This window comes from Apodemus sylvaticus, chromosome 13 (assembly GCF_947179515.1).
Source record: "Apodemus sylvaticus chromosome 13, mApoSyl1.1, whole genome shotgun sequence".
Lineage (NCBI taxonomy): Eukaryota > Metazoa > Chordata > Mammalia > Rodentia > Muridae > Apodemus > Apodemus sylvaticus.
Genome location: NC_067484.1, coordinates 74,213,381 through 74,285,469, shown reverse-complemented (window position 1 = coordinate 74,285,469; position 72,089 = coordinate 74,213,381). Strand labels below are relative to the sequence as shown.

Below are 72,089 nucleotides of genomic sequence, written 5' to 3'. Positions count from 1 at the left end.
CTTATCACTAGGTAAATTTTAGAGTATTTCCCTAGTCCTCATGATTACATTTTCTAATTCTTTGTATTTACAGAAGTTGACATTTGGTATCAAAGCTTGACCCTGTTCTACCCTTAAAAGAAATCCAAGCTTTTATTCTAAAGAATTTCCTAAAACATCTTCTATCTAGTAGTTATTTTCATATTCTTGTGTTATACATAAGCAATCTTCAGGACATTAAACAAAAGAAAATCATATTTTTGATGCATTTTGTGTGAATAATTAATACAAGATGCACTATTTGTCTAAAATAGATACTTCCTCTCAGCAGAGTAGAAGGTAAATAATATTAAAATAAATGGTAGATGAAATGTACAGTTTGATATATGAGCAGAAGATTGAGAACATTAAATAGGATCACCTGGGAAAATTATAATGAATTCATTCTCCTTTTGCAATTTGTTTGTTTCTTATAAATCAGTTAATTACTGATTGGTATACATCCCTGGGACTTTAGCAACATTGTGATTGTGATCTGTGATGAAAAGATGTACACAGTCTAATTCCTGGCCTCGAATGTAAGAGTCTAATCAATGTTTAATGGGTGTTCACAATGTCACTGTGTTAAGAGTTTCAAACGTATTATTTTCTTTAACAATTCAGCATAGGTTTATTCCCCTCTCTCCCAGAAGAATTTATAAGACGAAGGCTCAATCATTCTCATAGGATCATCAAGTAGCAGAATAATTTCATTCTGGGGGTTTGGAACTGAAACCATAAAATTATGATGCTTAGGCTATAAATCAACTCTGTAAAGAAATTTGAAACAACAAATTAGGGAAATAAGGCAACAGACAACACAGCCCCCAAAGGCTAATAATCAGACATTCAATACTATGTAGCCAAGAAAAAATAAGTCTACTCAGAGTATTAGCTATTCTTGTTGTGCTAAAGCACCATGACCAAAGCAACTTACAGAAAAAAGAGTTTATTTGGGCTATGGCTCCAGATCAATAAGATTCCATTGAAGTGGGGTGAAGACAAGTACAGGCATGGGAGCAGAACAGTAGAGTCCACATCTTCAAACGCAAACAAGAGGGGAGATCAGACTGGAAGCAGAAGGAAGTTACATACTCTCAAAGCCAAGGCCACATCTCCTAAGCCTCCCCCAAAATACCACCAACCAGGGATGAAGTATTCAAACACCAGATTCTAGGAGACAGTTTTCATTCAAACCCCCACACATAGATTTTTGTTCCTCAAAAAAAAATGTTTTTAATTAAAACAACAAAAAATGGAGCCAAAAATTACCTAACAAACCCCACTAACAAACATGAGAAGCTTTCTTTGAAGTTATGTTCAGGGATACCCAGGAGACTCCGAAACATACAAGCTATTGTTGCTGCCTTTGGTTGACCCCAGCGGTGGAAAGGTAAGTCTCCATTGCTAAAGACACCAGGTACTTCAGAAACACAGAGAACCCTTATCTGGAACTGATCTGAACACCCCCTCCCTGAAGACTGAGGATTAGCTTTCATGGTACCAGAAGGCACCATGCAGGCTTCCAAAGGAGGGAGGTAATCAATAGTCCTGTCCATCTTTGATCTCTTTAAACCATATCAACAACAATTATGGAAAGATAACCCTAAGAGGGCAGCAGTGGTGTGCATACCTTGCTGGTAGCCACTCTCTAGTAGGACTTAATGCCCTCTCAGCACTCTCAATACTAGTGAAGTCATGGTTATTGGAGGAGAATCTACAACCACTAATTTACTAAACCAGCATAATCCCTATCAACAAAGTGTAAAAACTTGGCCTTATCACCACAGGTAAGTGTAGTCTTCACCCCTCAAGGAATATTCTCTTTGTAACATACAGAGATCACCACCAAAAAAACTCAACAAATCAAAATGCAAAGTTGTGGAGACCAATGGATATATCTACAAAGCACTCTCAAGGCTCAGGGAACACTGTGGAAGCAAGAGTGGGAAGATCGTAAGAACCAGAGAATCAGGGAGTTTGCTGTGAGATTGCATCTTCTAGAAACATCAGAAGCTAAACACATAAATTTTCACAATGCCCAAAACTGAGCTGAACCAATGAACATACCAAACTCATGAACCAGTGAACTAATACCAGTGAACATACTAAAGGGAATGGGGCAAAGGCCATGAGTCCTCAACTCTACACAAAGAACTATAGGCAACTGAGGAAAGCTGGGAGTGGGAGAGTTGGTCCTCCCCAGTTAGAGCACTGATTATGTGTCCAGTGTTGAATGGTCAGCCCTGAAAACACACATAACTGTAACATTATACAGACTGAGCAGGTTGTATTTAGGAAAATATGTAATTGCTATTGCACAACGTGTGTGTGTGTGTGTGTGTGTGTGTGTGTGTGTGTGTGACAGAGAGAGAGAGAGAGAGAGAGAGAGAGAGAGAGAGAGAGAGAGAGAGATGGAAGCATTAAGAGGGAGAAAATGAAAGGGAGAAATATTGTAGTTATATTACAATCTTTAAAAAGACATAAGGAATATTTATCTGTATTGTTTACTATTCTATTCAATCTCTACTCCCTAACCTGATATATAGTACTCAATTACTAGTTGTGAATGAATTATTAAAATTCAAAGTTATGGAATGTGAATGTCTAAAGAGTTAGAAGGATCATTACCAACATGTGAAAGGCACACCCCTTGCACTCTTCCATTTATTCCACCTAAAATACTGTCTAACTTTCACCCTGACGGACTATAAGAATGAAGTTAGCTTGAAAAGAACTACATTTGGACTAATACATTCACATCTCACAGATCTGATATCCTTATATGCCTGTGTTAATTTTCTAATTTAACTATTTCTAAGATATTTATGTATGACAATGTATTATGATAAAAACATAGCCTTTATATTCTAGGAAACTAGGACTTATGCTGGACCTCAGAGTCAAAGTTAATAATGCAACTCCAGGACACTTAAGAATTAAGACTGCTACCGGGCAGTGGGAGCACACACCTATAATCCCAGCACCTGGGAGGCAAAAGCAGGTGAATTTCTGAGTTCGAGGCCAGCCTGGTCTACAGAGTGAGTTCCAGGACAGCCAGAGCTACACAGAGAAACCCTGTCTCTAAAAACCAAAAAAAAAAAAAAAAAAAAGAATTAAGACTGCTATCCTACTGTGTGCTCAGCCTGGTTATTTAACCTGCTTTTAAGGAATAATGTAACTATCAATCTTACTTTCCTTGGATTTCTCACGTAACCAACTTTTACAACCCAAGCTAATGCATTGTTGTAATTTTAATTTATGTATTCTTCCATTCTCAAGACCCAGAATAATGTATGTGTATCATTTGCAGAAAGTCACAAGTGTAGGGATTTCAAGACATCCTCTAAAATAAATATTCATTTGTGGATATTGATTGATAAACAGCAATATTTGTAATACAGTTATTGTCTGAGTCAGTTGGTGTCAGCTGGAGCCAGTGGCTTAATCCTTTGTAAAATCCTGTTAAAGATTTCTGTAACATATCCCAATCATGCTCCACATGATACTTTCTGTGCTAGTCAATAAATACAGTGTGAATCCTAAGTATCAGTGTTTTAAACAGTTCTTTGTTGCACACACATGTGCACACATGCGCACACACTTGATATTGAATACAAACAAATCTAGGATGCCATAAGTGCAATTTACGGAAATCTAAGATGTCACTTAAAGGGATATGCTACTGAGTGGCAGCAAGACTGAGTTGACCACCCTTGAGTCAGAGCAAGAACTCAAGCTGTTTAGGGCAGAAGCGACTTTGCTCAACTTTAAATGTATGTGATTTATTTTAAGCTTATCAAAATGAGCGTGTTCCTATGCCAGTCACTAATGTTGTATGTATAACGGTTGGGTATGATCGATGATCTTCTGTCTTTCAGCCTTAACATGGCATGAAGGTGACACATATGGAGTAAAAACTAAGTTTGAATGTTGAACTTAGAGCTTATCCTGCACTAGTGGTATGCTGGCATGAGTCTCCCTTGCCATGCTGAGCAGCCATTGTGGGTCACAGTCAATGCGCTCCATCACGGGTTACAAACAGCCATACTGTAACATGTGTGTCACAACAAAGAATAAGAATAGTAACCCTAAGATACGGGGAACTACATAAAAATCTCATTTTGTTTCTGAGTAGGATATAGGTCTCGGCTCCTATGTAGGAACACATCTGGCAGCGTAACCATTATCTAGTGTTGATCATGAGGTCAGAGAAAAGTGAGAGCAGAGCTTGGTGGGAAAAAGAAGTCTAGATCTTACCTGCTCTAGTACAAGGTAGAAGCAAGAAAGCATTTCCAAAGGAGGGAAAATGAAATTATTTACAAGCATTCCTGATTCCACATATTTGTCATCTAATACACTTAAAATGCTTCCCCTGTTCAGATATCCCCCTGCTTCTGATTTCTTCACCAGCATGTTGTCGACACTATTCTCACTTGTGCTTAGATTTTTACCAAGGTTTGTCCCTGAATATCAAGAGTCTACTCATTAAATCTCATAACAGAATTCAACAACAGAAGTTTAGCACAATGAGTGAAGGTCATATTCATTATTTCTATTGGAACATATCCTCTTACAAAAACATCAATACTGGTTTAAGGGCATGTAAAAGCTCCAAACAGGATTACCTGTAATAATTTTAATATAATCAATATCATTATGTTAGTTTTGAGATGAAATGATGTACGAATTAAAAACATTAGTGACTAACTCTGAGTCACCAAATATACATCAGTGTCACATTAAGAAATAAAAGCACGTCCCCTTGGCGACATTTAGGCAAGGGCAAGTTCTCTACTTTATACTTCTTGAGTCTTCCCTCCTGTCTGTTGTATGACTCTTAATCCACACCTGCCTAAAGGCTGTCTAGTGAATCTGTCCTTGTCTCTATGTGTGCTTGTGCCTTCTGTCTATGTGTGTCTGTATCGAACAAAGGGTTTCACTCTGTCTTTACTGAATAGCACAGAAAGTGAAACATAGGAAAGAATGAGGGATACTTTACAGAAATATTTAAGAATATTCAACTTTCGAGTATCTTTTTGTGTACTCCTTTTATATAAAATTACAAGAAATTTAGTGACAAAAACATTCAAATACTATAATCAATTATCAGTCTCTATTTACATATTGCAATCAATTCCTTATTGGATGAGTATATGTTGATTGGACATTCAAAAAGGAAATAACTTCTATTTCCCTGTGAAGAGGAAGCAAGAAAAAATAAGAGGTAGACAAATATTCTAAAATTTGGGCCTTTCTAGTGTCCAGAACTTGAACAAATCACAAAATGGTCACAATAAACAACATGTTTCAGACAATAGGAGAATGAGACAAGATAAAAGTATGAAAGTATTAAATAAAATTATATAAACACATGAGGGAGGACCTCTGAGTGCAGTGGCTGAGTCTGTGAAATCATCTGAAAGTAAGCAGATTGACAAGGGAAGGTACTTACTCCAAGTGTGGAGTCACGCCATGAAGAGAACCTGAGTACCTCAAACTTCAGACATCTATAAACTTTGGGCCCTTTTCATAAGGAAGAAGGAAGATGACATGTGCGGAGTTTAGGGGGAGGCATTAAATGACTTTTAAAGAAACTAAGTGGCCCTCGGAAGAAAAATGGACAGCCTGTGACAATATCTATCCTGATATGATGCGAACTCCAAGTCTTTCTCCTATAAAAAGAAATGAATCTTTCTTGGTTGTTGAGATTCTTAGGGACAGATTTATGATAGTTCATTCATTAGTCTTTGTACAGGTAGATAAAAAATGTTCAGAGGAAATACCTTCCTATATTTTCTACTCAGCAATGCTCCAGTTTGAAGTAATTAGCATTCTAAAGTGGCAAATGAGAAAGTATTGCCTGGACTCCTTCCTGGCCGTGCATGGACTCTCCCACCTCCACCTTTTGCCAACTATGGGGCGGTCATATGCTCAAAGTAAGTGGATACATAGAATTATATACTTTCAGTTCCTGAGAGGTTTCATGTTACAAAGAAGACAAAAATGTTTCTATGAGGAAATGAGTCCATAGCGTATCAGTAAGAACATGTAACATATGAGATTCAGGATTTCAGAATTCTGCGGTGACTTCTTGAATTGCTGACAGCAAATGCAGACAATGGAGTATCTGCACTGTAAGATGACACCCAATTCTAGAGCTATAGAATAAGAAAATTTTATATAGCACAATTGTATGAATGCTTTACCAATATTTTGCTGATATGAATGGGTGAGCAACAATTCAGTTCTGTTCTGACAATAGGTGCATTGCTGCCTTCAAATACATGTTACATGTCTAATGACCTGTCCTTCTGACCAAGAATTCTTCTGACCAAGAATCTGAGAGACCCGTGATCTTCTTAGGCTTGACAACTTTGTGGAACAACTTTTAGAACTCTTAAATATAGGGCAAAGTCTGGAAAGTTTAAAAGGACACAGATTTTATTACCTTGTTCTGGAGAGCCAGCATACATCAAATTCTCTGCACATTGGTGTATTTACCAAATAACCATGAGGCACCAACAAAAATGTCAATAATCTTATTGGACATTTCAATCTTCACTTGCCACACCTTCACTCTCAGAGAATCTGACTGCCCTGTCAAGAAAATAAAAGAATAATTTAAAATGATTTAGTAGTGTATAAGGACACTTAAGATGAAATTAGGAAGCTATTGGGAGTCCGATCTTAGATGCATAGCTAAACCTCTGCCTCAACTGATAATGTAAAGTGGCCTTAGATATCATTAACTTCTGCCAGCCTTCAGATGTAGAGCCCTGTTGCCCACACACAACCTAGACACTGAAGCATACCTAACACTTTGCTACAGACCCACTTAACTTTACAGCCTCAATCACAATTCATAGAAAATGATAAAACTGTGAACTCCTGTGCTCGCTTCGGCAGCACAGATACTAAAACTGGAACGATACAGAGAAGATTAGCATGGCCCCTGTGCAAGGATGACATGCAAATTTGTGAAGTGTTCCATATTTTTTGGGCTAATATCCAATATATACAAAGAACTCAAGAAGTTAGACTCCAGAGAGCCAAATAACCCTATTAAAAATGGGGTACAAAGCTAAACAAAGAATTTTCAACTGAAGAATTTTGAATGGCTGAGAAGCACCTTAAGAAATATTCAACATCATTAGTCGTTAGGGAAATGCAAATCAAAACAACCCTGAGATTTCACCTCATACCAGTCAGAATGGCTAAGCTTAAAAACTCAAGAGACAGCAGGTGCTGGTGAGGATATGGAGAAAGAGGAACACCCCTCCTCTGCTGGTGAGATTGCAATCTGGTACAACCACTCTGGAAATCAGTCTGGAAGTTCCTCAGAAAACTTAGCATGACACTTCTGGAGGACCCTGTTATACCACCCCTGGGCATATACCCAGAGGATTCCCTGGCATGCAATAAGGACACATGCTCCACTATGTTCATAGCAGCCTTATTTATAATAGCCAGAAGCTGGAAAGAACCCAGATGCCCCTCAATGGAGGAATGGATACAGAAAATGTGGTATATTTATACAATGGAATACTACTCAGCAATTAAAAGCAATGAATTCATGAAATTTTTAGGCAAATGGTTGGAACTGGAAAATATCCTAAATGAGGTAACCCAATCACAAAAGAATACACATGGAATGCAGTCACTGATAAGTGGATATTAATTAGCCCAGAAGCTCTGAATCTTCAAGACACAATTAACAAATCAAATGATTCCCAAGAAGAAGGAAGGAGAGGGCCCTGGTCCTGTGGTCCTGGAAAGAATTCATCCAGCAATGTAAGGAAGTACCAGGACACAGAAATGCAGGGGGGGGGGAAGGGGAGTGATTGGGGAATGGGCAGAGGGAAGAGGGCTTATGGGACTTTTGGGGAGGGGGGAACCGGGAAAGGGGAAATCATTTGGAATGTAAACAAAGAATATAGAAAAAGAATTTCCACCTGAAGTTATTTGAATTATGTAACTTTGTGCTGGGTTGGAGTTCAGCATTAGGCATGCTCTGCATGTTCAAGAACCACATGCATAAGAATAGGAATGCATAGTTTTAACCTCATCTCAAGGCTTTCTGTGAAGATAACACAGCACAGCTAGAAAATGATGGTCACCAAGCCATTCATTTGTATAATTTTAGTAAAGTATCTGAATATTTCAGGAGCGCTGTTTTTTTTTTAAATTGACCTGTGAGTAGAATTACTTTAATACATTGTGTTTAGACTGAAACATAAAAATCCAAAACTAAAAGTTGAAACAAAACTTGATGTGAAGATAACAAAATAGAAACTTAAATATTAGACAAAATCATTCATCTAGAAGATACATAGGCATATATGCACACATACACAGACACAGACACACACACACACACCTACACGCAAACACAGGAAACACACCCACATACATACATGCTCACACATACCAAAAAAAAAAAAACCTATGAACTCCTTTTCCATAAACTTCCATCTCATAGAAATCTTACAACATGTTTTCAAGATTGCTTGAATCTGAGTTTTTTAGACTACACTGCTCAGATCCATGGGGTTTCATTGTTTTCAACTAGATTGATTTTCTTCTCTCTCAATGGTAATCTGAATTTCCAAACTTTTAATTGCATAATGTGTCTTTCCGGTGACCAGCTGTCAGCCTAAAGCTATTAGGGGTCTCATTTGTCATGTTATTAGCACAAAGTGTACTCTTACCACTCAGAGAACTTCGGGTGTTTAGACGTTCTGCACCAGGAAATCCGGGGAGACGATGAAGGAGTACATATTTTATTGTGCAACACCGTCCATCATAGGTTAGTTCTGCCATTAAATTCTGAACAGTTTTAATAAATAACTGATTTCTTCACTTACATAATGTAGAAGAAGAAGAGTAAGTAAAGGACCATTCATATCCTTTATCCAATTTTCCCCATTGTTAATGTTCAGCCTGATTTGCTTACTTCATTTCTTCATCTTCCCCTGTTCTCACCCCCAAACACATTGTTTCCTCTGAATTTTGTGTGAGAATAAACATATGCGCTATGCTTAGGTTACCATTAAATACTTGCTTATCACATTTTACTCCTGTCTGTACAATGCGTTTATATTTATTGCATCACGTATTTTATTTCTACTTAGCACTATCACCAGTTGTGTTAGTTACTTTGCTGCTAGTCTGATAAAATACCATGACCAAATACAACCTGAAGAAGGAAAAGTGTATTTGTATCTTAAAGTTCCAGGGAAAGAGTCCACGATGTTTGGGGAAACAGTCAGCCAAAGCAAGAAATGAAGACATCTTTCTTCAACCACAAACAAAAAGCAAAGAGAGCAAACAAGAAGTTGCAGAAGGCTGAACACTCTTAAAGCCCACGCCCAGTGATTTATTTCTCCCAGCAAGGCAGCACCTCCCCAGAACCTCATGAAACAGCATCACCAGTTGGGGCCCAGGTGTTCAAAACTGTGTGTTTATGAGGGCATTTCTATTCAAGCCGCCATAGTAGTTATGTTCATTCTGATCTGCAAAAACATCAGTGTTTTTACATACAAAGTCTCAGCCCCACTATTAATTGCACCCAAACTCTTCATACAGAATAATAATCTCTAAAATATTCCCATACTTTTCCAGAACCCTGGCGATTACACAGAATCTTTCTTTTAAAGACAAGCTTTCCTCCTTCCTGTGGATCCTCTTGACCCCCACTTCCCCTTCCTTTGTGCAAGCCACAGAATCCTAGACACTCCAGTGGACATGCTGAATAGGGACTCAGTATTAAAAACAATGAATTCATGAAATTATTAGGCAAATGGGTGGCACTGGAAAACATCATCCTAAGTGAGGTGACCCAATCACAAAAGAACACACATGGTATGCATTCACTGATAAGTTGATATTAGCCCAGAAGCTCAGAATACCCAAGACATAATTCACATATCAAATGACGCCCAAGAAGAAGGAAGGAGAGGCTGCTGGTCCTGGAAAGGCTCGATGCAGCAGTATAGGGGAATACCAGGACAGGGAAGCAGCAGGGGGTTGATTGGGAATCAGGGGGAGGGAAGAAGGATTATGGGTCTTTCTGGAAGGGGGATTCCAGCAAAGGGGAAACCATTTGAAATGTAAATAAAGAATTTATCTAATAAAAAAATAAATAAAAAAAAAAAAACGAATAGGGACTCAGGCAGGTGATTCATACTATCCTTCCTGTTCTCCATTACAACCTCTCGACTGTCACCATCAGCCTAGTAGCAGTCTGCTTTCAGGTGCCCTCCTCCACCTCAACTCCATCCACTCAGACTTTTAGTTCAGGATTGGGGTTCCCATAGATAGCCCTTTCATCCCTGTCTCTCCAGATCCTGCTTTGTCTTTCAATATATTGACAGGAGCCTTTCCTCTTACAACACATCCAACCTTCCAGGGGACTGTGCCACTTGGTATGGACAATATCTTCTTAGCTCTTTCTTTTAACTCTTTCTCCTAACCCAACTCTATTCCTTGCTGCCACCCCTGACATACAGAAGCACTGTCTACCCAGAAACCCACCACTCTTTCCTCAGAGCCAGAGAAAACAACAAGTTAAAGTCCAGGGCCAGAGGGTTGCAGACCTGAATTCTACAAGACCTTCAAAGAAGAATTAATACTAATAATCCTAAAATTACTCCTCAGAATATAAACTGAAGGAACATTACCTAATTCTTTCTATGAGGCTCCAATAACTATGATAGCTAAACGACACAAAGACACAACAAAGAAAGCAGATTGCAGACCTAATGATCATATATAAAACTTTTTCTCAATAGAATACTTGCAAAACATATCACAAAGATTATCCACCACACTTACCTTGGCTTCATCCCAAAGAAGCAGGAACATCTAGATCAGCACATAATCTGACTCATAAACAGATTGAAAAACAAAGATACATGATCGTATCACTAGATGCTGAAAAGGCCTTTGACAAATTTCCAACACAATAAAAGTCCTGGAGAGACTAGAAATACAAGAGACATAGATTAATATAAGAAAGGCAATATAGAGCAAATCCATACCCAACATCAATATAAATGGAAAGAAACTCAAAGCATTTCCACTAAAACCAGAACCAAAAACAGGATGTACACTCTCTCCACATATATTCAATATAGTACTTGAAGTCTTAGTTAGAATAATAAGATAACTAAATAAGTTTAAGGGGATACAGGTGGAAAGGAAGATGCCAAAGTATCTCAATTGAAGATGATATGAGCCAGGCAGTGGTGGCACACGTCTTTAATCCCAGTACTTGGGAGGCAGAGGCAGGAGGATTTCTGAGTTTGAGGCCAGCCTGGTCTCCAGAGTGAGTTCCAGGACAGCCAGGGCTATACAGAGAAACTGTCTCGAAAAAACCAAATCCAAAAAAAAAAAAAAAAAGATATGATTTTATATAGAAAAGACTCTAAATACTCTACCAGGAAACATGTACAGCTGATAAACAGTTTCAGCAAAGGAGCAGGACATAGAGTTAACTCATAAAAATCAGTAACCTTTCTATACACAAATAGCAGACTAAGAAAGAAATCAAGGAAGATAACACCTTTCACAATAGTCTCCAAAAAAACTATCTTGGGATACCTCTAATTAAAAAGTAAAAGACTTGTACAGTAAAAATAAAAGGAAGACATTATAGATAGGAGGATCGCCCATATTCATGGATCAATGTGGATCCGTGGTATCCTACTGACCATCCTACTAGTATCCTACTGACCACCCTACTAAAAGCAATCTACATATTCAATGCAATCCCCTTCAAAAACACAAGAAAACTCTTAACAGAACTTGAAAGGACAAATTTAAAGCTCTTGGAGAAAACTTTGTCAGGCCAGATGAAAAAAGTTCACTTAAACACATATGTATATTTATACACAAAATTATATGTATTGTAACTATTTTAAGGAAATAGCCGATAGTATGAGTTCCTGACTTTTTCAGACATCCTTATTATTAACTTGCCCTCCTCCCTCCTTCTTCTGTATCTACTTCACTCTCTGTCTTAGTTAGGGTTTTACTGCTGTGAACAGACACCATGACCAAGGCAACTCTTATAAGGACAACATTTAATTGGGGCTGGATTATATAGATTCAGAGGTTCAGTTCAGTGTCATCAAGGCAGGAACATGGCAGCATCCCAGCAGGCATGGTGCAGGAGGAACTGAGAGATCTACATCTTCATCTGAATGCCACTAGGAGAAGATTGGCTCCCACATGATTAAGAAAAGGTTCTCATTGTCCACCCCACATGACATACTTCCTCCACCAAGGCCACACCTCTTAATAGTGCCACCCCTGGGCACTATTAGGAATGAAAACACATTCCACACATTCCACAACATTCCACTTTCTGGCCTGTATAGGCTTGTTCCAACACATGAGTCTATGGGAGCCATACCTAGCCATTGTGTAATAAAAAATACATTTAGTCCAACTTCTATAGGCCTCATAGTCTATAGCATTCACAACAAGGTTAAAAGTCCAAAGTTCAAAGTCTCTTCTGAGATACATCTAATCACTTAATTGTAGTCCCCAAAGCAAGATAGAAAACCACCTAGGCAAACCGCAAACTCTGCATCTCCATGTCTGATATCAAAGTGGTCTTCAGATCTCCAACTCCTTTCTGCTTTGTTGACTACAACAAATTTCTCTCTCTAGGGCTGGTTCTACTCCCTGTTAGCAGCTTTCTTCAGCCCATTTACCACTGCTCTGGCATCTCAAACATCTTGAGGTATCCAAGGCAACTTCAACAATACAGTTTCTTTTTCCAACATTTGGGATCCACACATGAACTTCTGGGCTCCTCGAAAGAGCTTTGGTCACAGCTCCAGCTCTGCCCTCTGTCGCACTCTAGGCTTTGGTTTACTCCAGTCCACTGCTCCTGCTGTGGTGATCATCCTAAGGTACAGGCATCTCCAGTACACTGGAGTCTTCTACTGCAACTAGCCTTCACCAAAAGACTCTCATAGGCTCTCTTCATGATACCAAGCCTCAACTTCTTTGCATGACCCCTTCCTCAACTGCAATTGAGGCTTCACCTTCACCAATGGCCTTTCCTGGCCTTTCACAGTGCCAAGCCTCAGCTGCTCTCCATGCCATCATGACTATAAAACCAGTATCACCTGGGTGATTCTTACACATTACCAAGTCCAGCTGGAACACAACTTCTTGGTGCTTTCAGAAAACACTTGCCAGATTTCACCTCAATGATACTGGTCTCTTCTTAGTCTTCTTAGCTAACTTCTTAGCTACAGCTAACCAGCATAAATTGTCCTATTAGTTCCTTCTGTCCTAGACTCTAAAACCAGAGCCACATGGCTGAAGTTGCCAAGTTCTGCTCCTTGCTGGAGCTGGAACATAGCCCCCTTGTTCTATTACATCATCACCAGCTTTCTGTTTTCCAAACTCCTTCACTGCTAAGTTTAGTTGTCCTAATTTGCTCTATAGATTGACCTTGAACTCAGCGATCTGCATGGCTCTGTCTCCCAAAAGCTGGGATCAAAAACATGTACCACCATGTCTGGACTTAAGCTTTTCAATACCTTGTCGCCTGCTTTTCTCCCACGGGATGTCACAAAATCCTGAGTTCAAAAGTTCACTTACAATTTTTAATGAATTTTTGGAATACAAAATTATTTACCTGAAGCTAATCCAAAAGTCTGCAATCAAATAAAATCTATGAAGATTGTGAGATTCTTGGTTTTCTAGGTTTTGAATAAATGGTTTTGACCATGACTAGCTTGTTGACAAAGAGATGCTAAGCCAAGATAAAGAGGTTGCCAAGGGATTCCATAAACAGGCATCTTCCACAACACATAAAACTTGTTCTAGAAAGCCTTATCAATAGAGTGGGATGTATCGGGTTGTCCTAATGCTGTTTGTATTCTAATGCTAATTTGGGGCCCCTAAGACTAGTTGACCAAGAGACAAGAGACTCCACATGTAAGAAACTAAAGGACCATGCCCCCAACTTATTTCTAATTGGTAAAAAAAAAAAAATGCCAGCAGCCATTAGCTGGGCACAAGAGACAAAGGTGGGGGTTAGGTTTCAAGGGCTGGGGGGCAGGGAGGAGGACAAGGAAGAGAAGGGCATGCAGGACAGGAAGAAAGAGAAGCCACCATGGGTTAAGGGCCAAGAAAGTGGGGCCCTGAGGGCTGCCCAATTGGAGTGAAGAGAAGCCCAGGAGGAACAGAGTAAATAGTAGGTAATAACTCGGGGTTATCAACGGGCGAGTAGATCCTAGCAGCATGAAGGGTAGGCAGTGCCCAGCCCTTGTGTTGTTTAAAGTTTATTGTAAATATAAGGCTGTGAGTATATATTTTTATGCAGGAACTCAATAACCCAAGCCAGAGATAGAAACCCCAGGCCAGGAATTAATTTCTACTGCGTATACAGAATTTAAAGTATAAAGTAATTTCTTGCACTTATACAGAAGGACAGCTCTGCACTCAGAAGAGCAAGAAATGGCTTGGAGGGAAGAGGGAGCTTCCGCACTTTAGGTCCTCTGGATTCTTGTGCTGGCTTTTGGAATTAGCTTTCTTTGTTTTCCCTTCTCTTTTCCTTTATTCTGTAGCTAGACTCATCAAAATGGCTGCAGCTTGGTATAATTATTTTAATTGTATGACTGCTATAAAGCCATTAAAGCAATTTTAATTTTTACCAGTAAATAGGTTTTATTACAAAGGTATACTGTTGCTTATAGCTGTCTGCTGTAATGGGTACTTAGAAAGGTATTTCAGGCTAGATTATTATGACTCCTTTTTATACTGTAAGCCCAGCCAAGTGTTAAAAATTTTGCCCACAGGATAGCAAAAACATGCTAATAGGAGCAATTAAAGATATGAATAATATCGACATCTTTTTATTATCTTCCAGGTGCCATTGAAACTGCCCAGAAAATTAAATGGTAATGATGCAGTTACAGTTATTTGCTAATTGAAGTGTTTCCTGAGGAAGAACGGAGATATTTATTTCCAAATCTTATAGGCTTTTGTACTTCAGTACTAGGTGTGAAAAACAAAGCAGGCATCTACAAAATTTTCCAAATGGTGATAATGCCAAGGTCCTTCAAGCATTCAGCACACACACAACGTGTTTTTATCCAAATAAGGCGTGGCTTCCGAGGCAGTTTCCGAGGCCAGCAAGGTCAGCCTGTTATGGTCATTTTCATTTTTTGTCTTTCTGCTTTTTTGTCCCCTCCTGTTAGTCCTCCTGATGTCTTTGTTTTGATCTTGTGATTCTGTGTCCTCTCTGCACATCTTCACATATTTCCCACAAGTAAGGAGCTGCCAAAGAGAATTTGACCCACCCACTGCTCATAAATCTGCAAGTTGAAAAGTATGGCTCAAGCCGGACAGTGGTGGCACACGCCTTTAATCCCAGCACTTGGGAGGCAGAGGCAGGCGGATTTCTGAGTTTCGAGGCCAGCCTGGTCTACAGAATGAGTTCCAGGACGGCTGGGGCTATACAGAGAAACCCTGTCTCGAAACAAAAAAAAAAGAAAAAGACGAGAAAAGGAAAAAGTACAGCTCTCCTAGTGGGGTTCTTTATCATATTTCCTGTTTATTCATATGTGTGACAAAAGCATTAAAATGATTTTTTTTTTTTTGCTTCTTGATAGTTCCACCTCCTGTCCTCCTGTCTTCACGATAGCCTCTCCCCTGTAGTGATCGTTTTTCCCATGTGCAAGTCCCTTGAGGTCTGAAAGGCCTAGAGTGAAATATTGTGGTTGCATCTGCTTGACCTTCCGGTCCAACCATCTATTTCGTCCAGCTGAGGTTTTTAGAAAAACAGATCTGTCAGGGTTATTTTTTTATTATTATTATTTTGTGTTTCAATTCCGCCTAAAAAGCAAGTGTAAGAAATACGTCAGTGAAGGAAAATGAAAGTTTATACTCAGTTTGACTTCAAAACAGTGAGAGCCGACTTTTCTTTTTTTTGGGGGGGGGTAATTTTTTTTTTATTATTAGATATAATTTTTTATTTACATTTCAAATGATTTCCCCTTTTCTAGCCCCCCACTCCCCGAAAGTCCCTTAAGTCCCCTTCTCTTCCCCTGTCCTCCCACCCACCCCTTCCCACTTCCCCGTTCTGGTTTTGCCAAATACTGCTTCACTGAGTCTTTCCAGAACAAGGGGCCACTCCTCCTTTCTTCTTGTATCTCATTTGATGTATGGATTATGTTTTGGGTGTTCCAGTTTTCTAGGTTAATATCCACTTATTAGTGAGTGCATACCATGATTCACCTTTTGAGTCTGGGTTACCTCACTTAGTATGATGTTCTCTAGCTCCATCCATTTGCCTAAGAATTTCATGAATTCATTGTTTCTAATGGCTGAATAGTACTCCATTGTGTAGATATACCACATTTTTTGCATCCACTCTTCTGTTGAGGGATACCTGGGTTCTTTCCAGCATCTGGCAATTATAAATAGGGCTGCTATGAACATAGTAGAGCATGTATCCTTATTACATGGTGGGGAATCCTCTGGGTATATGACAGGAGTGGTATAGCAGGATCTTCTGGAAGTGAGGTGCCCAGTTTTCGGAGGAACCGCCAGACTGATTTCCAGAGTGGTTGTACCAATTTGCAACCCCACCAGCAGTGGAGGAGTGTTCCTCTTTCTCCACACCCTCTCCAACACCTGCTGTCTCCTGAATTTTTAATCTTAGCCATTCTGACTGGTGTAAGATGAAATCTCAGGGTTGTTTTGATTTGCATTTCCCTAATGACTAATGAAGTTGAGCATTTTTTAAGATGCTTCTCCGCCATCCGAAGTTCTTCAGGTGAGAACCGGGAATGCAGGGTTGGTTCAATATACGGAAATCCATCAATGCAATCCACTACATAAACAAACTCAAAGAAAAAAACCACATGGTCATTTCATTGGATGCTGAAAAAGCATTTGACAAAATTCAGCATCCTTTCAGGCTTAAAGTCTTGGAGAGAACAGGAATTCAAGGCCCATACCTAAACATAGTAAAAGCAATATACAGCAAACCGGCAGCCAGCATCAAACTAAATGGAGAGAAACTTGAAGCAATCCCACTGAAATCAGGGACCAGACAAGGCTGCCCCCTTTCTCCTTATCTTTTCAATATTGTACTTGAGGTACTAGCTCGGGCAATTTGACAACATAAGGAGGTCAAAGGGATACAAATTGGAAAGGAAGAAGTCAAACTATCATTATTTGCAGACGACATGATAGTCTACCTAAGTGACCCAAAAAACTCCACTAGAGAGCTCCTACAGCTGATAAACAACTTCAGCAAAGTGGCAGGTTATAAAATCAATACAAGCAAATCAGTGGCCTTCCTATACTCAAAGGATAAGCAGGCTGAGAAAGAAATTAGGGAAATGACCCCCTTCACAATACCCACAAACAGTATAAAGTATCTTGGGGTGACTCTCACCAAACATGTGAAAGATCTGTATGACAAGAACTTCAAGACTCTGAAGAAGGAAATGGAAGAAGACCTCAAAAAATGGGAAAACCTCCCATGCTCATGGATCGGCAGGATCAATACAGTTAAAATGGCCATTTTGACAAAAGCAATATACAGATTCAATGCAATACCCATCAAAATCCCAACTCAATTCTTCACAGAGTTAGAAAAAGCAATTATCAAATTCATGTGGAATAACAAAAAACCCAGGATAGCTAAAACTATTCTCAGCAACAAAAGAAATTCTGGGGGAATCAGTATCCCTGACCTCAAGCAATACTACAGAGCAATAGTGTTAAAAACTGCATAGTATTGGTACAGTGACAGGCAGGAGGATCAATGGAACAGGATTGAAGATCCAGAAATGAACCCACACACCTATGGCCACTTGATCCTCGACAAAGAGGCTGAAAACATCCAATGGAAAAAAGATAGCCTTTTCAACAAATGGTGCTGGTTCAACTGGAGGTCAGCATGCAGAAAAATGCAAATTGATCCATCCTTGTCTCCTTGTACTAAGCTCAAATCCAAATGGATCAAGGACCTCCACATAAAGCCAGACACTCTGAAGCTAATAGAAAAGAAACTGGGGAAGACCCTTGAGGACATCAGTACAGGGAGAAAGTTTCTGAACAGAACACCAATAGCATGTGCTCTAAGATCAAGAATTGACAAATGGGACCTCATAAAGTTACAAAGTTTCTGTAAGGCAAAGGACACCATCAAGAGGACAGATCGGCAACCAACAAATTGGGAAAAGATCTTCACCAATCGTACATCAGATAGAGGGCTAATATCCAATATATATAAAGAACTCAAGAAGTTAGACTCCAGAAAACCAAACAACCCTATTAAAAAATGGGGTACAGAGTTAAACAAAGAGCCGACTTTTCTTGATCTGAGATTGGCAACCGCAAACCCAATGACTCAGCATCTGAGCCTACAGGAGACCGTGACACACAGAGTCTATAATCAGCTTCCATTCTTCAGAGTAGGGAGGGTAGATGGCCTAGACTCACCAGGCCAGAAGAAACTGCAGGGTGGGAGATGCTAGACTGTTTTATTCTGTAACCTCCAGGCTCCAGGGGATATGGTAGAAGTTGGCTGCTTCCTGCTGACAGACAGTTTTGTTTGGAAATTTGTGGTGTGAGTGACTGTAAGGAAAGTGTTGCTTTGCTTCATCTTATGTCGCAATGACCAAGAGTTGTTGAGGATTCATTCTAGAAATAACTTCTGTACATGTTTTAAAGACACAATAAAAATAAGGATAAGAAGGTGGAAAGGGATGAGTAGCAAAAGGAGCCAGGATGGGTGGGAATCAAAAGCCCATCAAAGGAGGAGGCTGAATTATCCAGGTCTGCTCTCTGAATCTTTGGGCTCCACCTCCAAACAGTTTGCATTTGTGATCATCATTCCTGGAGGAACACAAATCCTTTGGCAGTTGTCAGGAAGACTGATTTTAGAGTATCTAGGCGGCCAAAGAATCCAGTTGCTCCTAAAGGGTGTCAAGCTTACCTGAAAGTTCCTTAAGGTTTTCTGAGAAGTGGAAAGACAGAGAGGTAAATTAATTTAAAAAACAAACAGACAGACAGACAGGCAAACAAACAAAACTGCTGAAGCCCCGCTGTTTCTGTTTGGAGTCCTAAAAGATTGCTCAGAGTAGTAAGAGGGCTGAGTCAGCCCATCCGATGGACAAAAGACATTGGCATCAAGGGAAAATTGGTGAGATGTGGATGGGAAGTTAGACCTAACAGCCGGCATGAGAGTTGCGTATGAATTAGGAGGAGTGGCTGGATATTTGCTTATATCGAGGAACTTAGGTCCCCAGAAATACTGAGAATCAGAAGACAAGCCTGAAAAGTTGAAAGTAAGAAGGCTGGTGACATGGGAAATGCCAGCAGGACACTGTCTAGCCTTGTGGAGTAAGGTAGTGATGATGAGGTTGTGTTAGTAAGGTTGAGTGGAACCAGTGAAATAGGGAAGTGGGAGTCTGTGAAGATACACAGGGCCCTTGTGGAGTGGGCTGATTCGTGACTGATAAGATTCCTTGAGCAGGGATGATGGGAGGCGCAAGCTTTACACAATCACCCTCTAAAAATTACCTTCCCGATTTACCCTCTAAAAACCCCTTATTCCATCCCCTCCTGCCTCCTGCCTCCTGCTTCTATGAGGGTGCTCCCCCACCCACCCACTCCTGCCTCACTCCCCTAGCATTCCCTATGCTGGGACACAGAGCCTTCACAGGACCAAGGGCCTCCTCTCCCATTGATGCCAGATAAGGCCATTCACTGCTACACATGCTGAAGCCATGGGTTCCTCCATGTGTACCCTTTGTTTGGTGGTGTAGTCTCTGGTGGGGCTGCAAACCCCTTTAACTCCTCCAGTCCTTCCCTTAACTCCTCCATTGGGGTCCCCCATGCTCAGTCTGATGGTTGGCTGTGAACATCCACATCTGTATTGGTCAGGCTCTGACAGAGGCTCTCAGGAGTCAGTTATACCAGGCTCTAGTCAGCAAGCACTTCTTGGCATCCCCAATTGTGTCTGGGTTTGGTATCTGTATATGGGATAGATCCCCAGGTAGTTTTACTGTTATGAACAGACACCATGACCAAGGCAAGTCTTATAAAGGACAATGTAATTGGGGCTGGCTTACAGGTTTAGGGGTGCAGTCTAGTATCATCAAGGTAGGAACATGGCAGCATCCAGACAGGCATGGTACAGGAAGATCTGATAATTCTATATCTTCATCTGAAAGCTGTTATCAGAATACTGACTTCCAGGCAGCTAGGATGAGGGTCTTAAAGCCACACCCACAGTGACCTATTCCAACAAGACCATACTTTCTAATAGTGCCACTCCCTGGGTCAAGCATATACAAACCATAACACTCTATAAGCAGAATGTTAGCAGTTTAATACCTCTGTCTCAGTTCCCTCTTCTAACATCACTGTCATTGTGGTCTTATTTGTCCTGAAGGACATAGCCCAGTCATTATCTCCTGCCTGCCATTTTCCTCAGTCACATAGCCCCATCTGCATCAGGACTTGTACTTGAGGAAGGAACTGAAGACCATTAGACCACCTCTCCTCTTCTGATTGTGTCATGGTGACATAAACCAATCTTTTCTGGGAGAGTCGGCCTCTTCTGGATTCTTGAGATGCAGAGGCAACCTGCTAGAACTATTAAATGACTAATAACAACTAATGTTAGCTTTATCAGAATTTTAGTAGCTTAACATAGTAAAATGCTAAAAGGGTCGTGATGCTGTGAGGTACTTTGAAATTCATCTATAAACTGTTAGCCAAAAACTATTGACAAATGAGAACGTTCTAATGATGTATTTCTTGATGTAACTGGCTAAGGTCAATAATACTGTTGTATTGAGTCTATACTTCCATCTGAATAGGTTTTTAACCAATTCACATGGGTATTTATATTTATTATGTGTTCAATCAGAAATACTAACATAAGCATGATCATATGGCAGTTTTATCAATACCTAATAGCTTGTGCTTGTTACCTAATCCAATAAATGTTGTCAATGAGAGCACCCAAGCTTTTCCAAATGTTTATGCCTCCTTTTCCCTTGTGTTCTTTTTATCTTTGAAATAGTCTTACCCAGTTCATTGGTAAACTGGGCTGTTTATAGTTTGTGAATAAGAGCCAACACTCCCACCATAGTAACAGTTATGATTCTAAGACATGTTAAGATGCCAGCAACTAACTATCCTAAAAAATAACCTTTTACTCCTAGTTTTTTATATTACCAATAATCTCCCCAATGGAACATTTATATTTTCTGAAGACCATTCTTCTTATAGTTTTTATATAAACCAATTCAAAAGAGGGTTGTTTGATATCTTAAATGTAGAGTTGAAGACATTATTAGTATATAGAATAATATGACAAGAAGTATTGCAAAATATGGCACAGTGTCAATGTAACAAAAAAGTTTGGTGATGGGGTAAAGAATTGGAAATTACATGCAGTTTACATGTGGTTGAAATTCAGGAAAGTTGTTCCAGGACAGTTAATATTTCTTCTCTCTTTTGTTCTGTTTATGTATTTGATATTTGTGCAAAAAATGAACTCATCTAATTATGAATTGTCCTTGAGGGTTATAACGTATCACAAGGGACATAGACTTCCAAAACTTTGCAAAAAGAATATAAATGTTTTTATATACATAAGCAGAATGATTGTTTGGATTTTTGTTGAAATCCTCACAATGAAGAGAATCCTTTAAAAGTGCCTGTAAACACCTTGAACAGACCCATGTGTCTGATCAGTAGCAAAAATAAAGCCTGAAAGTTATCAACACAAATACAGAAAAAATTAAATGACTAAAGAAGATTTTATTTTTATCCTGTATCTATGACAACTTTAATTCTTTTTATAAAGCTTTAGGAACCAGAATTTATTATTGTTACCAAGAAAAACTTCTGAGAACATGAGGTTTTTTTTTTTCCATCCTTATCACAGTTTGAAGTTTCCCCTCTCTCCACTCCTCCCTGCCCAGTCTGAATCTCCGCCCCCTAGCCACACCCATCTCCCCTCTACACCCACTCCCCAGCCACTCCTGTTCTATTTCCCTTCAGTAAAGGGTCTCCTAGGGATGTCAATCAAACATAGCATATCAAGTTGCAGGTAAGAGTAGGCACCTTGTATTAAGGCTAGACAAGGCAGCCCAGTATGAGGAAAACAGTCTCTAAAGCTGGCAAGAATCAGAGACAGCCCATGCTCTCATGCTGTCCCATGAGAATCCCACAGGAAGACCAAGCTACACAACTGTAACAAATATGCACAGAGCCCAGGTCAGTCCCACACTGATTATCAGTTCTGTCTCTGTGAGTCCCTATGAGCCCAGGTTAGTTGATTTTGTGGGTTAGGTACTCCTTGACCCCTCTGACTTCTATAATCCTTCCTCCCTGACTTAAGCAAGATTTCCCAAGCTCTGCTTAGTGTTTGGCTGTGGGTCTGTACATCTGTTTCCCTCAGGTGCTGGCTAAAACCTCTCTGATGACATTTGGGCTAGGCACCAATCTATGGGTAGAGCAAATTATCATCAGGAATCACTTCACTGACTTTCTTGTGGTTGGTCTTGTTTGGTTCTATCCTAGGTCTCCGGGCCATCCAACCTCCAGGTCCTGGCCCCCCCAGGCAGTGTCAGGCAGGATTCTCAAGCTGGACCAGCTATTGGTTGGCCATTCCCACAATGTTTGAACCAACTTTACCCGGGCACATCTTACAGGCAGATTTTTAGTTTGTAGTTGGCTGGGTTGGTGTCCCAATCCTTCCTTGGGAAATCTTGCCTGGATACAGGATACAGAAATATTCTCCATTGCTAGGAGTCTTAGCTAAGGACACCATCAGATTCCTGGGAGTTTCCATTGCATGAGGTTTCTAGCTTGGCCCCAAGAAACTGCAGGCTTAACCTCCATGTATCAAACTTTGAAGTTTTAGTATCATCTTTAAGTCCCATCTTTTATGTACCTTAAATAACTTACTGAGACCTCACAACTGCCGTACATTTGTTTTTCCTTTCCTTCTGGACATACTCATCCATTTCAGCCTTCAGACATGAACCCTTCTTTAATTACAAATCTTTCCATATTTTCACTCACTTACCTTTCTTTGCTGTTTTCCCTTCTTAATACCGTAGCGCATATGTGCTAGATTATTAAGGGTGGTCACTGAGAGGCTCAGTCTGTGGGATTTTTATTTTAACCATTAGAGTATAAGAGTTAGTTAAAAGCCAGATTTTTTTATTTAAGGTTTGTTTATTTATTTATTTATTTATTTATTTATTGTATGTGAGTACACTGTCACTGTCTTCAGACACACCAGAAGAGGTCATCCAATCAATCCCATTGCAGACGGCTATGAGCATCCATGTGATTACTGGGAATTGAACTCTGGACCTCTGGACGAGCAGTCAGTGTTCTTAACCACTGAGCCATCTCTCCAGCCCTGTAAAAAGGTAGTTTTAAAGTCAGTAACAATAGTATGGAAACTTTGAGACTGCTTTCCTTTGAAACCTATGAGTGAGTCAGTGAGTCTGCCTATCTCAGAGGAAGCCTGACATCTCACTAGGGAAAGGCAAGGCCTGATTTTCATACTTGAAGCACTTAGAGGCCTAGCTAGAATGTGTGTTTTCAGAAGACAAGGAAATAAACAAGATGGCCACAATCTATTTATTATCCCTATTGTTGGCATTTCTTCTAGGCTCTGCCCAACAGTTAACTGGCAACAGCCAAATAGGCCCGGCATGCTATCTTGCTATCTGCTCTCTCTCTCTCTCTCTCTCTCTCTCTCTCTCTCTCTCTCTCTCTCACTCTCTTCTCCCTTCTCAACTCCTCTTCCCATACCCTAAATAAACGCTATTCTACGCTGTACCCATTGTATGGCTGGTGCCTCAGTGAGGAGGGATATCTTTGGATGGGCCCAAAGAGGCACCCCTGCCACCTCACCATACCACGCTCTATAAAACATACACTTGACTTTTTAAGAACACATCTATTTTTATAGCTTGTTATAGAAGATTTTAAAAGTCTATAAAGGTCTATAAGTTTTTGTCTGTTAGTGGAAGAAGCCCCTGAGTGTGCTGTAAAATCAGGAACTTATTTATTTTTATTTACTTGCTTTAAGCCCTTGTGACAGAATCTGTGAACCTGTTGGGAGGCTCCATTATTTATTGTTTGATTCTCTGTTTGTTTATTTGTTTTATTAACCAACTGAGGGCTGGCAGGTAAGTGAACCTCTATTGGGAAAGGTGCTTTTTGTGGTTTTTGTCTTAATTTAAGAAATTGAGATAATAAAATTATATGCTTTTAAATTTGTACATCAGTAAGCAACATCGTACCTTTTATATCTAAGGTATTGTAAAGCTATAATATTTTTTAAGAAGAAAACCTAATTTTTTTTTATTTATGGATGGTATGGCCAGGAAACCTCAGGGAAGTTGGTAGTGGAGACCTGCTCACTGCTGTAGGAGGGGTGGCAGAACTGATAAGCTGTCTGAAGACAGAGCGTGGGACAAGGAGGAGTCACAGGGCTTCACTGTGCCCAATGAGGAGAATTTACAAGGCTGTTGGAGGAGCTGGTTTGAGTCTCTAAGCACTCGTGGGAAGTCTGTTTACAGAGGGCTAATATCCAATATATATAAAGAACTCAAGAAGTTAGACTCCAGAAAACCAAACAACCCTATTAAAAAATGGGGTACAGAGCTAAACAAAGAATTCTCACCTGAAGAACTCCGGATGGCGGAGAAGCATCTTAAAAAATGCTCAACTTCATTAGTCATTAGGGAAATGCAAATCAAAACAACCCTGAGATTTCATCTTACACCAGTCAGAATGGCTAAGATTAAAAAGTCAGGAGACAGCAGGTGTTGGAGAGGGTGTGGAGAAAGAAGAACACTCCTCCACTGCTGGTGGGGTTGCAAATTGGTACAACCACTCTGGAAAGCAATCTGGCGGTTCCTCCGAAAACTGGGCACCTCACTTCCAGAAGATCCTGCTATACCACTCCTGGGCATATACCCAGAGGATTCCCCACCATGTAATAAGGATACATGCTCTACTATGTTCATAGCAGCCCTATTTATAATTGCCAGATGCTGGAAAGAACCCAGGTATCCCTCAACAGAAGAGTGGATGCAAAAAATGTGGTATATCTACACAATGGAGTACTATTCAGCCATTAGAAACAATGAATTCATGAAATTCTTAGGCAAATGGATGGAGCTAGAGAACATCATACTAAGTGAGGTAACCCAGACTCAAAAGGTGAATCGTGGTATGCACTCACTAATAAGTGGATATTAACCTAGAAAACTGGAATACCCAAAACATAATCCACACATCAAATGAGGTACAAGAAGAAAGGAGGAGTGGCCCCTTGTTCTGGAAAGACTCAGTGAAGCAGTATTCGGCAAAACCAGAACGGGGAAGTGGGAAGGGGTGGGTGGGAGGACAGGGGGAGAAAAGGGGGCTTTCGGGACTTTCGGGGAGTGGGGGGGCTAGAAAAGGGGAAATCATTTGAAATGTAAATAAAAAATTATATCAAATAAAAAAAAAGGAAGCTGGTTTGGAGTCTCTAGGCACTGTTGGGAAGTCTGTTTGAACACTTTCTTTTAAAGGACATCGTTTTTAGTCATTTTCTGGGCTTTAAAAACAATATTCTTTTTTATCTTAGTTATTTTCATTTTAACTAAAGGCTTCATACGTGGGTGCTGAGTGCGGATGAAGAATTTTCATTTCCCTAGCAGTTCACTGGCCTTCAAACTCAACTTTGCTTTGTCTAGCAGTCTCCAAAGCAACAGCAACAGTCCTCTAAAAACAACAGAATTTCACAGGAACTGGTCCCACTTGATCCTGTTTTTGTTTTACAATACTTCTAATTCTCTTCTAGTACTCAAGATCTAACATTACTGAAGTGCAGAGTTTACATATCAAAGCAGACCTGGCCTCCAGGTTCTCCCAGCATCCCTCAGTACTTACCTGGCATACTCTACCCACAACCCTGAATTCTCCAGGCCAAGGTCTGTGCTGCCCTTCCCCCAGAGGCTCTTCCCTATATAATCCAGACAGCTTGCTCACTCTTGCTCTTCTCTTCCTCTTCTTCCTCCTCCCCTCCCTCCTCCTCCTTGTTCTCCCTGTGAGCATGCCCTTTCTCTCTTTCTCTTCCCCCTCCCCACCTCTTTCCCCATGGTGTCTTCCCTGGCTTCAGTCCTTGGGGCCAGTGACCTGGCCAGAGACCAGCTCCCCAATAAACCTGCATTTAATATAATCTGATCTGGCTCATTTCACTGGCAGAGAAAAAAATTTAGCAATAAACTTTTTTGAAAACCATGAATTATGTTCAGTATTATGTCGACCATTGTTCTAAAATCATTCCTACCAATTTTAACTTCACTTAATGTTAAAGTATGATGACATAAAGAGACATAGCATTTCCACATTCAGAATTCCCACGTACTTTCAGAATTCACAGGTACTTTAATCATCTCAAGTTTCTGTTTCCTCCTAGTTTACACACACCCCTTTGTTAAAACTGAAATGCTCTGCATTAATGAGTCCATGAGTGTCCTTCAAGCTTCATGCTGAGTGCCTCTTGCCATGGCCAATGCTTCTGTGGGTAACACAGGGACCTGAAAAGGGGGGTAATCATAGAGACACAGGAATCTGGATTCACTTCAGGAATGAACAAACTTTTGGTTTTTCCACTGCTGTTTTGCTAACTACTAAAGACAGCTCTGCAAGCCAACCATGAACAAATAAGGTAACAAGGTCTTTGTCCCCTTTATCTGAGAGTGTTGTTCTGTATTTCCCTATCCTGAGGACTTGTTTTACCCCAAAGACAGTCTTCCTACATATTACCTCCTATCTACAATTTTCCTCAGTCAAGTCGCCACATATCCAGGGTTTGTAACTGAGAAAGTAAATGTAGTCCATCTTGACCCTGACTATTCTGTGAAAGCAGAGTCACTCTAATGCCAAAACCAGATAAACACACAACAAAAAAGAAAACTACAGGCCACTATTCCTGGTGAAGATAGAGAAGTGGGGTAACCTAAATTTGTGTTTCCTGTCCATGGTCACTCAAAATGGCTCCAGGATAAACTAATTTTTATTCTCTTTAATATCAAAACCATGGTTTTGGCCTTGACAAGCATGGCAGTACAGTGTACAACTCTAAAATGGTCCAGGTCTACATTTCACTGAAGAAATCACCTGACTGGTCAGGCACCTGCATGGACCCATTGATAAGTCCAAACCATCTAATGTTACTTCCTTGGATGGATTGTCAGTGAGTTCTTTTCTCAGAAATATCATGGTTTATCCAATCGACCATTTTGTTTATTCTGAGCTGAATAAAAAGGATCCTACTTTGAAAGATACCTTTTTGGTCTTTTTCCCAAGTATTTGGTATAAGGTGTCTAGTCTATCTGTTTGTTTTGAAAGCACTTTAGTCTAGACATTTGGTTCCATGTGCTCAAAGATATAAACACAAAATCTGAAACAAACTGTAGAAGAAAATACAGGCAGTGCCCAACATGATGGAGCTGCAGGGAAGGAATTTCTGAAGAGGACTCCCTTTGCCCACGAGTCAATGGCAACAATGACAAGTAGGGCTTCATAAAACTCAAAAGCTTCTGCAAAGAAAAAATTAAAATAAATAAGGCATTTAATTTGGTTAAGAGAAAGAGCATAGAATGAGAAAGAATCTTTGCCAATTATTCATCTAACAGAGGATTAGCATCCATGGATTAGCATCCATGATATATAACTAAAACCACAAATATTCAAAAAACGAACAACCAACCAACCTATTCTAAGGATGGGCATAAGTCCTAGACAGGGAATTCTCAAACGACATGGGGGGGAGGACAGCTGAGAAACATTCCAAAATTTTTCATTGTCCCTAGAGATTAGGGAAATGCACATCAAAGCAACTCTGAAATTTCATCTAATCCTAGTCAGAATAGCAAGGATCAATAAAACAAGAGAAAAAAATTATGGCGGTGACATGGGGAAAAGGGACCACTCATTTACTGTTGGTAGGATTGCAAACTGGTCAAGCCATTGTAAAGGACACTTAAAAGCTAAAAAATAAATGTACCATATTATTCAGGTCTATCACTCATTGATACATGGCCAATGGGCCTGATATCCTACACTCACAAAACAGAATATACTCAGCCATGTCATTGTTGGTCACAATAGCTAGGGAATAGAAACAACGTAAATGTCCTCCGACTGAGGAATGGGTAATGAAATATTGTACACATACACTGTACTATTTGTCTATAAAGGAAAATTAAAGCATGGATTTTACAGATTAAATGGATGAAACTAGAAAAGATTATATTGATGGTGGTAGCCCAGACCTAGAAAGACAAAAGTCTCATGTTCTAATGGAGGATCCTAGCTCTGACCTTCAGATATAAGTGTAGTCCTCACCCCACATTCAGTACATTTCTCCTTGCAACAGTTGTTGCATTACAGAAAACCACAACTAAGCAAATTGCAGAACTGGAGGTCCTAGGCCCACATCTACACCTAAGAGTCTGAGATCATTGTGGAAGAGGAAAAGGAAAGATTGTAAAAGTCAGAGTACCAGGAAGTTTGCTGTGCAATTGTGTCTTCTAGTAATTTCAGACGTCATGCTAATGAGATCTGACTATATAATGACTGCCTTAACATTCTAACATGGATGGAGAAATCCCTATGAGGCCGCAACTCTACACAAAGAACTCCAGGCAACCAAGAAATGCTGAGAAAGGATGAATCTTCCCCAGGAAAGCACACCAATTAGCTATCCAATACCATATGATCAGCTCTAAAATCATACTACAAGTAACACTATACAGACTGAACAGGTTGTATTATATGTAATACATACAGTCATACCATACAGAAAATTTAATTGAAATAGTAAATTCTTTTGTCATATGAATAGAATTTTTAAAACTATTCACATACCAATTAGCATTCTAATTGGTTTTCATAGTGATAAATATGTGATAGAAACCTTATTTCTCTTGAGATAGTCTGAGAATATTATTATATAGTTTTGAGAATATTATTATAAAGTTAGTTTAGAAGTCAGAGTCACATAAAGACATTTACTTATTTAGGAAAGTAAATATAAAAAGAACTTTTGTCTGGATAGCCTTTCAGAAAAAAATTAAAGCTGTGCAAAACTAGAAATGGGAATATTGTGTATTTTCATATTGTCTGATCTAGCACACAAGAAATCAAATGGAAGGCATATCTCTTCTGCTATTTTCATTTTACATATCTATCTGATCTCTTCTATTTTCCAGCAATTTTTTTCATACTCATCACATCCACAGTATCTCCTCTGATCTACAGCAATCACATTCATGTTCTAGAACCCTCATGGTCAGAGTCCTTTTCCCCCTGGGCACATGAGTCTATGGTTACTTTTCCTTCCAGACACCACATATAAAGGCTATCCTGATTTCATTTTGAATTTTATTTCTATAGTATTAAAATAACACACCCTAATAAGTGGATATTAACCTAGAAAACTGGAATACCCAAAACATAATCCACACATCAAATGAGGTACAAGAAGAAAGGAGGAGTGGCTCCTTGTTCTGGAAAGACTCAGTGAAGCAGTATAGGGCAAAACCAGAACGGGGAAGTGGGAAGGGGTGGGTGGGAGGACAGGGGGAGAGAAGGGGGCTTACGGGACTTTCGGGGAGTGGGGGGGCTAGAAAAGGGGAAATCATTTGAAATGTAAATAAAAAATTATATCGAATAAAAAAAAACCAAAAAAAAAAAAAATAACACACCCATGATATAGACTGGTGAGTCACCCTGAACTCTGCATCCACACCTTTCCCCAAACCCAGGTCCTATATCCAGTGCCCTAGCCTAGTCTAACTATCCCAGTCTGAGAATAGGTGCACCTCTAGGTTTCCGCCATACATGCCCTACCAATGCATGCAATTAAACACAGGTTCCTTCTGTTACTCTTCTAACCGCTCCACCAAAGAAGACTTCCCATTATTTCTCCAAGATCTTAACAAAGTACAAGCACAGCAGCATGCGCTTACACAGGAACTACTGCCGCTTACACACTGAGGCACATAAACAGATGTAGCAGGACAGCAGGGCACATAGGCATACTAGTAAACGAAGTAAATGAAATATGGAGGTGATAGTAAAACACTATCTGTGGAGGTAATAGTACAGAAGTGAACATGGATGTCCAACCACAGAAGTGAACCTCAGTTTATTAGAAAAGCAGGGCAGAGAGCTGCACACTAATATACTGTATATTTATACAGTATACTAATTACTGTATTAATATACAGTATAGGAGTATTTAGGGGTGTAGCCACTAGAGAAGCGTTCCTGGGTTTACTGGAATAGCAGCATGCATGGAAGTAGCAGTTCTGCAGCATAAAGGGACATACAAATACAGTAGGGCATACTAGCACAGCAGTGCCTGTGGATGTGCTGGTATAGACAGCAGGCACATGGATGTATTAGTACACCACTGTACATGAATCAAAAGGATAGCTGGGAGCATCGGTGTAGGAATTACTAGGAGAACAGTGCCCACAGAAGTACATCCTCAAACACAGATATACTAAAACAGCAGCACATATAAATATATAGAGCACCACGTACTGAGAACGTACCGCACTGAATGTGGACATACAGATGCAGCCTCGCACAAGGATATACTAATACGGCATCACACACATATATATATTAGAAGTGAGAGGATGGAAGTACTACCATAGCAATGCAACTGGATTTACTAGCGTATATGGATATATAAAAGCACAGCACAAAGGACTGTACTAGTATAGCAGCACATGTGGATATACCAAGAAAACAGTATACTGCCACACACAGGAATGTTACATGTTTTGAATGATTTTATTATACTCTAATTTTTAAATTATTTTGGGGATTATAATTTAATTATATTTCTCCTTTCCCTTCCAAATCCTTTCAAAGACCTGTCTCCTCTTTCATTCAAAATCATGGCCTGTAGGTTTTCAGGTGCCAAACAACCATCTCTGAAAACATACATGCAAGTATTATTATGACTGAACAGGTATATTTCAGAATATTTGTGTCTATACCTGTCTTAGGATTAGTAGTGCTCTGGTAAAACGTTATGACCAAAAGCAAGTTGGGAAGAAAACGAGGTTTTTTATTTTTTGTTTTGTTTTGTTTTTATATATTCACTTTACATTCTGATCACTGTAATCATCAGTCATCCCCTCCCACAATCCTTTCCCCCATCCCCTCTTCACTTCTCCCCTGAGCTGGTGGGAACCTCCTTTGGTAGACCCCCAATCATGGCACTTCAAATCTTTGCTAGGCTAGGCGCTTCCTCCACTACTGAGGACAGACAAGGCAGCCCAGCTAGAAGAACATTTACCATGTACAGGCAACAGCTTTTAGGATAGCCCCTCATTCTAGTTGTTCGAGGACCGACATGAAAGTCAAACTGCACATCTGTTACATATGTGTGAGGAGTCCTAGGTCCAGCTGTATATGTTCTTTGGTTGGTGGTTCAGAATCTGAAAGTCCCAAGGGTCCAAGTTATTTGACTCTGTTGGTCTTCCTGTGGAGTTCCTATCCCCTTCAGGGCTCGTAATCCTTCCTATATTCTTCCATAAGAGTCCCAAAGTCCCAGCCACTGTTTGGCTGTGGGTGTCTGTATCTGTCTGAGTCAGCTGCTGGGTGGAGACTCTGAGAGGACAACATGCTCTTGTCTGCAAGCATAACAGAGTATCATTAATAGTGTTAGGGACTGGTGCTTGTCCATGGGATGAGTCTCAAGTTGGGCCAGTTATTGGTTGGCCATTCCCTGAGTCTATGCTCCCTCCCCCATGCCTACATTACTTGTAGACAGGATACTTTGGGGTTGAAAGTTTTGTGGGTGGGTTGGTGTCTCTATCATTCTGCTGGGGTTCCTGTCTGGCAGTAGGAGGTAGCCTCTTGAGGTTCCATATCCCCAGTGTCGTGAGTCATAACTAAGGTCACCCCCATTGATTCTTAGGTGCATCCTTTATTCCAGGTCTCTGTCTTTTCATGGAGATGCCCCCCCCCACCTCCTAAGCCCCATCAGTTATAGATTTCCATTCATTTTCATAGTCATTTAGCCATCTATCCTGTCCTTCCCCACACCTAATCCTGAATCCCCCATTCCCCTTCCCCTCCCCCTCTCTCCCAGTTCCCTCCCTTCATCTGCCTCATGACTATAATATTTCCCCTTTTAAGTGAGATTCAAGCATCCTCATTTGAGCCTTTGTTCTTGTTTAGCTTCTTTGTATCTGTGGAGTGTGATACAGTACCAGTATTTTATGGCTAATATCCACTTATAAGTCATGCCAGGTACATCCTTTTGTGACTGGGTTACTTCACTCAGGACAATATTCTCAAGTTCCATCCATTTGCCTGAAAAATTCATGATGTCTCTATTTTTAATAGCAGAATAGTTTTCCATTGTAGACCACAGTTTTCTTATCCATCCTTCAATTGAGGCACCTCTAAGTTGTTTCCAGTTTCTAGTTATTACAAATAAAGTTCCTATGAAGACAGTTGAGCAAGTGTCTTTGTGAAACATTGGAGCATCTTTTGGGTATATGTCCAGGAGTGGTATAACTGGGTCTTGAGGTAGAAACTATTTCCAGTTTTCTGAGAAAAGGGCAAATTGATTTCCAAAGTGATTGTACGAGTTTGCATTCCCACCAGGAATAGAGTTCCTCTTTCTCCACATCCTCTCCAGCATCTGCTGTCATTTGAGTTTTTGATCTTAGCCATTCTGATTGGGGTGAGGTAAAATCTCAGGATCATGATTTGAACTAAGGTCTTTGAACATTTGAGATTCTTCTGTTGACAATTCTTTGTTTAGCTCTGTGCCCCATTTTTTAATTAGATTATTTGGGTTGTTGGTGTCTAACTTCTTGAGTTCTTTGTAAATTTTAGATATTATCCCTCTGTCAGATGTGGGGTTGATGAAAATCCTTCCCAATCTGTGGACTGCCAATTTGTCCTGTTGACAGTGTCCTTTGTCTTACACAACTTTGCAGTTTCATGAGGTCCCATTTATCAACTGTTGATCTTAAAGCCTGAGCCATTGGTATGCTGTTCAGGAAACTATCTCCTATACCAATGTATTCAAGGGTATTTCACATGTTCTCTTCTTTTAGATTCAGTGTATCCAGTTTTACGTTGAGGTCCCTGATCTACTTGGAATTGAGTTTCATTCAGGATGATAAGTTTGGCTCTATTTCCATTCTTTCTACATGTAGACTGCCAATTGAACCAGCACCATTTGTTGAAGATGCTTTCATTTTTCCATTGTATGGTTTTGGGTTCTTTATCAAAAATCAGGTGTCTAAAGGTCTATGGGTTTATTTCTAGGTCTTCTTTTTGATTCCATTGATTAATGTGTCTGTTTATGTACCAATGCCATACAGTTTTTATCACAATTGCTCTGTAGTACAGCTTGAGGTCAGGGATGGCGATTCCTCCCAAAATTCTATTATTGTTCAGAATTTGTTTTGTCTATCCTGTGGGTTTTTTTTTTATTTTCCACATGAAGTTGAGAATTTCTCTTTCAAGGTCTATAAAAAGTTGTGTTGGAATTTTGATGGTGATTGCATTGAATCTGTAGATTGCTTTTAGTAAGATGGCCATTTTCACCATTTCATACATATCCACGAGCATGGAAGATGTTTGCATCTTCTAGTATCTTCTTCAATTTCTTTCTTCAGCAGCTTGAAGTTTTTGTCATACAGATCTTTCACTTGCTTCGTTGTCCCAACCTGCAGGACAGGCAACAGGATTCCCCAGACCACCTAGGAGAGAATGGAGGACAAGAGACACAAGAGATGGACAGCAAGACAAGATTCTGATTAAGCTGTCAAATTTTATTTTCTCACACCACAATATAAAGGAAAGTAAGCAGGATGTAGGGAGGGAGTATGAGGGGGCAAACATTGTCTCCAGGGAACAGTCTCTCAGGGGGTAAGCATTGTCTCTAAACATTGCCTCTAGGGAGTAGTCTCTCAGAATTGTCTCTCAGAATCTCATGGGAAATCTGGCTTGGGCTTCAAGGAAGCTGGCTAGCTAAAATGATCACAAGGAGGTGAAGTGGAAAGAGATTGCTATAGTAACCTAACTGCAGGTGAGCTCTGTTTGTTCTAACCAACTCAGGTGAGCTCTGTATGTGCTGACCAACTTGCTATTTAGCAAACATGAAAGCTAGTATTTTTCCTTCAAAAAGCAGGCTTGCACATGTAAGATGGCTGAAAGGAGGAGGTTTTGAGATCTATGTAAGAATGGCTCCTGGCACATCCTTAGATTTACACCAAAATATTTTATATTATTTATGTCTGTTGTAAGGGGTGTTGTTTCCCAAATTTCTTTCTCTGCCCATTTATCATTTATATAAAGAAGAGTTACTGATTTAATTTTTTATCCAGATACTTTGCTGAAGGTGTTTATCAGTTGTGAGAATTCCCTGGTAAAAATTTTGGAGTAACTTTTCTGGTAGAATTTTTGGGGTTGCTTATATATACTACCATATCATCCATAAATAGCAATACTTTGACTTCTTTTCCAATTTCGCTCCCTCTCCTCCATCTCCATCAGACTCCTGAACCACACAAGTAAGCTTATTTTCCCCCCACCCATCTTCCCTGCTGGCGGAGACCTCTAGGTCAAGCCAAGCTGCTCTGAGCTGCCTGCTATCCCAGGGGACCTCCACTCTCAGGCCACCTCCATCAGACTCCTGAATCATACAGTTAAGCTTCCCTTTACCCATATTTCCTGCTGGCTGAGCCCTCTGGTCCAAGCCAAAGAATTCCAGCACCAGATGGATTTAGGGCAGAATTCTAACAAACCTTCAAAGAAGAGCTAATACCAATCCTCCTCAAACTATTCCACAAAAGAAAAACAGAAGGTACACTATCTAATTCATTCTATGAGGCCATAATAACTCTAATAACTAAACCTCACAAAGACTCAACAAATAAATGGGAGACTGATTTCTCTTATGAACATTGATGTAAAAATACTCAATAAATACTTGCAAATTGAATCTAGGAACACATCAAAGACATCAGGGTAGGTTTCAACCCAGAGATGAAGGGACAATTTAATATAGGAACACCCATCAACATAATCCACCATACAAACAAACTGAAAGAAAAAAAGCACATGATTATCTCATTAGATGCTGAAAAACCTTTGATGAAATCCAACACCCTTTCATGTTAAAGGTATTATAACAATCATGGCTATAGGACACATTCCTAAACATAACCAAAGCAGTATACAGCAAGCTGAGAGCCAATATCAAACTAAATGGAGAGGAAAAAGTATTTCCCACTGTTTACCACGGACAAAAGTCAGGACAGGAACTCAAACAGGGCAGAAATCTGGAAGCAGGAGCTGATGCAGAAACCATGGAGGGGTGTTACTTACTGGTTTGCTCCTCGTGGCTTGCTCAGCCTGAATTCTTGTAGGACTGAGAGCCACTAGCCCAGGAATGGCACTACTCATAATGAGCTGGGACCTCCCACATCTATCACTAAGAAAATGCCTTATAGGCTTGCCTACAGCTGGATCTAATGGAAGTGTTTCTCAAATTGGGCTCCCTCCTTTCTAATGACTCTAGTTCATATTAAGTTGACATAAAACTAGCCAGTACAACTGTCAGGTTGCCATACAAATGCACCATTTTTTAGTACTTTTTTTCTCATTTATCCCCAAGATAGCACATTAATATTAATATCACAATACAAAATATAATAATTTTAAAAGTCCCACAGTCCTTACAAATTTAAATATATTAAAACCTCAGTCTTTCCAAGTGGTGGTGGTGCATGTCTTTAGTTCCAACACTTGGGAGGCAGAGGCAAGTAGATCTCTGAGTTCAAGACCACCCTGGTCTACAAATTAAGCCCAGAAGAGCCATAGCTGCACACAGAGAAACTCTGTCTCAGAAACAACAAAAACAACAATAAAAGAAACATCAGTTTCTTTAAAAATCCAAAATCTCTTTTAAAAGTTCAAAGTCTTTCAGCCGTGGGCTCCAATAAAACTATAAATTAAATTAAATACCTCTCACTACAAGAGGAAAGAATCAGGGCACAGTCACAGTCTGAACAAGGAAAAACCAAACCCCAATAGTATAAATTATTCAGTGTCCATTGTCTGAGATCCACTGATCTTCTGGGCTTCTCCAAAGGGCTTGGGTCACTTCTCCAGACCCGCCTTCTTCAGCCTACATAGCTTGTCTTCTAAGTCTCCACTCCAAGGCTATTGATGTTCTTGGTAGTCATGGTGGGGGTCTTCTGCTGCAACAGAGCTGCACTTTCACCAACAGCCTGTCCTGGGCTCTCTTCAGGGAGCCAAGCCTCATCTTCTCTGCATGGTCCTTTCAATCCTGGGCCTTCAACTGCTACTGAGGCTGCGCCTTCACCAATGGCCTCTCCTGGCTTCTCACAGTGCCAAGCCTCAGCTGTTGATGACTTCATTCCTTCAAAATCAGTACCACCTGGGTGACTCTCACACTACCAACTTCAGCTACTGGCACAAGGTACAAGCTTGACCTCTTCTGGAACATAGCATCTTTGTGCTGACCCTGAGGAAACACTTGGTAGAGGATTTCGCCTCAATGATGCTGATCTCTTCTGGATGACTGCTAACTTCTTAGCTCCAGCTAACCAGAATCAGTTGTCCCATGCAAAGGTTTCACTTCACTGGGGCTGGTCTCTTCTTATTTCCAGCTGGATTTATTTAGCCTCAGTTGACCAGAATGACAGAATCACTATTTACAATAGTATATGGTCCTGATAGAATCTTTAGACTTCCCTCTAAAGCTTCACAAGCCGGGCCTCCATTGTCTGTACTGCTCTCAACATTCTTATCTTATTCAAAGATCCTACAGAAGATCCCATTGAGATCCTAACACCTGAAGGTTCTTCTAGCCCAAAGTTCCAAAGTCCTTCCACAATCCTCCCAACTGGCACCTCACTCTGTTGGCACCAACTTCTGTCTTCATTAGGGTACCTATTGCTGTGATGGAACACCATGAGCAAAAGCAAATCAGAGAAGAAGGGGTTTATTTGGCTTACACTTTCAAAGTCAGGACAGGAACTTGAGCAGGACAGGGGACCTGGAGGCATGAGCTCATGAGGAGGCCATAAAGGGGTGCTGCTTACTGGCTTGCTCCTCATGACTTGCTCAGCCTGCTTTCTTTCTTTCTTTCTTTCTTTCTTTCTTTCTTTCTTTCTTTCTTTCTTTCTTTCTTTCTTTCTTTCTTTTTTTGTTTTTTTTTTGTTTGTTTTTTTTTTGTTTGTTTGTTTTTTTGAGACAGGGGTTCTCTGTGTAGCCCTGGCAGTCCTGGAATTCACTCTGTAGAACAGGCTGCCTTGAATTCAGAAATCTGCCTGCCTCTGCCTCCCAAATGCTGGGATTAAAGGAATGTACCACCATTGCCCAGCTAAGAGAGGCCTTCCTTTTTTTTTTTTTTTTTTTTGGTTTTGGTTTTTTTCCACACAGGGTTTCTCTGTGTAGCCCTGGCTGTCCTGCTGTCCTGGAACTCACTCTGTAGACCAGGCTGGCCTCAAACTCAGAGCTCAGCCTGCTTTCTTATAGAACCTAGGACCAGAACCCAGGGGTGGCACCACCCACAATGAGCTGGGCCCTCCCACATCAATCACTAAGAAATTGTCCTACACTGTAGAGCTTACATTTTCTCAGTTGAGGTTCATCCCTCTCTGATGACTCTAGCTTCTATCAAGTTGTCATAAAACTATCCAGTACATACATATATCTTTACAATAATAATTAGTAATAAAAAGGACTGGGGATAGATAAAATAAAAAGGTGAGGGATGGATCTCTCAAGAAAAGGGAAATAAACTATATATTTAGGGAGAGTGGAGCTGGAGAACAAAATGGAGAGGGGGAGAGAATAGAGGTAAAGGAGGGAACAGAACACCAAGGCCCATTTAAGGGCTCATATGGAAACCAACTACTGTTGAAGCCTATTAAGGATAGATAGATAGATAGATAGATAGATAGATAGATAGATACATAGATAGATACATAGATACATAGATACATAGATACATAGATACATAGATACATAGATACATAGATACATAGTCAGGTAGTGGTGGTAGATGCCTTTAAACCTAGCATTCAGGAGGCAAAGACAAGAAGCAAATCTCTGAGTTTGAGACCAGCCTGGTCTACAGAGTGAGTTCCAGACTAGCCAGAGAGCTACACAGAGAAACCTTGTCTCAAAAAAAAAATCCCCACAATAGATAAAATATACACATATATAAAAATATATAAATGTGTATATTTGTTATCTCCCCAAATAGCTTGGGGATAAAATCCCAACTAGACATTTTTTGCCACAAAATGAAACCTCTAGTGACACAGGTCACTAGAGCTAATTGAGCTGTGTACGTATGAGTTACATCTAATTGCACTGTTAGCCAAAAGTTTCCTCTGGGAACCCCAAAATAACTCAGGTTATTGACAACCCTATTGCATGCTCCTCACAAAATGATGAAAAGATTCTATTGCTGAAGACAACAATTACATATCTCACTGAACATATATTATATATAATTGTATGCATTTATATCTATATATTACACAAATTTATGCCAGTTCAGTTGACAGCACTATCCCACAAGAATCATAACTTAGCAAGTGCCCCAGTACCTCCTTTCAAGTGATTGGTCAGGGTAATCCAAATGATGCTCAAAATAATATAGGCTAATGTTACACTTGGAAGCCTCTCAGAAATTGAAGGTACGCCCCAATTGCTGTATATAACATATACTCAGAACACAGGACTCAGATGATTAAAGCTGAATGTAACTTAAAAGCTTTTTCCAGCCATCTCATTTCCACAGTTCAAGAAAATACTATGCAAGCTGCCAGAGGAGAGAAACAATATTTCTACCCAGCTGTGACACCTATAAATCACAACGACCAACATGGTAACATACTGGTAAAGATGCAGTAGTGGTTCACTGCTGGTAGTAACCAACAGTTGTCTAAATGGACTTAAAGACCACTCAACAGGAGGGAAGTCATGCCTGGTACTAAAACCCTAGCCAACTCCCTGGGGTGGTGAGGTCATGGATCTCAGAAAAGAGCCGACTGCCATCACTTCCCTAGACCACCATAATTCCTTAGCTACATTCTAAATTTTATACTTGTACCCACTGATAAATGTAGCTTGCCTTTCTTCAGATACTGAACTTAATGCAAATATCAATCAATAGGTTTGGGGCAGCCAAACTTTAAGGAATTGTTACTGCTGTAAGCTGCCATGTGGGTGCTGGAACTGAATATGGATCCTCTGGAAGTGTTCTAACCTGCAGCCCCTAGTTTGCTAGGTTTCAGGGAGAGGGTAATTTTTGCATATATATACTCATGAGAGATGTTACTCTGTACCTCTTGTCTAGGACTTTATCTGTATTGGTTTAATTCCTGCTTCATAGGTTGCTGGAAAGTGTCTCCGCCTTTTCAAGTTTGGGGTGGATGGAGCATTGGTACAAATTCTTTGTTTGGCAAACTTCACCAACAAAGCTTTCCTAGATTTTGAGTTTTTAACTGGCTCACATTTGGCCTTGCCTGCTCAGGTTTTCTAGTTCTTCTTGTGCCTGCTGTTGCAGTTTGAACGCGGGGATTTGTCCATTTCGTGTAGGTTGTCCAATCTGGCACGTGGGTTTTCATAGTCCCCTTTGTCCATTTCTGACTCCGTAATTCGAGATTTCTTTACTAAATTTAGCTGTGGTCTTGATTTTATTATTGTTTGACCTAACTTTAGTTTTCTTATTCACTGAGTGCTCTAATCTCTTCTCCTGCCTTCTGCTAACACATAACACTCATTTTCACCCTGGAGTTCTACGCAGCTGTTTTAATGCTGTCAGACCCACAGCTGCTCGAGATGAGGCAAGTCACAGGCTTTCTATAATTACTTCCTCCAACATCACCAAAGCAGACTATTACTGCTTCCTCCTACAGCAGCCACAGCACTGCTGTAACAGTAAGACATATTAAGACTTTTTAAACAAGACACAATACAGAAATTTACTTTAGAAAATAGACTACTTTATACACACCAATTAGCCTAGTTTTATGATGCAAGGTGGTGGCAAATGTTTGATTTTATAGCTTTCTCTTGATCATTTCTATCTAGAAAAAATATTACCTTTCACCCCCATCATGAGCAGTCCTCCACTATCAATAGTAGAAATATATTGATTGCTTGATTTCAATGTTTTATCAAACCTTTTATATTACAACTTACTACCTAAAATATTTAAAATGGTTGTGACAAAATCTAAAACAGAAAATAAACCTCCTCGCTGACATAACAAGATGTAAGATTAAATCACAGGCTTTTGTCACTCTGCTATACAAACTAGTACTATATTAAAGAAAACAGCTCAAAAGTAAGACAGTACCTATTCAAGGGCAGGGGGGGGGGGACGGTGAGATGTATCACGCCAAATACTTGAACAGAACACAGAAATGCCAGCAACTAGTCCACTAACTCTAGTGTGATGTGAACCCTTAGCAAAGAGTTTTATTTGCTTAAGCTTTCTACGTCACTTAGCCTAGACAGTTTTTGCAAGCACTGGGAAGATGTCCCTTCTGTTGTAGAGCAGCCACAACACATAGCACAAGTCCTCCATGGCCTCAGTCACCGACAGTCCAACTATTCAGGCAGCAGCTTCCACTTTCCAAACAGATTTTGGGGTTCTTGGATAAAAACACTGAAGCTTTTTGCACAATCACTGAGTGATTGCTTTGTTACATTCTACTTAATAGAATCACACCCATGGGGCTACTTGTCATACTGAGTACAAAAGGTATTAACTCACTGAGAAACATTAGCCAGCTAAAATGTGTTTGACTTTCAAAGGTTACATTTTAACAAATTAACACTCCATCTTTAGTTTCTAAGGTAATTTGTGAGGACTTCTGCAAGGAAACAGGAAATAAGTGCAATCATGAGTTTAGTTCAGCTACATTTTGACCTCAGATACAATACATTTTTATTACTAAATTCATGGTAACTGTCAATAAATAATCCTTAAATATCTAATCTTTAGATACATGGAAAATTCCACAAAAATTATCTAGTAAATACTTGATTCCATTTAGACTGTTCTAACCATTTTCTGAAACCAAAATTTTCTGGTTTCTTCTCAGAAACCCCTTGACTTATAAAATGAGACTCTGAGGAAGGTGACTCTAAACATCTAAAAATTTAACGGCTAAAAATCAATAAAAAATGTTAACTCCATTTACACAAAGAAAAACACACGTTAAGAGATTAACCATAAAATGCAAAATGTGATCAACAGCATTTATTTTCCCTTTTGAGGAGTTGAAGAGTTGACAGCATTTCTTCAGAGACACAGACTGGTAGGCACAGCTGCTACGGACACACTACTTCATGCTTTTCCGTGACCATGTTAAGCTCCCACTTTTATCAGTCATGGTATAAACACTCTCTGCAACGTTTAACATGTAACATCAGTGTTAGTTTGCATGCATTCTAGGTTGGGCGACACCTGCAGGCACTGCACGTCAGTGTTTGTTAACTTGAGCATACCCATGAAGACATGACATGCTAAATGCTGCATGAGTGACCAGTGAACTACACAACACTTTATTACAAAGTCTAATCCACCATGGAACACATCAACTTTATTATTAAACTGATTAACAAGTTTCATTTGTTGAAATATAGTGTCTCCTCCTCCTCCTCCTCCTTCATAAAATATAAGGGCAAATTTCCTATGAGGTTTATATTTTTATTCAGTACTTATCCAAGCAAGTTTAAATAAAAAGTAACAAGAATGTCTCATTTTTATCTTCAGGGTAGCCTATTTGGAGAATAAAACTTTATACACACACACACACACACACACACACACACACACACACACACACACACACACACGCACGCACACATACCAAAAAAGGAAAGGAAAAAAAAGAAAGATTGCAGTGATTATTTATGGTGAGCAGGAGGCACGAATTCCCAGGAGAACTTTACTTTTGTTCCCTCTAAGATAAGTTCTTTTAGAAATGAAAGACAAGTGAGGTTCCTTAAGGTAAGTGTGGAAATGGTAACGGCTGCCATGATTGTTAGGCATCTTTAAAAGTAGCTCTACAAAATCATCTGATGATCCACACATCACAAGCATACGACAAATTTCAAGTTTCTGACACTGCTGGACGGGATGCAGACGAGAGAGCTACTTTCTGGCATTTTGGCGTCCTACTCTTGATGTCCCAGCAGAACGTGTCTGCCTTCTCTTGATGCAGTAAGCTGGTCTATGAAAACTCACAGGGATGGAAGAAATCCCAAGTTACACGTACACACATACAAATGGCTCCACAGAATAAATATGTACAGCAATTAAAATGGTTAAATACAATTTAAAACCCTTCAACCACTGCTTACACCGTGCCAAATCTAATCATCAGGTTTTTTTCAATAATGACATAATCTATTTGATTAAAGGTAAAATCCCAATACTATCCACTGCTTTAAGAATTAACACACTGACCTGAATCCAAGTTAAACAAACATATAACAAATATTAAGGTCAATAAAATAGATTCAAGTCATTGCAATTTCATTTTATACTTGATACATTTTTGTTTCTGCCCAGGTTCAATTTTACTTCGGCATGAGTGTTATACTAAAATGTAACTTTACATTTTAAATTTAAAGTATTACCTTTATTGAGTTTTCAATTTTGGAAAGGTTTGATCCAGTATTATATCTATCTATGTATCTATGCCTTAAGAAAAATAGAAAGTCAGAATAATTAGCATGAGCTTTTCCACCAGTCTTAATTCCCAGCCTATTTCTTTCCACACAGTATTTTACTTTTATTACTTGAAATGTCATAGCAAATTATCCAGACAACATCTTTTGGATCAACCAGTCAGAGAACCTAAATCTCAAATGCTATTCTGAAGAAGTGTGGAGTAAATAATTTTGGTAATCTGTAAGATGGTTGCATGCAGTGTATACTGTATTATAACAGCACCAAACCCTTTATAAAAACCAAACACTCCTTCCTCCTGCTTGATGGTATTTATACAGTCTCTCATTCCCTCATACTGCGTATTAATTGGAAGTACTTCATAGCCAAGGTCTGTGTTGTCAATTATTGTGCGTGTTCCTTGAATATGAAGACGATGCAGAACAGTTTCCAATGGGTAAAGTATAACATCAGAGCAAAGGCTGGCAGCAAAGTTAGCAATAAGTTCTGGAAAATAAGCATCCAGCATATTCTGCATGGGGCTAGTACTCTCAGCGAGGTGGCCATTATAGGTCTTTCTCTTCAGAATTAGAAGGACAATCTTCTGAATGATGGAGCTGATGATGTAATGAAGAACTCCATGCAGCACTGTCGGGAAGATCAATGAAAACAGTGGAAGAAGGCGCTTGCTGTGAGGCACTCCCAAGCCTATCACCCGTCCAATTCCCTCTTTAACACACTCCAGGATGCCAGTGTTGTCCCGGATTATCTCACTCTGAAACAAAAGTGATGAAAAGGCACAATTATATTAACAAGACGGACTGGTTTCATGTGTGGTTGTCTCGCTCCAGGCGTGTCTTTGCACCGTGTGTGTGGCCTGCCTACAGGGCCCATCAGATTCCCTGGAATTGAAGCCTGTTCCTCTGGAAGAGTCGCTAGTGCTCTTCACCACTGAGGGCTCGCTCCAGACCCAACGACTTAATAATTTTTAAAGACTGCTGAAGAAAATACTGTTATTAGGTCCCTTTGGATAAATGTACTCACAAAAGAAGAAAAACATCCATGATTTGCCAACTTCAGCTATGAGATTGGATTAGCATTATATTCTTTTTCAAAAGAAATACCATAAAGAGCAATGAGCAGGACATAGTTGACCTCCACTCAGCCGACTGCTATTGCCTTGGCTGCCTCCCAAGAGTAGAAGGAAGTCCCTATAGCTGAAAACATCATGCACTTCAGGAACAGGGCCCAGAGACACCTGACCTGGTTGGCCTCCTCCCAGAAGAGTAGCTTTCATAGTACCAGAAGCTGCCATATACACTCCCAAAGGAGGGAATCACCCGACAGTCCTACCCAGCTGTGATGCCTCTGAACCACAGAAACTAGCATGGCAAGGCTACCCTGAATGCAGCAGTGGCATGCACACCCTGGTGGTACTCAGCAGCTCTCTAACTGGACTTACGGCCAGCTTAACGAGAAGGAAACACGCCTACTGCTGGAAACCTAGGCAGCCACTCCTAAGAAGTCATGGGTCTTGAAGCAGAACCTACAACCTCCACTTTATTAAAGCAGCATAATCTCTAAAAACAATGGAAACATTGTCCTTACCCACAGATAACTGTCGCACTTGATCCTTAACAAAGAAACAATCTTTTGCATTAGATGGTGCCCATTACAGAAAACCATAACATATTAAAACTGCAGAATTGTGGAGCCCAATTCCAGTGGATGGATACATTTGCAAACCACTCCTATACCCAAAACTTAGTGAACACTGCAGAAGAATTATAAAGCCAGAGATCAGTGACCTTGCTGTGAAAGTGTGTGTCCTAGTAGTATAGAAGCTACACACATAAAGTATCACACCATGACTACCAACAGAAGTTGAACAAGGACACACCAAGAGAAACGCCAAAGTGGATGGGGGGAAAAGTCCCTGAGGCCTCAATCCTATGCAAGGAACTGCAGGCAAGGAAGGATTCTGAGTGGGAAAATATTCTTCTCCAGGGACGCACAACAGTTGATTATCCAATACCAAATGGTCAGTCCTGAAAACGTACATATGAGTATCATTATACAGCCTGAGCACATTATATTTAAGAACATATATGTCTACACATATACATAAATGAAGGTAACAGCAAATAAAGGAGGCTATGACTCTGCAAAGGAGCAAAGAAGAAATAGTGAGAAGGTTTTGAGGGAGGAAAGGGAAGAAAAAATGATGAGTTACATTACATCCTCAAAACACAGGAATGAAGTGGACAGCTATTCTAGTGTGGAAGTAAGATATGGTGGGGGAAGTGGAGAGCCTGCCTCAACTGAACTCCTTAGAACACTAAGAAGCAACAATACGTAAGTAAGCATTGAAGGTACTTAAAGATCCCTGAAATGTTAATTTAATCCTGTCTTCTCAACTTACTGGCTGTGTAACAACTATTACTATACTTAACTCCTCCTATGCATTATTTCAGCCTCCTATAAAGATAGAAGGTAGTATAAAATATTATGTATTCAGCTGTTCTATAGAAGCTTCCTCTGAGACTGAAACATTCTGTGATGGTTTCTATATGCTTGGCCCAGGGAGAGGCACTATTAGGAGATGTGGCCCTGTTGGAATAGGTGTGTCACTGTGGGTGTGGAATTTAAGACCCTCATCCTTCCTGCCTGAAAGTCAGTATTCTAGCAGCCTTCAGATGAAGATGTAGAACTCTCAGCTCCTCCTGCACCATGCCTGCCTGGATGCTGCCATGTTCCTGCCTTGATGGTAATGGACTGAACCTCAGACCCTGTAAGCCAGCCCCAGTTACATATTGTCCTTATAAGAGCTTACTGGTCATGGTGTCTGCTCACAGCAGTAAAACCCTAAGATACATTCCATCCTGCAGGAAGCTCCTAAAACAGGAAGATAAACAATTCAAAATATCCTAAGGAGTCCCTGAAATTAACCAGATTCACTAGGCCCTCCCTGCCAGAGTAAACAATAAAAGGTGAGAATCACTCTCCAAGGAGTGGAGTTGAGATGCAAAGAAGACTCTCAAACAAGGCAAACTGCAAAGATTCCTGGACAAGACTGTGGGGCCAGACCAGATGCCAGGAAGTAAACCCAGCCGAGCTGCCTGGAGATGGTAACATCTCCCTTGGAAAGACACTCTTCAACCTACCGTGCCCCTGCGTGCTCCACGTTCCCAACTTTGTGAGCTGTCACCATGCTAAGGTAGGCTTTGGTGATGCAAGTGCCTTTGCGTGATTTCTGCTCCTGTAAGAAACCCCTTACCTGTATTTCTATAATAAACCCAATAAAACTCATTGACTAACCAAGCTGAACTTTGATGGCATCTGTTCACATGGGAAATAAGTGCTTAGTTTTAAGCAAAAGATCAAATTGATACAATTTATGCTGTAAAATAGCACTGTCTACTGTGCCAACAATGACAAGAGCAGATGCTGAGAACTGCACTTATAAAGTTACTGTTAATCTCCAGAGAAGAGACAAGGCTGGCCTGGCCTGGGAAGACAACCAATTCAACTATGCTTTTAAGATCAGAGTTAATGGGAATTACTGCTGGATTACATTTTTGTGTCATCAAAAAAAGAAAAAAACATCCAAGAGGCTGGAGATGTGTGCAGCTCAGTTGTAAAATGCTTGTCTAGAATGCATATGGTGCGCAGTTAGATCTCCAGTACTACAGAAACCCAGGAGTGATAGCATATCCCTGTAATCTCAGCACTTGAGAGCTGGAAACTAGAGATTCAGAAGTGCAAGTTTATCGTTGGCTATCTGGCAAGTTTGAGGCCAGCCTTACTTGTCACAAAAGAGGATCAGCAAAAAGGCTGTTGGCCAGAGGTACTAAAAAAATAAAGGAAAAGGTGCTGCTTCACTAAGCTGAGAGATCATATATATTTATATATATTTACATTACAATTCATAACAGTAGCAAAATTATAGCTATGAAGTAGCAATGAAATAATTTTATGGTTGAGGGTCAGCACAACACAAAGAAGTGTATTAAAGCATCACAGTGCTAGAGATGAGAAGCAGTGCTCTAATGCAAAGGCTAAATGCTTACATACACTACAATATGTTTATAATGGGGCCCCTCTTACTACTCTAACCTAATGAGCGGGACCCTCTCACTTAGTCAAAGTCAAGCCTGTCAACTGGCCAAGACCAGGGATGCAATCCGCTTAGCCTGTATTTGCTTCCCTCTGCTCAGAAGGTTCTTCCTGTCTTTCTCAGGCTCAGACCTTTACTCAAATATCACCTTCTCAATGAGGCTTCATCTGAGCTTTCAAAAATATTAACTACCCCCTTTCCCCACACTCCATCCTTGCTTTGCTCTTTGACAATATTACTTTCTTACAGAGTCTAGATATGTCTTACTAATGTCTATCCTCCCCACAAGCTTTAAGTGCTACAGAAGTAGATGATTTCTATCAGTATGTTTTGCTACTGTATTACTGTATTATTAGAGTCTAAGACCTTCTTTGATACAGGTTGTTTCTTAATAAATATTTGATAGGCTAAGAAAATATCCTTAAAGATCATAAAACGAAAACGCAAAATCAATAAAAATTCTGATACCACACTATCCAAGAAGTCTGAAATTGATCCTGGGAAATCAATATGGACCCTTATTTTAGGAAAGGGACAGAACTACTAGAACTTTGAAACACTAATTTTTCAAGTGCATATAGACTGGACTCAAGGACACTGGATAAAGGATTAACCAATGGGAAGTAGTTCCTATTCTAGGGCTTCAAATGGAAGTTCTTCTGGTGATCTCCCTAAGAAAGCAAGCTGTCCACAGACAAAGGACCTGACAAGGCGAGCAGGGCACTGAGTGAGACACAGAGGACACACCAAGGACAGCATCAAAACAGACACAGAGGATCCATTACGTAAGCTGGATACTGACAAAATACAGAGATTTACTTACTAAACACTATTCCTATTCTATAAGACAAAATTACTATCTAAAGATGATTTTTTAATTTTTTATTGGTTATTTTATTTACATTTCAAATGTTATCTCCTTTCCCAGTTTCCCCTCTGCAACCCCCCTATCCTGCCCCCTCAACCCCTGCTCTATGAGGGTGCTCCCCCATTCACCCAACCACTCCTGCCTCACTGCCCAGGCATTCCCCTACACTGGGGCACTGAGCCTTCACAAGACCTAGGGCCTCCCCTCCCTTTAATGCCAGACAAAGCCATCCTCTGCTACATATGCAGATGGAGCCATGGATTCTTCCATGTGTACTCTTTGGTTGGTGGTTTAGTCCCTGGGAGCTTTGGGAGGCTAAAGATAATATTTAAGAAGCTGTCTAAAGTTACAGTTCTAATTTAAGCAGACATATATGACTGTGTCAAATCTGTCCCAAGCTAAAACTTCTTTCCTGATTCAGCATGCTGCTTAGGTATTTTGCCTTAAATTTTTATCTTTCTGATAGTTTTTTCTCATCTTTAAACTGAGACTGCTTGACAGACTAACTCTGAGAACTGCACAATACCATCCAAATGTGAAAGGACAAATATGTTTCTGTCATAAGATGTTAATTTCAGTTAACCAAAGTTAGTTCTAACAACAGGAAAATCAGAGATTAATGATATAGTGGATACAGATAATAAAGAGAAAACAAAACAAAAACCAGAAAGGCAAGGCTGTCATAGCAAGCAATTTACAGAGCAGGCATTAACACGGGTGGGAAAAGTATTGAAGATCAGGTGCTGGAAAGAGAAGACAAACTACAAGCACTTTCAGCTTACATGTCACCTATAAAAGATAATGTAATTCAATGTGCTTGAAGTGCCACCATGTGGTTAGAAATAGTAAAACGAGCAATCAGAATTTGAATGCTAAAAGGAAACTGCTTGTTTGCATTTATTGTATTCGGCCAACACTGAATGCTCCTTTGGAGGGATATTTTTAAAAAATGCTGTGTAGTTAATTATCTACAGGTACTACAACTTCCTGTTAGGATGATTATTTCTTATGATCAAACAATTATTAATACAGTCATTACGATAAGCATTTTAAATTGATCTTGAGGCCTTGAAAGACCAAAACAAGTCAGTTTGGGTTCTGAGACACCTAACTAAAGAGTACGGAAGGGAGAAGAAGAACTACACCATAAGTGTGACCCATGTGCAGTGGAAATGTCAGACCGTGCTAGTATGTAATAAATAAGTGTGTCTGTGAAATGAACATTTTAAATCAGACAAAGTATACTAAATATGCTAAAAGTACTTACAAAAAAGTTACAATAAAGAGCAGCTCACCTGTACTGTTTCGATCAGACTTGCTGAATAAAAAGGCATGGCCACCATGTATGTTAGGCTGTAGAAATTAAAGCAACTATATCAGTACAACAAAATAAGATGATTACATGAAATTTTAAGATGTTTTAATGTCTTCACCTAAATTTACATTCAAACCTAAAGTGATCTTTTTAAATTTTCAACTATACTTTGGAACTAGTGATATAACTCAGAGCACTGAAACACAGCATACTTTATTGAACAGAGATGGAAATTAAAAAGTAACAATAATACAAAGACAGTCTGCCAAAAAAACCCAAAAAATCCCAGATTATTCCTTCAGCAGAATGTAGGTTCATTTATGATCAACTCTTTGGACATCTACTAGCATATAACTAGCGCTCCCTGAAATATGTTTGTAAGCCTTTTAGATGAGCAACTGTGTCAGTCTAGAGCTTAGTGATATGCAGAAAAAAATGCTTATGTTATTATCCTACTATCATTTCCTACATTTGCCATCAGCAGAACTAAGCCATCCTACAACTACAAGCGAAGTTCCCTTTTACTATGAAAGAATAATGTTGTGCAGCTTTCCTAAGCTGTTTCTTTATCAGTATGGTTAAATTACAAAAGTAGAGTTACTTAAAATCCTTTCATGGGTGGGACCAGCACCCTTGGGGACCAGGTCCTGGTAAGTACTCTCCTCCAAGGTTAGTGGGACATCAGTAAGTAATTATGTGCTGGACTCCCACAGGGAGCCAGCAAGCTAGAGAAATTTCTAATTCATAGACATTTCTAATTCTCCAGATAAACAGAATAAACTTTTAATATGTAAACATAGTTACTCATGTAATATCACTAGGTGCCCTGACACCACGCTGTAATGTGACTATCATTTGAGCTTACTCTTCACCAAATACATACATTCATATCTCTGATTAATAAGACACAGGTTTAGAATCCCTTTTATAAGAAATGCTCAAGATCAGATGTGTTTCAGATTTGGGGATATTTGCATATAAGTAACTAGATATCTTGGGGACAGGACCCAAGTCTAGATACAAATACTAATTTCTATGTTATACTTTTACACACAAAGATTGTGTGTTTTTACAGAGTATTTTCTGTATGGCTATATTCTGACACCTCATCCCTAATTAAATAGGATCAGGTTAAAGAAATTGAAGACATGTGACATGTCATGTTGGTGTTCAAACTCTTCAGAATTTGATGTATTTTGGATTTCATGTGGTAGGCTTCATCATGTTCAACCCATAGTAGTTAATTTTTTTAACCTAGGTTAGAGGACTGGGGAAATCACAGCTGTGCAGCGCTTGCCATGCAATCCTGAAGAGCCAAGGTGTGATGGACAGCGCCCATGTATAAAGCCAGGCGGAGAAGCAGGCTTTTTTTTTTAAAGAAGATTTTATTTTATGTATATAAGCACACGGCAGCTGTCAGAAGAGGGATTGCAGATGGTTGTGAGCCACCATGTGGTTGCTGGGACTTGAACTCGGGGCCTCTGGAAGAGCAGCCAGTGCTCTTAACCACTGAGCCATCTCTCCAGCCCCAGGGGCATGCATTTGTAATATTGGTGCTGGGTGCATAGAAACAGATAGATTCCTGGGGCGTGCGGGCTGCTCTATCTAGTCAGTAACCCCAGACAACGCTCCAACTGATGGCCCAATACCAAGTGATCATCTCTAAAACATATACATATAAGTGACATATGGACTGACAAGGCTGTAGTTATGTATCAAGAAACACACACATACACCAAGGAACAAGTAAGGAAAAAGGCAATGGGGGACATGGAAAGTGCTGAAGAAAAGGGAAGGGGGAAATGATGTCATTATATTATAATCTTAAAAAGAGAACCAGGAGCTGGGCAGTGGAGGTACACGCCTTTAATCCCAGTACTTGTAAAGCAGAGGCAGGTGGAGTTCCAGGACAGCCAGGGCTACACAAGGAAACACGGGGATGGGGGAGGGTCTCTGTGAGAAGAAGCTGGAGGGAGCAGCGTTTGGTGGAAATAAATTGAACACTAATGTAGATGGCTCCTGAGGACACCCAAACACAGGAGCACACATATCACATACCCACCTGACCCCTAAAAAAAAAGAACAAAAGAAAGTATCTAAAACAAAACAAAAGTTGAGCCACAACTCTTATGTTTCAAATGCCTAATGCTATTTTAAGTAGCATGTTTATTTCAAGATTACTGTTGGTTTTGTTTTTATTGTTGCTGTTGTTATTCCGAATGTATTTCAAGGCTTATCCCTAAGCCTTGTATTACTTTTCTTCAAAAACCCATTCCTAGTACTCTAGCTTCCTTCACTATATTAGGCATAAGATTTTTTTTTTCAGTTCTAACACTAAAAAAGCTAATAAAACTTTCTGCTAACGATGTCATTTTTAAAACTTACCATTTGGCTCCCCTTCGGGGAGCAGGCAATGGGGAGAGATTTTAAGGGTGGGACTGGGAAGAGAAGGGAGCAGGGCTGTGATCGGGATGTAAACTAAATATAAAAATAAGTAAATATAATAATAATAAATACTTACCATTTCAGAAGAAGGTGTTCACCTATTTGTTTAGGGTTCCATTTGTGTGAAACCTCCCTAAAATGTAAAAGTAAATGTAAATAGAACAAAAACTATGTTATCTAAAATATGTTGTTTTAATCTGTAGAATGGGTTTTCCTAGACACATTTCTGACACTGTTGTGGTTCAAACAGAGAACCAGTGACTGTGTGACTGCTGACAGAGGCTGCAGGGAAAGCTGGGACTGACTGCATAATGGCTACTACTGTGTTGGTACGACAGATGAGAAGACCCAGGAGACAAGCCTCCAGCCATAGCTGTGAGGAGGTTTCAAGGTTGGGTGAATTCACAGGCCAGGATCCTACACTGAACGGAAAGAAAAAGTTAGGCGAGCGCCAGCATGCACCCTCCGCTTAAGATATGAGTCAAGAAAACTTAGCTGGCTGCTAACCTTTAGCAAAGCTGTATTAAAGGAATTCTGAGACTACACAGTCCTTTGAACGCAACACATCAGAAAAAGCTTGCTCTTAGCTTCTTGCCTGTTCCTTTTCCTTGCAAGATTAAATACCAACACTGAGTACATGTGCAATACTGGTGGTTAGAACTTTAACTAACTCCCTTTCTTAACAATCAAGATAATGTATCCTTTAGATAAATAACCCAGAGCTATTCAAAGCTTTTAACACTATCCACGAGTTCATGCAGAAAAATATACTACAGAAAATTGGTCATGCCAAAAAGTAGCCAACAGATTACAATCGCTCACTACCATCTATTAGCATCCCTTTCATATCTTGTCTCTGAGTGCCTTGCTGCCAACAGCCATAACTGTAGGACACTTACAGTGCCAGTCTTCTTGGGGCTTTCTACAAGTCCAGTGCTGTCTTTCCTGCAACAAGTAACGGCTGAATTTGACCCACAGAAAAGAAACTCAGTTTCCCTATGTTTATCTACGTTCTCTCTCCCAGCATAACTACAACTGAAGTTTACAACCCCTGGTTCTAGAATCTATGTCATGAACCTTCCCTCTAGTTTTGTTCTAAGTCTACCCCTCACAACTGCTGTCACCATCCCCACACCCCTCATATGGTACAGACGTGTAGACACACAAATTGTCCAGGATCTATCCTTGTTGCATATCATAACTTTTGTTACTAGTTGAATTTCATTGAGTCTGAAAGATACTTTATGCCCCAATGCTCAAAGCTATGTCTACACTTAAATAACTTCTGACCGCAGTTCCAGCCCCCTTCTAGAAATGGCCCTCTGTGGTATGAATGAGAGCGGCCCCCACAGGCTGATGTGAGGATTAGGAGGTGTGGTCTTTTTGGAGAAGCTGTGTCACTGGGTATGGGTTTGAGGTTTCAAAGCCCACGCCATTTCCACTGAGCACTCTTGCTCTCCCCCCCTCTGCTGCAAACTTGTGGGTCAGATGAAGGCTCTCAGCTACAGCTACTGCTACTGCACCATGCCTACCTGACTCTGGCAGTGCTCTTGCCATGATGGCCATAGTCTACTGCCCTCTGGAACTGTGAGCCCCAAATTAAATACTTTCTTTAATAAGTTACCTTGGAACTGCATATCTTCACAGTAAAATGAAAGTAACTAAGATATCCCCCTACGGTTCTAGCAAAAATTTTAAACTCTATTTATTGAAAGTTAAATTCCTTTAACTACTTCTCTAACTTATTCTTAATGAATTCTCCACCTCAGTTAGCATTTCTGTTTGGAAAAAAAAAAAAATCTCAGCCACTGCCGGCAACTCTCCTCCTGAAACTCCCAGGTGCAATCTAACTGCAACTATCATCAATTATTCCTAGCATGCCTTCCTAACTCTGCATTTTCCTTTCCGTTGCGTAACTCAGAACTGCCCCAATGAGGTTAAGATTAACATATTAGCTCTCTACAAGTCAGTCTGAACCAATACTTTCTGTTCTACCTCTTAGGAATACTCTTGTTCTTATCAAAAACCAGATGTTTGATTCCAGGCCCACAGAGAATAAACCACTACAAAGTCACGATAGTGGGAGAAAAGAAAAGATTTGAGTTGGATATGTCCAAGACACTTTATATACAAAAAATTACCTAAGAATTAATAAAAAATGTTTACAAAGAGAGAGATGAGCTCACAGAAGCTTCTTTTCATTTCCAAGCCCAAGCTGCTGCCTTTTGTCACCGAGACTGTGGAAGTTCTGTGAGACCAGGTGCTGCTGCCTTTTCTCGGAAGGAAAGCCTTTCCGGCCCAGTCAATTCGTACTCACAATTACCTCATTTTAAGTTATTTTTGAAATTCTTACCAATAATTCCAGGTAAGTACCTGGGAATCTGAAGGAGATTATTTCATTATAGCAAACTCACACAATGTCTTATAAACAAATGAGCTCCTTAACGAGGAAGTTGCCCCACACTCCTGTTTCTCACTTAGCAGCAGGAATGTCCAACAGAGAGTAGGACACCAACAGAGCGCCCTATCACACACTTAGTCAGCAAGGTGCAATGAAGACGCTTACTGAACTCCCTTCTCTGGGCTATCCCAGACAGCTTTCAGATTCAAGATATTAGCTTCCATATTTGATAAAACTTTAATATAAAACTAATATGGGAAAAGGGTTACGCATGTACCTCGGCAAAGGTGTGAATTCACTAATTATGCCTTCTGCTCCAAGCGTGACTCCCTGAACAATAAATGTGCTTCCCATTCCTTTCCATAGGGCTCTCGGTCCCTAAAAGGAAGCAATACAAACAGTTCAGTTAATGCCTGTAAAAAACACAGAAGGTTTGCCGATGTCTGCTAATAAGGCACTACTCGTATATAAATCTTACTGCAACTAATCGGGTTTCTACCACATTGTTCTTGGTCTCCTGAGGCTCTCTCACATAACCCAGGGCGGCCTATGTGGCTGAGACTCACCGTGAACTCTTGATCCTCCTTCCTCGACCTCCCAGGTCCCAGGATCCCAAGGCCTGTACCAGTACAGTAGCCTCAGTGTTAATGTTGCATGGCAGCCTAGTTAGACTAAGATGAACTAAGACACTCTATTAATTAAGTGCTCCAAAATGACGGCCAGCTTATTGAAAACCCTCAGGTATCTCTTTATTCAACTCCCTACAAGTCCAACTGTTTCCACGACTACAGGCACCCCCAGCTTCACCCCAGCATAGCCACTCGCCCCATTTCTTTTCCTTCTCTGATGGAGTTCCTATTTTCCTCAACAGCTCCTTCATCCTTGTGCCAAAATCATGCAGTTCTCATTCTTCCCAAGTAATCAACCCAAGTTCTGTATGTTCCCAGCCTCTTCTAAATCTACTTTCCTCACCCTTACCTTATTACTTATATACCTCTAGCACTGCCAGAGTTCACTGTTTCTGCTACAATAACACCATGGTGTTGCTACTATGTTATTAGTGAATGAGAAAATAAAATGGCAACATTGTAAAATTAAAAGAAGCAATATAGTATCTCTTTTTCTTTCTTTCTTTCTTTCTTTTTTTATTTTTAGTTTTTCAAAACAGGGTTTCTCTGTGTAGCCCTGGCTGTCCTGGAACTCACTCTATAGACCAGGCTGGCCTCGAACTCAGAAATCCACCTGCCTCTGCCTCCTGAGTGCTGGGATTACAGGCGTGTGCCACCACCGCCCGGCTAATGTATCTCTTTTTCATCCTGGTCCTGCAAAAGCTTTTATCTTCCATTCTCCAGAGACAGCTCAGCACATAACACAATATCTGTCTGCACGGAAAGATATACAATTTTTCCATGTTCATTTTTAACAGATGTACTCTGAACCATAAACAACCCAGCAACCATTCCATATCAGTACACACAGAGATTGTTTCTTATTTATAAAGGCCATTTGGTGTTTTGACACCTAAATATATCATTGTTACTTTACTGCTTGATAGGTTGATTTCTAGACTCATTTATTCCCCTCCCACTATCTCTGTCTCTGTCTCTGTCTCTCTCTCAGCTTTTGAGAGACAGGGTTTTTCTGTGTAGCCCTGGCTATCCTAGAAATCACTTTATAGACCAGGCTGGCCTTGAACTCAGATATCTACCTGCCTCTGCCTCCCCTCCACAGAGTGCTGGGATTAAAGGGGACTCCCACTACTGCCAAGCTATTTTGGCTCATTATTATATAAAATTCCACAATATGATATCCTTACATATACGTTTTTACATATGATCACAAATATTTATGTGGAAAAGTTCTTAGAAGTCAAACATACAAATTTTAAATTTTAATTAGGTAGTGACTTATGCGTTTAATCACAACACTAGGGAGGCAGGGGCAAGTGGACCTTTGAGTTAGGAAACAGTGTGGTCTACAGAGCAAGTTCCAAGACTGCCAGGGTAAAAAAGAAACCCTCAACAAAAAAAATTAAATTCTGATTCACACAATCTGTGTGTGCATTTGACACTCTAACACAGTGACACACTCATGCTGTGCTAACCCATTACCATACATTATTTTCATTGCTACTTCAAAACTCTAACTTTGCCCTTTTTTGTATATCTGATATGCAGGATAGCTGACATGTGACCCTGCCCCAGGGCTCATGACCCACAGGTTGCGAATCACTGCTGTACACCTCTTCAGTGGTTCTCTTATAGTTCTTGGGATAAAGTGCACAGACTGCGAAGGCCCTTTATGACTCTGCTTACTTTTTCTCTGGCTCTTTTTCATCCTCCTCTTACCCTCACCCTCTGCTACAAGGATCTACTATATGCATTATGTCTAGTCCCCACATTATAACCACTCCTTTACTTTTTTGTCTTTGAATATCAACACTCAAAACCTTTAGGTCAGCATGAAGAAGCAGACTTTCTGACAACTCTCTTTCACCCACTTTCCCACATCACAGTCTGGGGTCAAGCTCGGCTGAGATAGTGAAGCCTCACTGCAAACAGACTGGGAGTGCTCAACTGAGAAGGAAGACCACCCTGAAGACTGGCAGCATCAAGAGCTTCCCAGTCAGAGTGATCATCTTGGGCTAAGGCCTCCATGTCTTCACCACCATGATCATAATGTTTCAAATCAAAATAACCCCTTCTTACCTTAGATGTTGTCAGGTATTTTGTTACGGCAATGAGAAAACTAATAAGCATGTAAGTGTGGTGTGTACCTCTTTCCTATCTACTAATCAGCACTTTATAGTCTCATACTAAACCACACACTGGACCACCAGCTCCTGCTGACACTTTTGTCTCTATGACTAAATCGTAAATCTCTTGATTGCATTTACCTTACCTGCTGCTAACTGTGGAACTTAGCACAGTTCTTTGCAAGTTTGTTGAATTAAGTGAAGTTCTGAAGGACTCAAAGGAGAAGTCTTACTCTAATGCTCAACAGTTTAAATATGTAGCATTAACAAACTGGATCTCACCTGCGTTTTGTTGAAGCTATACATAATGTTGATGATTGAAAACGGAGTGAGGTGGTAATGCCGAGCATGGTAATTGACCTGTAAACATATGTAACATTTTTGTTTTGTCAAGAATTAATAAGGCCACAAAAAATTTCAAGCATAACCTAATGGTTAAGTTCTAAAGTCAAATAATAAGCATTTCAAATTAGCATTAAGTGCTGTGTATATGCTGATATAAATGTGATATATAGACTAATACATAAAATACCAACAATGAAAACTGTAAAGAGGATTTTGATGTTTAAGAAGTAGGGTTTTAAGCTCTTGAATTAAATCTCATACTCATACTTTGGCCAAGCATTTTTAAAACTATAGCTTAGGATCAACGAAGGAATTATAAGCCAGCCAAACATGTCAAAATTATGTATACTGGATTATGATATATCATCACCACAATTTAAATACATACAAATAAATTTTACTGTTCTAGCCCATCTACAACTGCCAATACTACTTAGGTAGTTATTTTTCTATGCATTCTTATTTTTCAGTGAAAAGTATAAACAGATTAATTTGTACTGATTTATATTGTCCTATGTGAGAAAATTATTTTACAGAGAATTTAAGTTACATAATAGCACCTGCTACAGTGCGGGCCAGTTCCTTTGAGCACTCCATTACTTTACCAGAGGCCTGGCAAGTTGAAAATACTCCCTTAGCTTTCCTCAGGCAACACGTCCTTTCCCACTGATGATAACATGCTATGAGTACAGAAGCAATGGTGAATAATCAAGGCAGAAGCATCAGGTGTATTTCTTCTATTATATTCTTCACCACAGATACTCACAAGAAGGAAAAACAATCTTCACTGAAGAGTATCCATGGTGAAGAAGTACAAAGGGTAATTAAGTTATCCTAATCTATAGATACTTATCACCTTTCTAAGTAGCATTGTGTTACATAAGGAAGATGGTTGTCATGAGGTAAAATTCTTGCATGATATATTTGCAACCTACTTAGACACTTTTCTTTTTATCACAGAACATCGGGTTATTTTTTCCTCTTTTTAAAAATACCCTATCAAAGTATCACTTTCATACAAACTATCACTTTTACACTTGAGATGTATATCTCCCCCTTCCAGACATGAATGAAGGGCCTATGACATGCTCAGCCATTCACCGACATGCTCGGACCAAAAGGGTACATGTAAATTAACAAAGGACCTTGTTTTCTTGTTTTGCTGTTAAAAAAAAAAAAAAGGAAAAAGAAAGGGGGTGGGGTGGAGAGATGGCTCAGCAGTTACGTGCACTGGCTGCTCTTCAAGGCCCTGAACAACATAAAGGGACCTGAGGGCCTCTAGTGTGCAGGTGTACATACAGAGAGGACACTCATATGCATATTAAAAAGAAAAAAGAAGCCACTTTTCTCCAAGTACAAATCAGAAGTTCCTTAATAAGATTTAAAAGGTTGACTCTGGCCAAGGAACACATAGGATAGACTAAAATCTTGACATAGGCAAGGACTTTCTGAAAAGGCCTCTGATAACTCAGGAATAGAAATACGAATTGGCAATTAGGTCAGCATAAATTAAAAAGTTTCTGTTCAGCAAAATAAACAAAGCTTACACAATGTGAGACATCTGACAAGAAACCTACTACCCAGAGCATATACAGAACTAAAGAGATTAAACACCAAAACCACCAACAATCCAAAGAAATAATCTAAAGAAAAAATACAAAAAGCCAAAAAAATTCAAGAAAAAAGATTCACTATATACCAGCGAAATATAAATCAAACCATACAGAGATTCCATCTCACCCGTTAGAGCTGCTACAGTCAAGGAAAGCAGCAGGCCAAGTGCTGGAGACTGTGAGGAGAAGGAACGCATTCAGAGCAGCTGCAGTGGGAGGCACTACAGAGGTCCTAGTGAAAACTTAAACCAGCACACGTGCGCGTGCGCACACACACACACACACACACACACACACGCACACGCACACGCACACACACACACACACACACACACAGATACACAATTATGCAGCCACAAAAAAAAAAATGCATTGGAAGGAACTAAGAGATCTGAGTCAGCAAAAGAAGCCACAGCAGACAAATTCTATGTATTTTCTCATCTACAGAATACAGGGGTTTTTGTAAATTAGAGAAATAATAAGAAAATAAAGGACAAGAAAGCAGGAAGTGCACTAATGGGATAAGAGAAAGACCAGGGGAAGGAGAAGATGGGGGACACAAGGGACGGGGACGGGACAAGAAAATTCAAAGGACATGATAGACATGTATGAAAAGGTTATCATTCATCTATTTTGTATAATTAATACATTTTGGTAAAATGTTTTAAAAAGATTTTGTGGGAATGTATATCTCATTAAGAATATACAGTGATTACAGACTTCTTGTGAGCTAAGTGGTTCTCTCAATAGGGATGGATTTTGGTATGCAGTGATTCAGCATTTACAACCTGGGCACGTAAGTCAACAAATCAATGGTTATGAAATAACTGATATAGGGTGATAGATAATCACATGTGATATAAATTATAATATGGGGACCCTTTTAATTTAAAAGTTTTTTAAAAAAATTAGGTTGCTTCAGATTTCACACAGCATGTAACCCTTAAGAAACCACAACTTAGTAAGTTTCAATGTTAACTTCAGAAGGTACAGTATCTGAAAAGAATAGAAATATTCCTATTTTCAAGGACATCACGTACAGGAGACTGAATATTCCTGTTTCTTTTAGAACAGCATTCTATATCAGACTGACAGGGACAACAGATGTGAGAAGCTGATTCCTGTTGCTCCAGATAGTAAAGACACTTTGTAAAAACATAAATTTTGTAAAGATTATTTCTTAATATCGGATGAATGCATTTTTTAGCAAACTAGATCATTTTTAACATCAGTGTTCATTTCTGAAACTATGACTCCTGACAGACATAATCTAGATAAACAGAGCATCTTCAAAGTCCTGCTAAAAAGACTTTTAAGATTTTGAAGTTTTAAGACTACAAAGTTTGAGAACTAAAATTTTATACATTTTGAAGTATTTCATATAGGATAATGGGTACACAATTTCATATCATTTTATCAGAATTCTGTGCTTCTAGTTAGAATTGAGCTTGTCTCAGAAATCCAAGAAATTACATTTACCTGACACTGGCGGCGTAAAACAATGCAAGGATGGGCCAGGACATTTTCTGTAAAGAGACTGTACAGAAATAATTTATATGTGTGTGTGTTTACTTATATATGTATAGACATATATATATTTATGTCCATATACATATTATAACATACATATATCTGAAATTATTCTTACATTTTCACAATTAAGGATTTAACTTCTATATATCTACAAATAATACCAACAATAAATTTAATATAAATGAAATCTAGATCCACGAATTTGTAAATATGTAATATTATCTATAGTACAAACATAAAAATATTGTGTTTTTGACACAAGAAATGCTACATCACTTAACTTGCCTTTTTAAAAATGTCCTATGAACAAAATTCTCATATGAAGGAGAGTCATTTGCTTTTCAAGATTCTCATTTTATAAATTCTTATTTTGATATACTTGGTACTTAAGACATAGGATTTTTTTTTTCAAGACAGGGTTTCTCTGTGTAGCCCTGGCTGTCCTGGAACTCACTCTGTAGACCAGGCAGGCTGGCCTCAAACTCAGAAATTTGCCTGCCTCTGCCTCCCAAGCACTGGGATTAAAGGAATGCACCACCACCCCGGCAAGATATAGGATTTTTAATGACCATGTTAAACACTACTTTATGCATCAAATATTTCTTTTAAATATGCTCCTTGTAAAATAATTACAACTACAGGTTTAAACTCTAAAAGTGACATATACATTTATATATAGATAGATAGATACACATATAGATACATATATTTTATATATATATACTAACAGTATATAAAATGGAATAAAGCTTTAAGCATAAAGAATTAGGCTGAAAAGATTAGCAGAATGGAAAAATATTGATCTTTATCTACGCTGACACTAATATCACTCAGGTCTTAATATGCAAATAAGGTCTTTTTTGGGGGATTAAGATATTTAAAATGATGGCCATTCTGATATGAAGAATAAACAATGTACATGTCCAATATTTATGAATTTTTTTATTCACAATACCATAAATAAGACTGATGAATGCTCTTAGCTATAATGACCACTATAAACCATAACAAAACCGAAAAAAGGAGGTTGTCCACCAAATGATAATTAAAAACAAAAATCCTGTCTCTATGCTGCAAATCTACATGGATACCACTGCAAAGTTTAGGGAAAATGTTAATCATGTTATCACTTTGAGAAGGAAGATTACATTCTATTCTATTCTGATAGACTAATGAAAGCAATTATCATATTCATTACAAAATGACTTTGTGTTCATGTAATGAATGACTGGTTTCTATCGCTATTAAAAAAAATCAAGTTACAGATTCTAAATAATGAATTCCTACAAGGTAAATATATAATCTGTTAATAAAACCAAAAGGAAGAAATGTTAATCATGTAATAATATAATTAAGGGAAAAACTCAAATAAAAAAAAATCTTAAGATTACCTTGCAAGTCCAATACCAAATCCAGCAAATCTATTCAACTGTTCTAAAATAAAAGGAATAAGATTACTCATAACCAATATTATATTTACTGTGATAACCAAAATTTTAGAGTTAGCATGCTGTTCATTCAAAACTCAAATTCTGATATGGAATAGAGTCAGTTTAAATAGTGAATGACTCTGGTTGAGCATACGGCAAGTGCCAAGGTATGGACCTCTTAAAGAGCAACTATTCTTTCATTCCAACGAACTGTTGTCACAAGGGCTTGCTATCTATCCAGGATAATTCTAAGTTGTGACTGTTTAAAAAAAAAAACTTAGAAAGTTTATCATCAAAAACAATTATCTTAAAAGTGCTAAAACCATGTGTGAACTATGTCAGATTAGTATTCAGATAGAACCTAAGCATTGCAGTTTTAATTTCTGATTGCAATCATTCTAAAATTTTCTATGGATGCTCATTCTGATTCATTAAGGAACTGACTGTACAATTAGTCATCTACTATTACTGAAGGACTAGAGTTGCATATAAAATACCGCAAAATAGTTAACCTGAGAGTAGTTAAATGTTATCAATATAGGATAAACACAGCATCTCCCTATGACCTTCCGTTTTAAATAGTTCATAGCTGTTTAATACAGTGTGGTAGGACCCCAGATGCATTCTTTGCTCCCTTCTACAGCACTGTTGGAAAGCTAACAGCTGAACACTCCTATGTACGTGTCAAAATAGAAGTCTATAAGTAAGGAATCCCAAATCCTAATGGTAATCTAGCCAGTGGAGTAGACAGTAAATATCAATCTTCTCAGGAGGCCCTCCTCCCTTCCCTGTCCTTTCAAAGGAAGCCATGGTTCTTTATGATGAGAATACTCTAGGAACAGGCCGTGCAAGTATGCCCCTGGGGAAAGGTGCCTGCTTCACCTCGACAGATAAACAAGCTAGAAAGGAAGCTTTTGTCATGTTGAAGCACTTTCTTTGGTGTGTTTATACAAATACTAAAAAAATTATGACATTTCAGGAAGGCTTAATGCTAATTATGTGAGGCTCTCCTTGTTGACAACCTTATAGTCACAGTCACTCACTTGCTAACAGTTTCAAAATAAACTGGTAGTGCTAGCAAGTCTCCCCTCATTTGAACCATTAAGATGTAATTTAAGAAAAGATAAAAACTTTACTGCCTAAGGTGGTAAGTTTTTAGCAATTATACCTGCGTTTTAAATCATTTCATTTATAGCTTCACTCAAAAAGGAGCTCGCCAGCATTATTCTGGGACCAGAACTGTGAACCAAACAAGATAACAGCCAAAAGCTTGGTTGATTCACTTAGTGAAGTGACGTGGGATGACGCACTGACCCTTCTTTACCGCTTCCTGTACTTACTAATAATTAGGGTCTTCTAGCTCAATCCCACACTTCTGAACTTCCAAGTAAAAACTGAGGGAATGAGTACCACGATTATGTATAGAATGTTTAATACTTGATACAATTTGTTACTCCCAGAAAATAAGTCAGGCGTTATCTACATCTTAAGAAAACAGATTTTAAACATCCATAGTTCATGCAGTGTTGCAACTGAAGCTCATTGTTTCAGCGAGTCATTGCTTACAAAGTCAAGTTATATTAGTGTTTCTAACTCTTAAGTGGAGGGTTTTAGGTCAGAAGGGAAAACTTCACAGAGGTGTGTGGATCTGGGATTTAAAATCAGAACTCCCGTGGTGCGAAGGGTCCGTGAAAAGATTAATTATCCTACTGTGCATGTTTACATTACTGTTATTCATTTTATTTAGCTCTCATAAAAATAGTCACTCGACAAGACTTAAAGAGATGAAAAACCGAGGAATCGGGGAAAACACGGATAAATTTATGATTGGTAGAGACAATCTTCAACCCCAAATCTGCCGAGACTGAAAAGCGTCTTTCCAAAACACTATGAGTCAGTTAACTAAATCAAGAAAATTCACCTGCCAAAGCAATTCTGACAACAGTAAATAATCTAATTTCTTTCTTTCCTGCTTCAGGCCCTTGGCAGCAACGTTCCAGGGCCCCTAAACTCTCCTGCCCATGCATCCTAGGCTATGCAGATGTCACCTAGTGAGGTGATCCCCGGGCACAAATCGCCAGCGGAGGAGGCTCCTTTCAGGGCAGAGGACGAAAGGAGGGCAGAGGGTGTGGTAGCGTGTGCAAGGACCAAGGCGGGCCTTGCGCGCGCTTCCGGAGTCCGCCGGCCCACCCGCCCGGCCGGGCCCCGCACCCCTCACCGCTGCTCGGTCCCGGCCGCGGGCCCTCGCCGCCGCCGGGAAAGGGCTCCTCCGCGGACCCCTCGAGCGTCGGGGGCGCGGACGGCACGCCGTACGAAGGGCTCTTCTCGCCCCAGTGCAGGTTGCGGCTGCCCGGGATGTCCGGGGGCGTCGTCACCCAGTGGCCCAGTTCCGTCCCTGAACCGAAGGCGCGCGCATGGAAAGGGCCGCCGAAAGCCGGATCGTCCCGCACGCCTCCCCGGTAGCCCAGGCCGTCGAAGCCCTCAGGGCGCCGCGGATGCATCTCGGACGGGCGGACGAGGACGAGAGAGGCCGGCCCACGGAGCCCAGGCCTCCACCGCGTCCCCGCCGCAGCCGCAGCGCGTCTGGAGACTGACAACCGGAAGTCACGGCTAAAACCCGGAAGTCCTAGGAGCACGTGACTCCGCCCATGGGCGCTGCTTCCTAAATTGGTTGCTAAGGAGACGCGGCTTAGGATGGAAGGGGAAGGATGCTTGCTGGGCTTGGTCCCAAGAGATGCAAGGTGTGTCCTCTGCTAGCAGGGATGCTCGGAGAGGTGCAGCGGACACGGATGACCTCGGCCTGTTACAAAGTGCTGACTCCCCTCACCCAGATGCTCACCCTTCCCAAGGAAACCTGAGGGCAAGAGTAGCCTTCAGTCTAGTTTTGTCCCCGGCTGTGTGAGCCACTACAGCAGGCATTAGCAAAGTTCAAAAACACCCTCGTGTGAATACATAATGCCCTCGACGACACAGGAATCAAATATTTAACTTTTCTAAGGCAACTATAAACAGTTTTCTTTTTTCTGATGTATCAACTTGGGTAACTGAGATCACAGCGTTGTCCCTGAACACCCCCACAACATGACGACTTCTGTTGATTCCCCCCACTACCTGTTTTTATTAGTTTCTTGAGGTCTTGAGGCTGGGTGGCTCTCGTTAGATATGACTGAGTTTTGCATGGCTTCTTCCTGAGCCTTCTTCCCGATTGAACGCTAGAATCTAAGGACGTTCAGAAGAGAACTCTGACGTATTCCCTTCAGAAGCCATGAACCTTCGTTTAAAGGTATAATCAACATTTTTGGCAGCCTAACATTTCTTGAATTAGGTTATGTTATGCCTTGGTAAAATGTAGGGAGTCTCTTGATCTAGTATTCCTTGTGTGCTATATCAAAGCACTACTAGACGTGGCAATTAAAGAATTTCTTTTCCCGAACTTGGCTCTCGGGCCCAGAAGCTTCTGTATGTTTGATAGTGTGTTTTAAGGAGAAGAAGGAGAAGAAGGCAGAGGGAGTTTTAATACAGAAATGTTGCCCTTCACAGCTGCACTTCTTGAGAGCAAGGAGAGAATGAATTATACCTCAGGAGCTAAATGAGGAAACCAAAAACATAGAAATCGTTACTCTCAAAGTACAGTTGTAATGCACTATATTCTTCTGTGTTTAAAAAATTGAAAGACAGGGCTGGAGAGATGGCTCAGCGGTTAAGAGAACTGACTGCTCTTCCAAAAGTTCTGAGTTCAAATCCCAGCAACCACATGGTGGCTCACACCCATCCGTAATGATATCTCACACCCTTTTCTGAAATGTCTGAAGACAGCTACAGTGTACTTACATATAATAAATAAATAAATCTTTTAAAAAATTGAAAGACAATATTTGGTTATTTTTATGCAGTGAATTGGAAGACTTTCTAATTCAAGGGCAGATCTAAAAACCATTTAAGGAATTGTGCAAAATATAATTAACTGCAAATTTTACACTTGAAAAATTAAAAACAGTTGTAACCAACATGAAAAGATAAATAACAAGCTGGAAAAATGATATTTTAGAATAATCTAGACAATGAAGCATTACTCTATAAAGAGCTTTTTACAAGTGAATAACAGTAAATCAGTATAAATATTATCAAAGGATATGAAGAGACTATTTAAAAAGAAAACAAGTGAATATTCACATAAAATATGTCTTCCAGTAATGGAAATATTTTATATGAACAGTCACCTTTCATTTGTTAAAGTGGCAACCTTGGCCAGGCATAGTGGCTCAGCACTTAGGAGGCTGGACAGGGGGATTTCCAGGAGTTCCTAGCCAGCCCAGATTAGAGGGTAAAACCCAGTCTTAGAACAAAACAAAACATTAAATGTCAGTCTTTATGCAAAAATGCACATTGATGTTCCAGATGAGAAAAGGAGTGTCTCTCACATAAGGACTGATTATACAGATAAAGGTTTTTTTGTTTTTGTTGTTTTGGGGAAGGGGGGAAGTATAGTAAAATTTTTTTGTCTTTTAAGCTGTTAAATTTTAGGAACTAAATAAAACATTTGTGCTCTATACACAGGTAGAGCTTATACACTATGCATGTCTTATGACATACTTGCCAACCATAAGAAAAGCTACAGAGCTACATATAACAAGTCATTGTTAGCTTACTAATCATTAAGTGAGTCAATGCAGATCATTAATTGGACATATTGGTCGTCTTAGGACAGATAAAAGTTTTTTGTGTGTGATGTGGTAGGCATGTTCATGTATGTAGACATATTTGCATATGCATATAGGTCCAAAGTTGACACTGGCTGTCTTACTCGGTTGATATCTACTTTATTTATTTATTGATGTATGGCCTCTTACTAAAACTGGAGCTTGCCAATTTCAGATACTCTAGCTAGCCGCCTTGCCCCAGGAATACCACGCCTCTGCCTGCTGGGTGCTAAGGTTGCAGGCAGCCTCCACAGCTACCTGGGCTCTGTTTGAACACTGGCAATCTGGACTCCTGCCCCCAGGCTTGCCAGGCAAGTGCTTTACCCATGAGTCACTTCCATGCCCCCTGCTCCAGATACTGTTTTAAGCAAGTGGGATACAGTGTTCAGTAAGCTACACATATGTTTAGGGAGAGAAATAGCAGATGTTAGACACAGGCAGACACAAAGTGTCAAACAATGGAGCAAACATAAGGTGATGTCAAATGATACTTTTTTTAAAAAGAGCAGTAATGTAGCCTTTATAGATTAGTTGTTCTAGAAGGTAGTCCTCTCTGAAGAACTAGCTTTTGACCTGAGGGTTGAATGAAGCAAAGGAGTGAACCATGCTTAATTATCTGGAAGAAAAATTTCCAGGCCAAACTAAGAATGTGGTACCAAGCAAGGTAGCAAAATAAGCAGAGCATAGGTGATTAAAAAAAAAAAAGAGGGGTGACAGTAAAAGTAATCAGAGGATATGTAATTATATTGTAGGCTGGTGCTTTATTTCCTTATTTCTGGAAAATATTGATGTGTATAGTAAGAGTGAAGGATTCACAAAAGAACACTCATGGTATGCACTCACTGATAAGTGGATATTATCCCAGAAGCTCAGAATATCCAAGACACAATTCACATATCAAATGATGCCCAAGAAGAAGGAAGGAGTGGCCCCTGGTCCTGGAAAGGCTCAGTGCAGCAGTGTAGGGGAATACCAGGACAGGGAAGTGGGAGGGGGTTGATTGGGGAACAGGGGAAGGGAAGAGGGTTTATGGTACTTTCGGGGAGAGGGGAACCAGGAAAGGGGAAATCATTTGAAATGTAAATAAAGAATATATCTAATAAAAAAGAAAAGAAAAGAAAAGAAAAAGATGTCAACAAAAAAAGAAAAGAAAAAGAATGAAGGATTCATTGAAAAATTAAAGAAACAGGGGCTGATGGAACTAGAGCCAGGTGTCACAGGAAAGGGGTAAAAATGGATTACACTGAGGTTTTCTTGAAAGTTGAAGGATGAAGATGGACCTAGTGTCCATATGGGGTAGGAATAAATGCTTTCTGTGTTTGCTAGTCCAGCACAAGCTGCTGTGAAAATATGCCAGTAACTTTATCTACTATGATGAAGGCAATATAAGAAGAGATTAGATTTAGGATTTAAAGATCATAATAAAAGAATATTAACTGGCATTAGAATTTTATGTTAAGTATCTTTCTACCATATGAGCTCACATTTTAATAATATTTTAATTAAATGGTACGCACCAAAATGTTATGGTTATATCTGGGTGTAGGTTAGCAAGATTTTATCTTTTTACTTGCATATTCTAGTTGCTTTAAAAAGCTTGGGCATTTTTCCTACGAAAACAATTATTTTAGTAAAAGTGAAATTAATACAGCAGATCCAATTATAGACAGGCACAGCAATAAAATCTTTCTGGATAATAATAATGTTTGTATTATTTAATCAAACAGAACTCCAAAGTTCTGTTGTTCTGTATTTAATCAAAATATTTGTTAAAGATGCTGAAATGACCCATGTTTTATAAATTTAATACTTTGAGAAGCTCATAACATAGACCTGAAACATGCATTTTAGAAATTGTCCAAGAGGCAGGCAGATTTCTATGTTCAAGGCTAGCCTGGTCTACAGAGTGAGTTCCAAGACATCCAAGGCTTCACAGAAAAACACTGTCTCAAAAAAAAAAACCAAAAAGAAAGAAAGAAAGAAAGAAATTGTCCAATATATATTATATAGATTACTAGTAAAATTATTTTATTAGTAATCCAGGGAAACATGAAAAATCATTTCTATAATTGACCAGTTCAAAACAACACTCATTATCACATACTTCCATAAATAAATGATTTGAAAGTGGCTCAGATTTCTGATGAACTATGGAGCCATTCCAAGCTTGTCTGGGTTTGACTGGGCCTTATGCTATGGACTACTTTCTTCCAGAGTGAAAGATGAGAGGAAGAAGAGAGAGAGAGAGAGAGAGAGAGAGAGAGAGAGAGAGAATGTCATCTATGACCTAGCTGGTTCTGCTACATTATTTTATTTTGATGAGAGGAAGTAAATCTAATCCCACTGAAAGGGCAAGGATTCAACTCTATCTTTTGAAAGGAGGTAAGAATTATTTTTTTAATCTGTTTATATTTTAAAAGCACCAAAACATTAGACTCTCATAAGAATGAATAAAGGATATTTATAGGCACCCAATAGAAATAGAAAAGCCCTCATTTAATTACTACCAGAACGGTACATTAGGGTTTTCTGGAGAAACAGAACCTACACAATGAATCCATATAGGGGGTGGGAGGGTTTGCTAGAATGGCTTACAGGTTGTAGTCCAATTAGTCCAACAATTGCTGGACAACCAATGGAATGTCAAAGGATCCAGTAGTTGTTCAGCCCATAAGGCTCGATGTCTCAGCTGGTCTTCAGGATTTGCCAGAATACTGAAGATGTAGACTCTAATGCCAGTAAAAGAATATACTGACACTCACAGGGTAACACTGAGGGTCCCAAGCCAGGAAGAGAGACTGTGTGGACCAGACTGATGGAGAACCAAGACGCTTCAGGAAGAATGATTTGACTATAAATTATTACTGACTATAAATTATTAAAGGCCCTACAGTACATAATAAAATGTAATTATCTTGGCCTTAGGTTTACAGAAAAGAAAGAGCCGTTTTCATTAAACCACCACAGGAGGTTAGGCTGAGATTTCTGTTTTCAGAAAGATAAATCCATCTCTGGTGGAGGAAGATTTGAAGGAAAATTCTTGGAGGGCTGAGGCTGTTATAGTGGTGTGTGGAAAAGCACCACTGTCTGGAATTGGAATGTCTAAATCTAAATAAATGTCATCCTGGCATGGTAGGATAGGATGATGTGAAGAGACCACTGACCCAGAGGAACTATCATGAACTGAACGACTTGGTTGAAGTAATGTGGAGTGAAGCCATTCCAATGAGCTGCAGCAGTTTAAGGGAGAAGTGGTGACACTTTTCTTTAGCACACTGGTTACCAAGAGCTTAGGAAGAAAATCAACTGCAAGTGTGCTTCCACTGTGGTGATTTTCACGTGCAGGAGAGAGTGAAGATGTCTGGATTTTAGGAGAATGTTTATTAATTAAATGTGTTCATAATCTAAATATACAACGTTAGCAATCAAAAATATGCATTATCCTTTTTTTGCAAGGTTTTAAACAGTCTAAGGGACAGTGTGAAGATGTACAGAAACAAAACTTTAATATGTGTGATTGGTAGTTTTTGCCAACTTGTCACAAACAAGAGTCACCTGGGAAGAGGAGTTGCCTTTGTCAGATTGGCCTAGGGGCACTTCTCGTGGGTCTTTTCTTGCTTGCTGACTGGTGTGGGAGGGCCCAGTGCAGTGTGAGTGGTCCTGGGACACCTAAGAAAGCCTGCCTAGCACCGGAAACAAGAAAACGTGCCTGGCAAGGCAGTCAGCTGTCTTGACTCTGGTCTTGCTTCCCTTCCTCCCTAGAACCTGAACTTCCCGTGATGTCACTGTAACTGCAACCTGTGACATGAAACCAGCCCACCCTACATTGTTTTTACTCAGTGTTTTCTCACAATGGAGAAGCAAAGTAATATATGGATTTGAGCTTTGGGGTGGGTTGCTTTTGGTTTTTCTTCTTTGAAACAGGGTCTCAGAGTGTAGCTGCCGATGGATAGGAATTTCAGCTCCTGCTATCTCAGCCTCCCAAGACCTGGGATTCCATCCTTCTACCACAATGCTGTACCTGTTCTTAAATTATAAAATGCCTTTATTCTCAAATTTCATACATATGAACAACATAGTAGACATTATCATGTCTACACCCATTTACTCTGGGTGGATTTATACTCACCCAGCACTGTAGTCACCTGTATCTGCATTCCAGTGCTTGGTACATAACATAGGCCCAGGCTGGAAGAACGTAGCCCACTAAAGCTGCACCCAAAACACAGGATAGCTGGTCCCTTAAGCCTCCTGCTGTGAGCTGTTTGAACAATCTTTGAGTTTCTTGTGTGTGTGTGTGTGTGTGTGTGTGTGTGTGTGTGTGTGTGTGTGTGTGTGCTACTTGATGGATAGATAAGCACTGCAGGAGAGATGCTTGGGCAGTGTTGGTGTTCACCTCCTGTTGGCACACGCCTGCTCTGTGCTGTGGGTGAGAGGACCCTTTTGGATCTTTAAATGAAACAGAAACTGCCAGTAAACAGTTTTGTGGAGAACATGATTTCAGAATTAAGAATTTGCCTAGTGTTCTCTATCGAGGATTTAAAGTGCAGGAAGGTGTCAACATCTGTGCAATCTGACGGTCTGTATTCGGTGTGATTTATAGTAGCAGTCCTTCGCTTTATCTTTTATTTATGCAGATGTGAGGCTAAGTAGCTGCCTCTGTAATTCTCTGTAATGGGTTAAGCAGTTGAAGGACTGGAGTTGGCTATTAATAAACACAGCACTGCACAGACTGCCTGCAGGTTCACAGGCCAAACCCAGCTTTTAAAGGTTGATATTCAAGATGTTTAGCATTACTCCCATTTCCCCTGACTACTAGTGACAGTGATTTTCTTTCTGGAAATTCTTTAAATTACTGTTGAGTGTAAATTTCAATTTACCATGATCAGTATACTTTGGTTCTCTCTCTCTCTCTCTCTCTCTCTCTCTCTCTCTCTCTCTCTCTCTCTCTCTCTCTCATCCAATCAACACAGAGTGTCTAAAGAGTGGTCTAATAAATGTCCATTTTGGAAAACTGCCCAAGAAATGGTACCTGTAAGGAGCATGAGTTAAACATACTCTTAAGTGATTTTCTCTCTAACACAGCCATATAAAGTACAAATTTTCAGAACCCACATAAACAAAGTACAAATAGCACAGTTTCCTTTTGGACATACACATGGAGGGTAAAAATGATTGACAGGAGTCACCTGAAGTGCTTTCTGCTTGGACCCCATTAGCCACTGTCTTCTGGTCTCTGAAATCCCTGGTGGCAGTCCCCTCATTCTCCTAAGGATGCTCTCTGCCTGTGTAACAATCTCTTCTGCTGCACTCAAGATTCACTGTTTTTTTAATTGAATATACTCTTCATTTACATTTCAAATGTTATTCCCTTTCCCAGTTTCCCCCCTCCCAGAAAACCCCCAGCCCATCCTCCCTCCCCCTGCCTCCATGAGGATGCCCCTCCACCCAACCCACTCCCACCTACCTCCCCCAGTCAAGCCTTCACAGGACCAAGGACCTCTCCTCCCACTGATGACCAACAAGGCATTCCTCCGCCAAAATGCAGCTGGAACCATGGATACCCCTTGGTTGATGGCTTAATCTCTGGGAGCCCTAGAGGGTAAAGTTGGCCAACACCATTGTTCTTCCCATGAGGCTGCAAACCCCTTCAGCTCCTCCAGTCCTCCCTCCAACTCCTCCACTGGAGACCCTGCACTCAGTCCAATGGTTGGCTGCTAGCATCTGCCTCTGTATCTGTAAGGCTC

At 39.9% G+C, this 72,089-nt stretch overlaps 1 protein-coding gene and 1 non-coding gene across 2 annotated transcripts; one reads left to right on the top strand and one right to left on the bottom strand.

Annotated features, from left to right (window-relative positions):
- Positions 1 to 6,911: 6,911 nt before the first annotated feature.
- Positions 6,912 to 7,018, top strand: LOC127664301 (U6 spliceosomal RNA). Its single transcript, XR_007973149.1, has one exon. It is a non-coding gene; the product is annotated as a U6 spliceosomal RNA (small nuclear RNA).
- A 34,371-nt stretch (positions 7,019 to 41,389) lies between these two features.
- On the bottom strand, positions 41,390 to 64,254 carry Slc25a46 (solute carrier family 25 member 46). The gene is made up of 8 exons (XM_052155403.1): positions 63,861 to 64,254; positions 61,604 to 61,646; positions 60,159 to 60,216; positions 57,004 to 57,081; positions 54,244 to 54,344; positions 51,642 to 51,698; positions 49,101 to 49,158; positions 41,390 to 43,595 (listed from the first exon to the last, which is right to left on the bottom strand). The coding sequence occupies exons 1-8, from the start codon at positions 64,141 to 64,143 to the stop codon at positions 43,017 to 43,019; spliced, it is 1,257 nt and encodes a 418-aa protein (XP_052011363.1). The 5' UTR covers positions 64,144 to 64,254; the 3' UTR covers positions 41,390 to 43,016.
- Between the last annotated feature and the right edge of the window lie 7,835 nt (positions 64,255 to 72,089).

Bases quoted from the DNA above. Each gene is read 5' to 3' on its own strand.
- Slc25a46 (XM_052155403.1), bottom strand. From the start codon at position 64,143: ATGCATCCGCGGCGCCCTGAGGGCTTCGACGGCCTGGGCTACCGGGGA. The intron at 61,647-63,860 runs GTGAGGGGTGCG...CTTTTATTTTAG, and splicing joins GCGGCCGGGACCGAGCAGCG to AACAGTTGAATAGATTTGCT. The intron at 43,596-49,100 runs GTGAGCTGCTCT...CTTTTGTTTCAG, and splicing joins GTCTGATCGAAACAGTACAG to AGTGAGATAATCCGGGACAA.